The sequence below is a fragment of the Augochlora pura genome, chromosome 11, assembly GCF_028453695.1.
Source record: "Augochlora pura isolate Apur16 chromosome 11, APUR_v2.2.1, whole genome shotgun sequence".
Taxonomy (NCBI): Eukaryota; Metazoa; Arthropoda; class Insecta; order Hymenoptera; family Halictidae; genus Augochlora; species Augochlora pura.
In genome coordinates, this window is record NC_135782.1 from 6,594,522 (window position 1) to 6,666,610 (window position 72,089).

The window sequence follows — 72,089 nt, forward strand, 5'->3', positions numbered from 1 at the left end:
AATAAGTTAGCACGTTGACTACCGAACGATTTGCATACACTCAAAGAGTTCCAGGTTGGACAGAGTTTTCCGAGAAATTGTATATTTCAGCAACTATATATATCAATAACTATATGTATCAAGCAAATTGCCACTGTTAGGAGAGTTTGTCACTTCCGAAAATAAAAGAGATATTCAAATACGTTTCACTGGACAAATAATCTAGGATAACCCTAAGATTAGCTTCTTTTTAGTCGAATATTTTATTGTAATAACGATTGTTCGTTATAAATTATTCCATCTATTTATTCGAATAATTCTTTAAGAATCTAGAAGAAATTTATTATTTTCCATGCGAGTTTCTACTAATAAAAATTTGAATACAAGTAAAGTTTTTTCTATATACATTTTTATTCTATTAAATATCCATGTCGGCTCTGGTTTAGATACAGTTTCAGTTTTGATTTTCAATAAGTTATACGATAACCACCGGCATTGAAAGTTCCAACGACAGCGGAGTTGTTAAAAAATTCGCGTTCGCGAGCTATAGCTCGACGAGCCGGCTTTTAATGAAAGTGTAAACCGGGCGCGAATAATTGATACGATAACCTAATCGATATTCCAAGAATCGCCTCGTTCGCTCAGAAGGTGTCGGCGCGCGAATGCACTGTTTTCCTTTGACTATGGCACAACGACTGTGTGCTGCCGGTTTCCGTCTAGACGAGCGGCGTGCTCTGATTCGATCACGTTTTCTTTCAAATATTCACGATTGCTCCGAATTTATTTTTCAGGGAGCCAAGCGAAAACCCGCTCTCCGACTTTGCACTTGCTCTCTCTCTCTCTCTCTCTCTCTCTCTCTCTCTCTCTCTCTCTCTCTCTTTTTGTTTTCATTGCTACGGTGAATTATTCATCGCCGCCTCGCGTGTCTACAAAAGGACTTTCCACGGCGCGGAGAGACAGATGAAAAGAGGATCTTAGGTTCATGAAGCGTTTGCGTGAAACATTAACATCCATTTATACGCGAAAGAGCCGTTCGCAGACCGAAAACATTCGCTCGAGTTTGTTTCAGAGATGTGCGCGCGAGCTTCCATTAACGTGGCGCTGTGAACGAGAATCAATGGGGATGCACGAGGAAGCGGGAAGAGCTGGGTCGATTCGGACCCCGAGTAGAAATATTGCAAATAGGAAATGCAAATATTTGCAGACAGCACTTCTCTCAGCTGTGTTACATGTGATTCATTTGATATAGTAATTTATTTGTGTATTGAGTTGAAATATTTTATTGACTTCGTAAATATATAATAAGTATTTAAAATACATATTTCACGATATGAATCTGAAATGCTTTATTGAAATTTTATTAACTATTTGCTATTCTTCGTATTATTGAGGACTCCAAATATTATAATCTAATTCTTTAATTTCTGATAATTGAGACTTTCACATGTTCTATTGAAGTCTACAAAAAATTGAATATATCTAGAAAGACCTGCTTGAAAACATGCAGAAAATATTAACTAATAAAATTACATATTTGTGCAGAAAGTCCGTTCGAGTATCCGAAGATCCGCGCCACTGTCGCAATGCAGAAATCGTAGAACTCGAAAATCCATGAAAGTCGAAAGACCAAAAATTCTTCGAAGCTGTTATCAATAAATATGTTTACACGGATCTCTTCTTCTACGTTTTACAACGATCCTATTTCACGGATTTGAATATCCGCCCGGGAGTATAAGCCCCGTGCTCTGGGATACCTAAGTAAATCCTACCTTTATGCTTCACATTTCATCATAAAAAGATTCCAAACTCTCTATGGAGGACCATTAAAAGGATCTTAGTGCCAGTCTAGCTGCGGACTCTATTGCCTTATAACTAAGGATTATAATACCGTAGGAATACCTTGGAAAATGGCCGTGAAAAAATTTCGACAAACATGAGAATCGGAATTTGCATACTTAGTGCGAGCATGAAAGTCAATGTGGATCTCGGTGCGGACAGCCCCTCCCGTTTATAAGTGAATCAAATAAGACTTAACCGTGTCGAATAAAGTTACGATTCCCTTTATACCTTGCATAGTTCACCGAGGATTGCCTTATGCTACTTTGTTGGCTATGTTCGGTGTACAGGCGGGTTATTGAAACTCCCGCGATAAGATTTTCCTTTTGTTATACTTGTACAACTATGATAACTCTTGCTAGACGAAAATAATCTGTGGACATCGGAAATTGCGATGAATTTAGAAAATGTGTCGAATAAACTATTTTATTCCGTAAATTAAATTTTATGCGCAACAATAACGCTGCAATAAGTTCAGATTTGCTCTTAATAATGTAACTGTTGAATTGAAATGTCTAACTCTAATGAAAATAGAGCCTTGAAATAGAATAATTAACGCTAGAATTATCGAGCGTTAAACACGATTAATATATATTTTTTTATACAAGAGAAGATTAAAAAACAGTCATTTGGCTTGGTAGTTTTAGCCTAAAACTGAGTGGCCTTAAACTTTCTAGCTAAACGTGTATTCTGTGATAAATATTTAAAAAGATCCGCCTACAAAGTTTTTCGTTTCAAGATTAAAATAGCAATGTTTCAAGCAGTTTCTACGAATTTTTTCCAAAAGGAAATTCCACAAGCAGAACACCGCCAACGATAAAGCAGCAGCATATTTCTGAATAATCCAAGAAATAGGGTAGAATAACGTTGCTCCGAGGAGCCGGTGTACTCGACACGAAGGAACACAAATAATCCTTAACGTAGACCGGGGAGGGCCGGCACACGAACTACAGAGGCAAGAATTACATGCGCCGTTTGCGAGGGACACTGTGCGCAGAAAGACGAGCAGCTGAGTGAATGACGTCAAACATGCTCCGGAGATCCCAGCGGATCCCGAGGTCGACCATTCGTCAGGGAATTCGTCGGAGAGCATCGTCGTCGTGCAACCATCTTTCCATTTACAGAGCGTCAGGATGAATTCGGCACGACTATGTCCCGTCGAGAGCTATAATAGATCCGATAAACAGAGCGCGCGCGTGAGAGAGAGAAAGAGAGAGACTACTATGGGTTCGCGACGAGAATGCATTCGCACCGGCCGAATTAGAACAGCGCTGAACACGCGTGTCCCGCCGAGAGAAATTGCACGGAACGTCCTGGAGAGCTCGTTTCCACAGGCGCCGGCTAATTCGCGGCAAGTGGCTGGCTAATCTAGTGCGCGATTTCCAGAAACGAGTTCGACGCACGGCAGCTTCCGCACGGAAAAGAAATAACCCTCGTTAGAATAATATCCCTCATTATGCTGCTGCACGAAAAAGAAAAAAAAAGAACGGAGGAAAATTCCCGCAAGGCCTGCGAAACGAAATTCTGTTTTATGAAACGATGGTGGCAGGATGGAATCGTTCGAGATCTGAAGCGCGACGGGGATGAGTCACTTGATTGCCGGGTTCGATGTTCTTTTTTAGAATTTTACGCAGTGGTGTGGTGGTTTTCGTTCATCTACATACTATATTTATACATTCTACTATAAAATCTCACACTGTAGTACAATTTCTTCGATAATAATTATTTGTACTTTTTTATCTGTTCGTTTTATATCGTCTTAGATCTATAAATATTCGAAACTTGATTCGCTTTGATTCTCACCTCTATAAACAAATGTCTTCGATCTTAAAGTACTTGAAAAATTATTATCATTCCAATACAATAGTTTGAAGATCTTCCAGTGAGTCAACTCCTTCCATCTCGCGGCTATTATTCCGGTGCTCCCGGTTGATGACCCCAGATACGTCTGCGACTTTCGCGACAGTCCGACAACATTTCAACCGGCTGGAACAACTTCGGTAATACCGTTCCCTTGAATTTGTCAAGAGTAAAGACTATGGGTACCTAACAGGGTTCTCGGGGCAGCGTGAAAAGAGACGAGGATGAAGAAGAAGAAGAAGAAGAGGCGGCGGCGGCAGAGCGGCGTTGCTCGCGGACGCGAACGATAGGGACAAAAGCGAAGCAGCTGGCTCGATGACGTCACTACCTGTCTTGCAGGCTCTCTGCCGCCACCTCGGGGTATAGGTCAGTCTTGACCGGAATATGTGAGCTTCGAGCAACAACTATTCCGAGACCGGCGGGAACTTCATTTGCAAACGCCGCGGTGCGCTTCTCGCGCGAACGCGATGCGCAAGCATCCGCGGGCGCGGGGCAAGTTTCTGCAAGTATTTCACGGGGGCGAGGATCGTGCACGGGAAACGTCTTAATACGTACCTTCCTGCAGAAGCTATTGCGCAAGATATGCGAGACGGGAAGACCACTTTCGGTCGCGAATTCGTTAAGTTTAATTGCGATGACCTGCGCTTTCCGCGAAAGCCTCTTCCCCTCTCCGCCGATTGAAGAAAACGCTGACGCGAAGGTGTCAACTCATTGTGGATCCCATACACCGGAAACTGATTCCTGGCTAGACCGTAGACCGTTTTTGCGGAATAGTAATTGTCTACTATAAATTAACCCCTTGCGCTGTAATAACGAGTCAAGATTTTATGCGCAAAGTGTTACTCATTTCTTCTAACTGGAAAGCAAATTTTATTCTTCCGTCATCAAAGTATAGTTAAAGCAATCGCTGAAGGCGAAGAAGCGCTAATCAACGTAGCTGCGATAGAAATCATAGTGCAAGGGTTTAACTGCGAGATGCAAAAATTTCGTAGACTTTTATTCCCTTTCCCAATCATTTTTATCAATTTACTGCAGAAAGACTTTTTCGATGTGAAAAGAATATAATTTAAATTTATTGCAATATGCAGAAACTCGCAGATCTTTATTTCCTTTTTCATTTATTTGTAAGGAGTAGGAGCGTCATGAACATTTATTTATTTTCTTAATGATTTTCTTACTACTACATACTAAATTGCTACCGAGTACGCTTGACTGCCTCTGTAAATGTTGTATACATATATAAATGTGCATTATAACAGTTCTGTATATGTATACGTGTGTCATATTATCTATACCGATTCAAGCATGCACAATATCTACATGTATTCAATTACGCATAATCGATAATCCAAATCAACGTATCGAACTATGAGTAATTAAGCATCACTGCGAATACAACGCGTGCTAATTATGATTACTGTCGACTGCCACTGAATCAAGAGTTCATCTTTGATCGTAAACTAGCTTGTATTCAGATTACCTTCAACCAATGATTCACTAATTGTGGCCATCAGTGTTTCCAAATACTAGTCATTAATAGACACATTAGTAGACAAATATGAAAATTAGAAACATTAAAACATTCAAATTAGAACCATTAAAACAACTTAAAAATATTGTTACACCATCTACGACTTAATAAAATTATTCAAGAAAACATGCTTTCATTCTGCACGAAGATTATCTATTTAATTACCCGTGTATCGTTGCGAGCGTTTTCCGCAAACGGATCGAACAGTTGTTGCAACAATGAACGGCTATCGAAACCTTCGATATCAATTCACGAGGAAAGAGTTCATATCTGCTTACCATAGGTCAGTGTCAATCTGTTCGAAAGACTATTGTTTGCCGAGCATGTTAGCGCGTTTCCATTCCGGTATCAACAATGAGATAGGAGGGCGAGTTGTGCAACGGACACATCGTTACGGCGAGCGAACGAAAAACATCGAAAGCGCGGAGAATGTTAATTAAAACGTTTTACGATGCAGCCGTTTGATTGACAGTCAAGCAAAAGGTCGACGATTCTTCCACGGTCGACGCAATTCGGACGGTTTTTATTTGTAACGAATATCCGCCGGTAATTCGAGCTCTCCGCAGTTCAAAAATAATTCGAGGCGCGCCGAATCGAAACGCGAAACGCATTCCGTTATACAGCGAATGGTTAATTAGTCGGGCGATGTATTCGCGTTGCGTCCGTGTTGATTCTTTCGCCGGTCCCGCGTGTACACGCGGCCAACACACGCGGGGAATCGGCACACTATATACCCCTTTCGCAAACTCTTCCTTTTGCCCGCAAACACTCGTCCGGCCGCGTAAATATTGATGCTAACCTCTACCAAGAATTTACATAATTCCCAACGGTTTCGAAGAACAGCTGGTGTTTACGTTTATTTTTAGATACTACCGAAAGATAGTACGTGCTCGCGATCCGGTGAAGGAACACGACGACGACGACGCGCGACGGAGAAGGGTTCATTGTCGGTTACCAAAATATCGAAAATGGCGCCGCCAGGCCCCACCGGCGTTATTAAAGTTTCCATCAACTTTACGGATATTTTTCGAAAGTTTAAATGGAAGAACTCTGGTGGGAACGTGGGAGCCGTTTGTGACGGCTGTTTGAATAGAGCGTTATGTGAATAGAGCATCTGGTTGCAGGACGCGGAGGTTTCTACACTCTGCGACAAAAAGATAGCACGCTATTACGGATATTGTGGTCTTTAATCTTTGAAGTAACATTGTATCGGTTCGGCGGTTTTAATGACAAATGAGAATGCTGAATTATTACAATGTATTCGTACAGCCTTAGCGCTGTTATGGGTAAAATATTCCTGCGTCTTTGTAGTAATATATTGTAGCTTCAAGCTTTGTAGCTTCACCTATTATAACTCTGCAATAGCCAATAAATGTTTACGCATACAATTTCAATCATGTGTAAGTAAATTTTCTGCCGAACGTTTTGTTCAATGCTTTAAATGGTTGAACAGTTTGGAATCGACTCCCCCCATAGCCCCCCCCCCCCCCCCCCCCCCCCAACAAACATATGTATACAGAGTTAGCTAAACGTGGTCAGTAATTTTTGATGATGTTTAAATTTGGGAACCTGACTGAGTATTCCAAAATAGTATGCTGCCTGAATACTCTCTAACAACCTATATAACACATGCAAACTGTGTATACATATAGTTTGTATTGTATAATATAATGCCGCGTGAACGCTTGCGTTATATTATTGCGAAATAAAATTTAATTGCAGTATATCGTATGTACCAAACTTCAGCCACCGTCATTTTAATGTGTCTATAATTATAAACGACTTAAAACCGGCTTTTCCTTATACAAAGCATAGAAAGGATAACTATAATCATCGGATTCGACTAATATGAATCTTTCCTCGTTACTAAAAATAATCGTCCAGCATTGGACTCTAGAATCAAAGTGTTCCTCTTCAAATTCTAAACGAGCTCCTTTGTGTAACTCTCTTGGGGGTATTTTAGTATTTGCTTCAGCTTACGCGGCGATTTCTCTTGCGGTAACAGCTAAATTTGATCGTAATTATTCAAATTGCACGCAGCTGATGACCGGTTGTCACTCGCAGACGACTCGCGCTCTTGCGTTTCCTACAATTCTTACGGAATTGTAGATCATTTTGCGATCATTCGACGGTTTCACAATTCTAACAACTGGCCAATTTCCTTCACCTAAATTTTTATTTACTGTCATTTTACTATTACTGTTGTATGACCTATATATGACAAACAATTCTAATAATAACGACAACACACAGTGACATCTACCTACATTCTCAACTCTACCGTAAAACTAGCCTATGAGAAAAGAAGCGTCTACGCTAAATACAAATTTCCATAAATAGTCCCAATTAACAAGCTTCAAATGAATAAAATCAGTTGAAAACGACTGAAAACGAATAAACGGAATTACATTTGTAAGTCCATAAAGTATGTAGAACATTCTGCGTTTGATTAAAACGCAAAAAGGTTCGTGATGTTCCACATACATATTTTCAAATACCCTGCAAAGTGATAAATCAGCAGAGAATACATTTTAACAAACGACGGCAGAACGCGCGCAAACTATGTACACACTGCGAATGGAAAAGAAATATTACAAAGTACGAGAATGAAAATTAAAAAAATTGTACGCTGAATGATCATTTTGCGACGGAGTGTACACCCTTCGTTTCGAAAGCAACGTTAATTCCTTTCCCAGAAACATTTCGCCGATCCCGCGCGCGAAGATCGTGGCCCGATGCAATCGACGTCGCAAGAAACACCGGAGAAAATGATTGAAGCGTACCTGTTCGTAGAACACCGTGTGATCCATCAAGCACAGTCATGTGCGATAGAAAACAGCCGGGAGACGTTGCACACGCCGGGTACACAGGAAACGCGGAAAAAAAGTAGCGTGTACGGGTTCGTGCAGGTCGAGATAATCGCGAGATATCAACCCGATCGAGAAATCGCTGGCTATATTCCCGTAGCGTTGCCGCTGGTCTTAATCCCGATAGTGGAATCGTTAGATTCGATTTCGATAGAGGACTTGCTAAGATTTAATTTCGACGGAAGACTATCGTTAGATTTAATTCCGACGTAACGATAAAGCTAGATCGCGGGACGCGTCGCGAGGCGACGTAACATTGATGAGAAAACCGCGAGGCAGTGAACTTCGAGACTATTTCGAGACGTGCTGGCAGAAGGAGCCAAAGAAACGAGGCGATGAAAGCCAAGCGAACCAGTTGACCGCGTAGGGCAGCTACGTGACTTACGGGAAGTGACACAGAAAGAAGAGACGAGTCCTGACACGTTCGCGGATGCGTCCGCGAGAGCGCGTACCCCGCCGCCTCGATCATTACTAGCGTTAAGGATAAGATTCATCGACTTACGTCAACAGCGAGCACCGCTCTCGATCGATACACGCCGATATCTCCTCTCCCTTGCTCCCGAGCACTGGTGGTCGGCTGGTCCCTTTGTTCCCAGCTCGCTTATCGTCCCGGCGAATTCACCATAAGCACCAAACAGAACTGAACAACGGACAATGCCAACCACGGGTAACGTAAAAACTGTCCTCTTTTGTCACGAATACCCTCTCTCGTTCCCTCTTCGACGGCTCGGGGGCGAAGAGGACGAGGAGAGAGAACAGCCGGGGTAAGTGCGCAGAAGGAAAACAAGGAAAAACGTTGAACACAAACACACGCGGACGATTCCGGCACAGCTGGTGGCTCGTCGTGCGCGGTATGCGCTCCTCTCTCTCTCCGTGTCGGCCACTCGAAACCCGCTCCTACTGCTGCTGCAGCTACCGCTGCTACTTCAAGGGCAAGGCTAGCCCTCCTCGTCGTCGTCGATCGAACGCGGCATGGTTCGCGTCGCGATTCGAACGCACGGGACTCCGGGAACAAGTGTAAACCCGGCGGAATCCACGAGACAAGTTTCCCGAGAGAAATAAACGAACCCAGCGGATCGGCGGCTTTTGTTCCGCGGCGACGGGAGGGGACACCGAGATCGTCACAAACCGACTCCCTCGATGGACGCGACGATACTGAGGCGCCGGCGTGTTTATTCCCCCCACCGCGTCGCCCCCACCATCGACCACTTCCCCTCCTCGAACCAACGCTAACCATGCTGGATTCTACTCCCACCATCGAGCCTCGTCCTCCCTCGCTCGCGCCCCCTACTATTCGACTCTTTCCTACTTCAGCCAGGACCTCGAAGACTCCCAGCTGGTTTCCCTTGGATTTCGATGAACAGTATAGGTATCTGGCTTTTATTTTAACCCTTTTCATGGTTATCTAGAGAATACGTGGCTTTTCCTTAGTTAATCCTTATATCTAGTTCCAGCCGTACTTATGCGAGAATCAGATTAGCTGCTATCCGAGTCTCAAGTATATCTTGCTTGTATGTTGTATTTAACCTATGTTTTTGATTTCGATCTTCGAATTAGGTTAACAAGTTTATCGATTAAGTTAATACATTTCCACGCATCAAGTCAATGGATAAAGTGTTTGGAAATCCGTATAGATTTATAAACCCAACTTTACGTGTGGCACGCCGTGCCTAACGTTTTTCATTTATCTTCAGGTACCTGGATTTTAGTGACTTTGCTTTATTATGTCATTTCATATCTACGTCAATTGTTAAAACATTTCACTTTCTTTTCTTTCTTTGTTCGCATTCATTTTAATTGCTATCGTATAACAAAGATTATTACAACGATGATTGTATAGAATGGAAATCGGCAGTTGTATATTGTTCTGGAAGGGTCCATGTCAAAGCGTGCTTACGAAATTAATCATGGCGGTCCTCGGATGTACCGCGTAGGTGGACCTAGCATTAGAAAGGTTAATTGAGTCTTACCCGTCGCCAAGCTTTGTATCTATTACCAAAGTAAAATTTAGGTAAAATAATAGCTTATGTAAGAGTAGTTTAAGGCAAGTAAAAGAAATTTTAGTATGTATAGCGTAATTCGTTGTATAAGTACCTAAAATATTGACTATATTTTCATATTTTATTTTCAATTATATTCCAGGTTGTGTAGAGGATTATGTACCAGGGATCAATATGAATAGCGATGTCCTCTATCGTCTGCCGCCGGCATTTGACCGTTAGCTGTAAACACGACACCAATGATGTGCCACCGGCATCTGTCTATCATCTTGTAACTGACACCAATATACTGCCACCAAATGGTAAGTACTAATATTTAATTAACAGTTGCCGTTTCAAATATTGTTATACCATTGATAAATACTCTATTTCCAGTCAAATATATTATATATAAATAATATAAATGAAAACAGGATCCTTTTTATTCCTCAAACAGCGAATACAGGGCCACAAATAATACCCTACTAATATTATTTCATTATGCAAAATGAATTACCTTATGATATTAAATAGTATATTGTTTAAACCGTATAAAATTAAAATCAAAGATACATATTTCTATAACAGGCGCAGGGTTTTCAAATTACGAAGGACAATTAAATGAAAGCAAGTGCAATAAATATTATGAAATGGAGAATTCATTAAGGACAAGAACAACAAAATTAATTAAGAATATAACAGAGGAAATTTGCCGAACATCCATGTCTCTCCCAAATAACATATACTGTACAAAAATTCTCTTTATTCTCATCGCCGAGACAATCTCGGTTATAAAGAGAACCCATGAAATTATACATTCCGAAAAACAGAACTATACATCAGCAGGCGTGCGAGCAAAAAACGCGTACGCAAAATGTCAATTTCAGTAGCGTCATTCGCCGGAGCGCAAAATTAAAATGTCCAAATATTTGAGTTACACAGCGGTCGGTGTGTTAATGAATGACAGGCAAACAAGCAAATTCGGCCGAAAAACTTCATGAAGATTGAAGGCGGGCAGGGTTCTCTCCGTCAGCTGTCGTACGGGTGTTCCGCTTCAAAACTTCTCTCTCTCTCTCTCTCTCTCTCGCTCTCTCGCTCTCGCTAGCTATCGCTCTCTCTCTCCCTCTTTCTCTGTTAGTCACCTCACTCTGTTTCTCTCCCTTTCTCTACTTCTCGCGCATCCCTGCCTCATCGGCGGCATCGTCCTTGTCCCCAAGACTCCCCTTGCTCTCCCTCCTGCGCCGTTTCACGTCGGACCGTTCCATTCTTCCTCGGCTGAATTGGAAGCGTAAACTAGGTCGTTACGTCCGCGAACGTCAGCTCGTGTTTTGGTTACTGGTCCGCGAGCCTTTTTCGCGTACTTCCCGGGAGAACGATCGACGTGAACTCTATCGTAAACACTGATGAGAACATTGTCGAACCCGTTGAACCTTGTTGACGGCCAACAGGGTCCTCGCAGATGATCAAACCGTTTTACAATCTTCAGAGACGTACTCCAAACATATGGACATCGTGGAAAATGAAAGCAAGAAACATCGTTCATTAATTAATCACTAGGTTTACTATTAACGGCGATAACTATAAATAATTGTAATCTGAGACAGTAAGGCATCTATCTATAATTTTCTGTTTTATAGATATACAACGGAACTTTCGACAAGCAATGCATAGATCGAAACAGGTCCTGCACTTCTAGTTCATCCGTCTGCAAATTATGTTCACCCCTTTTTGCATTCAATTCGCCTTGCCCAAATTAAATTCTCTTTTTTCCAATCTACCCTTTTGTAACTCAAATTCGCCATTGTCCAATCGTACTCACTCTTTTGTAACTGAAATTCGCCATTTCCAATCAACTTCACCTTGTCCAAATTCAATTCGCCTTTTTGCAATCAAATTCACCCTTTTGTAACTTTTCCCAATAAAATTGGTCCTTTCGTAAATCAAATTCACCTTTCCGTGAATCAAATATACCCTTGTACAGACCAAATTCACCCTTTAGCGAATCAAATTCTTTTATCTTTCTTTCTATTTCAATAAAAATAAACTTCGTTTAATCTAGATTCAAATAAAGATATTAAGTTTGGGTTTCTTGTTTCTGTTATCATCTCAAATCAATTCAAGTCACTGCGGAACATCCTCGTGAGCCACCGTATACATCATTCGTTACCTGAAACTTTGGACAGTGAAAAATCATTCCAACGCAACTCCTAGGTAGCATCGCGAACCAGTAAAACGAGATCGCCGACTCCGCAGAATTCAGGAAACGAATCGCGATATTCTGTGAACGCGGGGAACCCATTGAACTCGACGACGCTGCCGGAAGCTTGGCCGGACAATACGGATCCTCGGTCAACGAAAACCTGACGACGGATTAGCCGTTGAAATCCCCCCCAAGTCGAATGGCAAAGTCCGTGACGAAGATCCCCGGCAGCCTTGCGAGACACGGCGCAACACCGTGCAACCATGGAGATCGATGCAAATGTGGGCTACGGAAAAAGAACTAGAAAACTGCGATGTGTGTTGCTGGACCACCGTCCGGATTATTTTCTTTTTCCGGCTGTTCCGGTGGCCGACGGACATGGAACATTGTGCCGCGGCTTTATCGATTCTTTAAACCGCGTCTCGTTCTTCGTTACGTACCAGTTCTGTTCTCTGGGTATCTCTCAGAGGTCTGGCCTTCGGGATCCTTCGATCGAGTTAAACGGTCGGCTAATTTTATGTAACAGGACAGAACCTCAATTAACTGGACCTCTCATGTCATTTGTTATTACTTAATCACATTTTATATCTTTTATGTTTCATTATTTGAACGTATATATTGTTTTGATTAGTTTGAATTAGATGTTACTGTATCTATAAATTTCATAGTTAAAAAGACTGAATCTATAAATATTGAATTATTGAATCTATAAATACCCTTTCATAGAAAATGATTGAATCAATACTTTAACATAATCCTAAATTCTGATAAAAATGGTTGAATATCTGAATAGATTCACGCTTTTAGTGTTCGGTAGCTTCAGTATTAAATAAAACATATCCTCTCATAAAGCGTGATAGAAGTATATCCCCCGAAAAGCTGTAGATCATTTCAATATCGTGTATTACAATTTGCAAAACGACTTCCATATTCATGACGCGGTAAATAGTTGCTTGATCGTCGCACACGTGTGACGATGATAACGAACCTGTTAACGGAATTAACAGGCTGAGCGCAACCACTGATAATGTTAACACCGTCCAGTTCGGAAAAAGATGTGATATCCTCTCGCAGAAAGGAACACGATGATGAAGGGGGATGAAGCAGTATCGTTTCACGATCGCATAAAAATCTAGCGTGATATCCGAATGAATCATTTCCACGCGTCACAACCGCATTCCGGCGGCTCTGTAACGGCGGTGCCGGGAAAAAAGGCGGCGTGTGCTCGCGTGTCAGGAAATACAGGGATCGTTTAACAGTAAATCGTCCCCGACCACATAAACTGCACGGGTTAATCCAGCCGGGCAGCGGAGGGGGGGACAAGGCTCGGGAGTCCGAGCACGGGCTTCAAAAATAATATTGTGCAATTATCGGGGACGGACCGGGCACCGATTTTCATCCTTTTTCAACAAAACCGCTGTCCAGGACCCGACCTTTTCTTCTTACCTGCGACAGAGTCGTTTATTACGGTATTCATTTATTAAGACCACCTAGCATGCGTGCCGTAATTATGCGGCACGGACGAAGTGAAACCAGTTCGACAGTGCGCCCCGTAATAACTAAAGTCGGCCTTATGGGACAACACGGGTTTTTCCAGGGCTCGTTCGTGGATGCCGCGCCAGCGTGCATCCAGTTTGTCATCAGACCCCCTAGCGAATCTGGCTGCAAATGGTAAATCCTGCTGATGGCTTCGGATAATCCTTTTACCGGCGAAACGTCCGGGAAACCTTTCGGTTCGAGCGCTCCGCTCTTCTTTTCCTTAACCCGTTGCCAGTTTAATAATCCTTAACTGGAGTGGAGTGATTTCGAATCCTACGGACGAATGCTGAACCGTGAACGGAATATAACTTGGGATTGTTTGTGGCTTTATTCAACGATTTTGTTCGACTTGTTGAAACTCTCTCAACTGTGTTGCATAAGTATAAATATATAATAAGTATTTAAAATATATAATCTGCGATCCTTAATTAAAATAAATATTTTCTTTATTGTCAGGATATTGTGGAGGCGAAGAAAATTGCATAATAGAAAGAGAAATAAATAGTAAAAAGTATCTGTAACTCTCGTTCGAATATAAAATATCAAAAAGAGAATAGATAATACAACTACTTTTACTTGAAGATAATTCAGAAATCTACAGACAGAGTTACAGATCCGGAAAATGCAAGAAACAGTAGCCGTTTACTCCATCAAATACGATTTGCCACGAAGAAATTCTTGGATTACGAAAGTTAGCGATCAAGTTGCCGACAGCAAATTCACTTTAGATCCCCACGAGGAGCCTAATATCTGTAAAGTGCGGACAGTTAACACCCCGGAACCCAGCCATCGAGCACTGTCCAACGTCGGATCGTGGGAGTCTGAAATCTCGAGCTAAAGAGAGATTCGAAAGACTGCACGGTACAGTTTACGGAGCATAATCTTCCGTAAAAGCAGTTCGCAAAGCGGTGGAAACGGCTCTGGTTACATGGTGCCAGGCTTCGTAGTGTTCACTGAACGTTCACGGTCCGGTCACGCCTAGGAGCATTGAATAATGTCCGAACGAACCGTGACTATGCCGTGACTGAATCGTTAATGTAATTCAAGCCTCGGGCGACCACTGTACTTTCGATTTTCGTCGTAGATAGCTTTATCCGGTATCTATGACCATCATAAGCACGAGTGAACCGTGAAAGCTCTAATCACGATGACTCGGTAATCGCCGGTCCGGTTAATTCCACGACGGATAACAATGCATCGCGACGGACCCGTTCCGAAAAATCTGCCGAAGGATTTGTCGTTCGTGCCGCGCGATGACTAATAACACAAGACTTTGGAGTTCTCGTTTTTATCTTATTGATAAACTTCGACCGTACGCAAGCCATTTAAATCGTGTACCAGCAATTTTATCTACAGTTTTATGGCCCGCGCGCGGCTTTCCGTTCTGCTTTGCATTTTATTACTGTCATACGGTATTATCTTTAAAAGCTGATTTTATTCGTTCCGCGGGATTTTTATCGGCGCCCAACAATAGTAGCAACGATAAATACCTGGGCCGGGCCTTAACGAACGGTCATTAGTCACCCGACTTTATTTTAGCGTTGCCATAATCGCGCGGATGACAGCATCCGCCGCGGTTCCCTTATTCGCGGCGTCGAAAGTATCGCGCGATTTAAATCCGAAACCTGTTCGTGACTCACCGGGTACGAGAGAGGCGGTGGCAATCAAAGCCGCGTGTATCCGCGGCGATCAATTAAAATGCGTTGCGCGTCGCCGACGCCCGCGCGCCACGGCAATTGTTTCCGGAACAACTTATAATTTATTGGCCGTTGCGTCGCGTTGCGTTGCATTGCGCCCCGTTGTTGCGTGGATCTTCTAATCCCGACCGCTTCAGCTGGCGATCCAACTTACGATGCTGGCTGCGCGCACGGCCAACTTGTGTCCGATCGTGAGTACGATAGAAACGTAATACAAAAGTCCTTGGATCGCGTGTTACACGGCCACGTACACGTGTTCCTACGATCCTCCGATGATTCGTGCCTCGCGAACAGGCTGCCGTACGTCTGGCCGTCTTGTTTTCTCTTTCGTTCCAATCGAATATAATTTTCAGAAAAATCGTGTAGCGTAGATATTCCAGTTTCTGTGCCATCAGATTAAAAACATATAAAAAAGCAAAGTTTTATGTATAAATTGATGACTTCTATATTTTTCAATTACATTTACCTAGCATCGTGCTGGATTTAAGTATTATGTCTTTACAATAATTGAAAGAAATTTATTGACGTGAAAACTTTTGCGTGAAAACTCCACAATTTTGTTGCCTGGCTCTGGAATTTTACAAATAGCGACCATACTCGCGGACTATGTGCCATGACTGCGTTAATGGTTAAAATAATTCAAGCTGAACCTGCTCCGTTTTTTTTATGAATTATGGTCGATTTTTATGGTTGAAGTGTTGCCGTTGAATGGACATTAAATCTTCCACCGACTGTGTCTAATCGCGAACGTGATTAATATTTAACAGCTGCTTTATGACGGTAATACGTTACCTGGTCGGCGGCACCAGTTGAGTAACTGTTTAATCAGTGCATTTTCCTGTAGCTTCGTAATTGATGACTTAATTTGTCGTCATTAGCTCGGAGAGATTAAATCCTCTGTCGTTTACAGGAGTGGGGTCTCCAATGTATTGCTTGATTGGTGGGTGTTGTGCTATAAGATTCCATCGCTTTTTGGCATTGTTCTGTGTTGGAGATTGTTAGATATTTAAAGCGTAATCTCGCGGGATCTTTTTTCTTCGATAAACTGAGAGAGAAGCATCCTTGGCTACGATTTTAGAAATTAAGCGAAACGATCTCACCATTATACATAATTATTGTGTTTATGAGCCAACTAGGCAGATAACATTTTTATAGTATAATCAAAGTATAATGAGAACACATATATAGTTTCAAATTAGTCATACATCAACAGTTAAAATAATCGACACTTTAAAGCAATTAAAATAGAAAGTAATTAAAAGACAATTTAATTAAACTACAGTTCTTCAGCTCAGAACTTTAAAGCAGTCAGGTACATTTGTAAGTTTTTCTTTCGTGTACTCATCTCTTATTCTGCGTATTTTCTTCTCTTGCTACTAATTTCTTACATTTCCATTTCAAATTGATGTAACTAAATTACAAACTTAGTATTTTGTAATTGCAATCGAATAGCAATTACGAACTACATTGTGAGTTCATTGAACAGAGAATTACGGATTGCAATGCGATTGAATTATAACGTAATTGAACGACTTTGTAGCTACAATACCTAGTACAATTCAATCGTAATTGTACAGAACATCGCCGGTCGGTAAATCGGCCTCTAAATCAAATCGGGAAACCGGCTTCTAAATAAAATCGGCAATCGCCTTGTACACTTATATCCGCGGCGGTCATCGAGATTCAACATTGTCTCGTCAGCGGCCGTTTAATAGCCGAACCGAACGAAAATGTCGCGCGGCCCGCGTTTGAATTGTCTGGCTTGCGCTTTATTACGGCCACAACAGGTCCGCGATGCGCCTCGCGGCCCCGTGCATTTAACGCTTATTGCCAGAAACCGTGACTGTGGTCAGTGAATGTTCGCGGCCGCTTCCGCGGAATGATTCACTCGTGGCTCGCATGCGCCGGCCCCGTTTGTTCGCCAAGTGCACACGTCGTTGGCAAAGCCGACGCGACGGACCATCGCGTCGCGCCACGTCGCCGAATAGGGCTTTGAATTTTTATCCGAATCTACCGGGTGTCCCACGAGTCAATCACGCAGCCGAAACTCGTAATTTCTCGTAGACTCGGTGCGTAGAACGCGAGATACCTTTCCAAATTTGGGAGGCAAATCGCCATTTTCGAGTCAAGGGTTGGATTAAAGTATTAAATAGAATAAATTGCTATTCTATATTTTACTTATTTATATTGTAATTTTTTGGTATAATGCTCCACGCTTTTGTAATATAGCATGGTGAAGCTGATTACCATGGAGTGAGACCAATTTTTATTTCTTTGGGTATGCAACGAGACATACTAGATTTTCTTTTCTTTTATTCTGTTTATTCTGTAACAAGAAAATAATTACGCCACTTAAGTGGGATTTGGTGTAACACCGCGCCGCTGCAGATTCGACGAAACAAAAATCTCGTCGTTTCAGAGGTGCCACAAATATTAGCAGTCTCGTTCCACCCCACGAGAGATGGAACATTCGAGCGCGGAGGGTTAAAATTCTACGCGTGCACCCTCGCTCGCGGTAGAACTGAATCTTCCGCAAGTTTTGCCCGGCGACAATAGCGGCAACTCGTCCTTGTTGTTTCTTCCTAGAACGTCCTCAAAGTAAATTAACCCTTTCGCTGCCTACCCTCGAGCGGATTGTAATCCAAAGCGCATGTTGCAGACACGGCGGACTACCACGAAACTCCGGCGCGTGCACGCCTCAAAGGGTATTCAATAAAACATGGCTATTGAAAGGAGTGGAGGCGCTACGGGCGAGAGTTCCCTTGCAAATAACGTAAACAGTATTGTCGATGATGGGAATTGTCGCGCCTGCAGCGCGCTTCGAGCGGCAGCTTCCGAAGTTCGGCGATATCTTCGATGAAAGGATTCGCCGGGGCACTTACCGCGGATACGGGAAAACTGCATATTTGTGGAAACTTGCCAGGTGAGCGAAATGGTGTATCTGTTCTGATGTGTTGCTTTCGTCGATTAACGCGAAACCTATCGAGCGGTGAAAGCGACCAACGTACGTTGCTTTATAAGACTAAGAAACCTGAATTTATTTTAATTTCTTGCTATATTTTTGATGTAACTTAATGCTTCATAACTTGAACAATTTTAGGAGAAGAAACGTGAGAACGGTCCTTTTGACAAGAATGGTTGGTTCAGTGATAAAAACACGACGGTGCTTACACATTGCGATATTGTCACGAAATTCTTGGCTGGAATTTTTGCTTGCGAGATATATAGTACTCATTTAGAAATTAACGTGTTCTCGCTGCTAACAAATGAATGAAACTTTCATTCTGGGTGCATCTGGCGGGTACTTTTTAGCTCGTTTGTGAACGTCTTGACAGGCAATTTGTGCAAGCTGCTGGAAGCATACGAAAATACAGATCTTGTCAACTTCAGAAATATAGGGTTGTCAGAAATAAAATTTACGAGATACTTTTCAATCGGTGACTTAATTGCTTCATCATAGTACGAATTTTTACATTTCGTCAAAAGTGAACTAATTTATATTGACTCTAATTCATTTTTTGATTCACTGTTTTGATTTCGTGTAAAGACATTTTCATTCAATTTACACATTTGACAAATCATTTAGACAATTTCCGTTCTCCATAAAGACGTTCCACCCTATTCATGTCTCGTACAATTCCTTTAGGCAATTCTGATTTAGGCAACTCTAAATTTAGACAATTATTATTCCGACAACTTCTATTCAGCCTTAGAAAGACTTAAAATCCAGATACCGCAAAGACAAAAATCTAGTCGCCACAAAGCAGCGTGTGCCAGCACCGTTTAAAGCGCCTCAATTCCAGCGTGAAATTACGACCGACTACCGGGTGCGCCGGGACCGTGCAAAGGTCAGTACCGTTCATAAACAAGCGACAGCGCCAGGTTCTGGAACACCCTGTACAAAGTGCAACGTGTCCACCGTCCCGCCCCGCCCCGACCAATTTGTTTTACGAACTGCCGCGATATGTAATTTAATCGAATTTATCGCGCCGGTCGGCGGGAGTTACAGACGCGATACACCAGCGAATAATGCTCCCTGTAACGCACGCGATCTTGCTTGTCCCATACGTACCGGAAACTGGTATGTACCGGGAACCAGTACTGCAGTACGCCGATCCCTCTCCCAATAAATTCTCCATCCTCGAGCGAGCCCGTAACTCGCGCCCGCGTTTTTCTAATCCCGACAACGGGCGAACGAGGGGGGATGTTTTCGCGCGTGCAATCGGAATTATAGAGCCGTTAGGCGAACTGTGAAACGCGCTCGCCGTTTACCGATACCCCGGGTCCCGTGTTATTGAATATCTATCGCGTAAGTGAAATCCGAGTGAATTACAGTGTTCCCTCTCTCTATCGTCGCGACGCGCGCGATCCCGGCGATCAAGCGGACACTTCTCGTTGATTTGTTTCGATAAATCTCGTTTTTGTTGCTGACGGATACCCGGAGATTAGGTTGTCGGTGTCGGTGAAATGGCGTTTACAGATAGGTGGGACAGCTTTAAGTCGATTGGAGATTAAGTCGGTTAATTGGAGGTAGTTCTTAATTATGTAGATATGTATTTTGGTTTTATACAATTTTTAAGGATACAATTTTTCTATCGCTGGCTTGATGGCATTTTAGATTTTATTTAAAACGCTGTTTATAAGGGATCAACCACAGCCTGGTATTTCAATAAATATTTAAAATTGTGTATATATAGAGCATGTGCAGGAATGTATTACGCAATTTTCTTTTTCTGCGTAAATTAATTTCAAGGGGTGGAAATTAACCCCTAAATATTCGTCTATTTTCTGCTATAATTCGCAAACTGTACGAAATAGAGAAAAGGTCTTCAGACAAAAGTTGCTTCTCTCGCTCAAATCTAATAGAAAAGTACAATTTTCTTAAATTATTTAAACAATTAACAAATCGTATATTTATACCTATTTAAAATAATGAAGAAATAATACAGAAATATACAATAATCATACATCATTCCTCAATCTAATTTTATTATAAAGACAATCTAACTTCTGTGACTTTTACAAATAAATCTGCTATTGAATATTATAAAAGTCTGACGATTAAGAAAATGAAAAGGCGAAACTTAAAATCGAGATTCAATTAACTGAAGAATGTAGACGTACTAATTTCAACTCAATGCAACGATTCAAGCAAGAGAGTATATTATACTTGGCCCATTTGTCCTACAATCGGCGCAGACAGTTTCTTGTTTCGTACAAAGATCCTTAGTCTACCGACGATTCAATGCGGTCTTGATCCGGTTGCATTATCTACCTGCAGAATGTTTCTCCCTCGTTTATGGTTCGAACGTTCGTAGCGGTGTGCGCGCCTGGAAAACGCGCGGCGCAGCCAACGGGACGCTTCCAAATGAAATAGTTGAGCCGAGGAGGGACGCCTTTGTGCTATCTGCGTTGAATCAAGGACAGCGTTTTAGCCGAGGAACCCGTAACACGGTAGCGTATCTGCTTATCTGCGTGAAGCCCCGGAGATTTTATTGGTCCCAGCTGTCCTCCGTTCGGATCCCCGAAGAGTCTTGTCCCCGTTTCGTGTGCACGGGTACATTAACACGCCCGAAGAACACTCGGTCGTGCGCCCGCGTAGGACTCGCCGAATGATTTAAAACGAGCGACGCGAGCCGTCCCGGTCTCGTCGCGGTCGCGGCGAGAGAAGGAAAGAGAGACGGGGAGAACAAGTCCTGTTTGCAGTCTTCCAACGTGTCATTAAACGGGTCGATTTATCATAATTTATACGAAGCTCGCCGGGCTTGACGCGACGGTCATCCGATTATGTTATTACGACAGTGGGTGGCGTTTTGATGTACGTCCGCCCCGCGGTCTTCCGACTTCTAAAATATGCACACGTGCAACCGACGCCCTTGATGGTCCCCTCAACGCGACCGATCCACCCTTGCGACATCGAGATTTATGTAACCAGCGCGAGCTTATGAACCCGACGGCGCTCGTCAGTCGTCTGATCGAGCAATTATCTTCTGATGGGACACGATTGGGTCGATTCATTCGTTCTCCGTTATTTAGCCTCGATTAGTTCTAAATCTCTAATAGACGTTTGTTTAGTATCTTCGAAATGGCTCGCGAGAAGGGATGATAGTTGTCTATCTTGATTAAATCTGTAGCTTATTTTACTCTATCTATATTAATGTCTTTTTTACTACTACAATGACTAGAAAACTGTTTCCATAATTCTGACCGGTTGGGATAATGACAGAATTAAAATATAGTGTTTCTTCAACTTTTATACATGCACTCACAATTTTATAGAATTCGGTTAATGTTCTTATGGGCTGCAAATAATTAAAGACAGCGAGATTATGAGATTTCTAACAGATTTTAAAAATTGCGATTTTATTATCCTTTTTACTTGATTTTTTAACATTTTGACGTTTTAAGACATACGTCAGCGTTTCGAAAATGTGATTTACGTCACCGTGGGTGTAACCTACCCTAAAGGGCTAAACTAATAATTTATCGTAGCGAGAGATCGCCTGTATATCTATATTTCATATCAAACGGTGCAAAGAATCGTCAATTCTAAAATCATGGAAGTCATTGATCGTTTCGGATTACCCTAATTCGATGGTGTGGAAACGTGATCCCAACGATAAAATTACATTTAAACGACATTCGGGAAACCGAGTTCATTCGGTGGTTATAACCGCCGCGGCGCGAGATTTGTATCGGACGCGAATGAGATTAACATAATTAATGCGCGAATAAACCGTGAAAAATACATGTTCCGGATGGGATCACTCGCAGCATCCACGCGGCCGGTGATAACGCGGGAAAAGTTGTGTTTGCGCGGGATAGAAGCGTAATCTTTTCCGGCCGTGCGGTCGCCATTACGCGTAATTACCCTAAGTGCGACTAAACACTTTCGCGGCTCGTCTACCGAGTCGCCGCACTCGTTGGCATAATTGCAGTCGGTATCAATTTCCGCGATGGTTTCGGCCACGCTGCATGCCGAATGAAATTTTCATGCACCGTGATACATCCTGCGGCAAAGAGGACATTTCCCGCGGAAAGTCGATTAATTATGTCTCGTTATAAATATCGATTACTGTTTTGTTCTTGAAATTCATTCGCAGTGAGTAAAAATAATATTCTGATACTCAGAATTCTAATACTATAGTATTATAAATAGCATTTCGAGTATTATGTTATTATGATATAATTATTTGATATATCATTTAAAATATCGTTTTATTTTATTTTATAATTATTTGAAATATCACTTAAAATAACGTGTTATTCTATTTCATAATTATTGGAAACAATTATGAAGTTAAGTGTTTGGAGTTGGTTTATATATTTTTGCTGCAACGATTTCATAAAATCTGTTCTGTCGAAACAAAAACGTAGAAATTAATAGAGGCAAGATTAGCATATTATGAAATATTATTTCCAAAACAATCTCTATAATTTCGACGGCACGCAGAGAGACACTTGCACGATTTAGCTGGCGAGAATGGAAAAATAATACGGGATGATTGTCTTGCGTTAACCCGAATTCGTCAGTTATTCGCGGTGTTGATACAACGTTAACGAAACAGGAGTCTACGAAAACGGAAGTGACAGATTGGCGAAAACGTCTATAATACAAAATAAACGCCTCTTCATCCAGCGAACGAAACGTGTCGTTAATTTCGTATCGGGCTTTTTGTTTTTCGAATTTGTCGCGCTGCGAACAAGGGTGGCTGTGCTCGTCAACAAATCACGTCGACGGACGCGGGACGCGCGATAATCCCGTGTGACCTAGAATCGGCTCCTCGCTAGAATCACTCTATAAATGGACCGGCACCGAGTTTATGTTTATTCGAATGAGCATAAACTTTCCGCAGGCAAAGCCGGAGCAATTTTCATCCCCTTGTTTACGCGCCGGCCGGATCTAAACGCGGGGCGAGCCTTAAGCCGCAATCAAACGAACAGCCTTTAAACGCGTTACGTAATCTCATCACAGAAAGTGGTTCAAACGTGTAGTATTCACGTGTGTTTATACGCTACGAATTTCAGCTCGCGGCTTAATCGATTTTAACATAACCGTGGCCGCCCACGCGGGGCTAAAACGGCACGTACACCGCGAGAGACAGCCCACGCTTCTATAATTGTCGGAAGTTTAATGCTGACGCACGGAATTCGTTCTATCAACTGAAATCCCGCTGATCGTCCGGCACGTATACATCCGATAACAAAAATCGAACTCAATGGCATCGCGGTGGCCGGGCCGGGCCGCCCGTCGAATCGCTGACACGAAGATCCGCCCATCGGTGACGTTTAAATGTCATTCGAATCCTCATTTGATAATTGCACGGCTATTTCGCAAAATTTTCACCTTGTACATTCATCTGCGATCTCTTTGCAGCTTAACCCTTTTAGTGCCGGACGAAAAAGAGGTGCCTATGCGAGAATAACCGGCCGAATTTCACAGTTTTACTAGGGTTTGGGAAAATAATCATAAAAACCAAACGGGAAACAATATTTACATGATTCCAAAAGCAGTATACTAAGGATGAAACAGAGAACAAAACAATGACACTAGTTTTTCTTTACTCGTTCAAAATTATATAAATAACAAAGGTAAAAGTCTCCATAAGAAAAAGTAAACGTTGAGTTCTCTCTTTCAAAACGTATTTGCGCATACAAGAAGCCATCTTTTCATCATAATTCTATATAGACCAATTGTTATGAAGTATATACTTTGCATTTATGTAACATCTAAATATATTTTGCTATTATGTAACAAGATAAACAATATTACATAACAAAAATAAAAGAAGAGATCGATTGCATAGTGCGGGCGATAAACGGATTTTATCTGCTGCAAGACAAGCAATTGGTATAGGTACTACTACATTGCTGAAACAAAATTTTGCTAGCACAAATATTGCTATTTGGTTATCTAGCTATTGCAAATATGTAACATTTAATTTTTAGTCCATCTGTCCATCTTATCACTCCAGCGTAAACAGGGTCCCAGCACACTCCGGTATAGAATGTGTAAAATGTCAGACCCAAATCGGTTTACAAATTCTTTGTCAACGAAATTTGATTATTTACAATCAAATTAGATCATTTATAAATTTATTAACAGATAAAGTTGTCTCGCAATGCGAAGAATAAGACGTTATTACACGCACGACGATATATCGTCGTTGGCACTTCTGGCAAGTGTACCAAACGACGATATATCGTCGTCCGGCACTAAAAGGGTTAAGATGACATTTCTTTCACAAAAATCCGGAAGCTTCTAAGAATTTGGTATACGTTTATGGTAGAATTTATTAATAAAAGAACTTTGCCCGACGTAATTTTTCCTGACACATTGATCAACAGTAACAAAGATCAATGATCTCTCGTAAGCTGACAACAGTTTCTCTTTTTATTGCGCGCGTGTTTATCGTCACTTAGAGAAATGAATAATTCCCAGGAAGTTCCCGGCTGGAGGGGAATCACAGACGAAAAGGTTGCAAAGAAACTGTCGTAACTCGGAGACAAAAGGAGTCATACATCTCACGGTACGGCGCGTAACAAGATTTTCCACCTATCAGAGAGCGTGTCGCGTTCGCCACGCTTTTACTTGGCAACAAACGCTTTCAGCGTTCATGCGACGCGCTCGAGAGCAATCGCGATCCCTGGCCTGTCGAACTCTTTGCATTCGCGGCGCCGCGCCGTCTAGTGAAAGCGCTCGCAGTTCTCTTGCAAAGAAAAATAAAAAGTTAGGCCCTTTGAGTCTTTATCTACGGAGGAAAATAGAGGGTGGACGTAACAATTGCGCCGTTACAACGATGTAATCGTAATAACGCTGTAAACGGCACGGCAAAGGGAGAGACGCGAAAGGACGGGCAAGGGAGACGTCGAAAATAGGAAAAAGGCAGCGAACTTTGCACGAGCACGCTTCGTGCTTTGGAAAGATTTTTAAAACGCTCATTTATTATGTCTTGTTTGTATTTTCGACGCTTTAAAGCAATATTCAGATTTTGTACATTTACGGGGATAATGAATACATCGAATAGAAAATTGCGAATATGAAGAATTTAAGGATACTGTTACATATTTTTAACTTATTACAACTACTAAAAGGCATTTCGATGTAACTTATGTCTCTTACAATTAACTCGGTCAATTTTTATGTTGCATCGAGATCGCCAATCTGGTAATATTATTGTAAATATTTTATATTAATATTCAACCATGTTTTGTCCAAGAATAAAATATATCTCAATTTGATGTCCTTCAAAGTGTTAATTTATATATGCTACTTGTTGCAAAAACGCAACATACAATTTAATTATACGCTTAAGAAGCGAGCAGAACTTCTTGGCAGATTTATTAAAGGCGTACATCATATAGACGATTATCTTCACTACCCTGTACTTAACATTTTCTTCAGTATGATATATTTTACGTCTAAAAACGTCGCCCTTTCTTCTTGTAAAAAGAGATGTTCGAGTAGAATTATTCAGTTTTATCAGCGATCTAATTATTAATACAAATTTCAATATTAATAAAGACGCGGGCTCGCGTCTAATCGCCGGGCATGTCCAATTACGGGGACATTTACCTTGCTGACAGATTTCCCGTGCAAATCCATAGGACACCCCGTACACCATTTCGATCCGAATCCATTTAACGGCGGCCTCGTTGTCTCCGGCCGGCATCTACGCTTCTCCACGTTGATTGCAGGGATTAGCGATCCTCCTGGACAGCAAATTATAGATCCCGCATTCTATATTCCCGGGGAATAATACAACAATTCGTTCGATTATACGGCCGGGAGAGTACGCTCGCGCGCGAGCGCTCGTCCACGGACACGGCGAGGGCGCCATTAATAGTTCACCCCCTTAGATGGTCGGCCATGATTCAGAAGATCGAGACGCGTTGCCCGCTACGGCAACACGTTCCCCCGTAACATTATCACCGGACCGTGTGTACAGTCTGGACCGTAAGCGATACCGCCCGCGGGTCCCAGCACAATAACGCGTTTGTTCGGCCCGAAAAACGCCACGTGGGTGTTGTTGCCTCCTACCATCCTCCATTCTTCTTCCCGCTGAAATGTGCTCGGCGAAATTGCGCTTTCGAATTTAATGCGCTCGCGAGGAAAACGGGCTTCCAGTCGAATTTTTCGGAATCGCTTGATCACGGAATCCTCCGCGGACCCTCGCGCCACGGACGGAATTAATTGAACGCGATTCTTATCGAGCAGATGCCGTCTTCGTACAATCGAACAGTGGGAAGTATTGTACGCGTTTAAATCTTGTTCTTGGATCGAGTACAATTTTATTGATCGGTAAATTCTGGATTTTATGCATTTGTAATAGAAATGAGTATCTCCAATTTCGAGCTGCAGCAAAATTAATTGCATTTAATAAGGTTGCATTTGTACGCTGTTTTTCCGCAAAAAGGTTAAAGGAAATGTTTTAATGATTCTTAATCAAAATTATTTCCCATCTTATATATTTTTTACATAAACACTTTTCAATTTTTGTTACAATCTGGTAAAAATAGTATTAAAATTGTTAACGAAGACGCAGAATTTCTATTTTTATTTTTTTAAAGATCCCTAGTTGTAGCGAATAATTTAAACATCAATCAAATTTTTCTAACAAAGAATTCGAATATTAAAGGATTGTTTATTATCATTTTATTATCCACATTACCATTTTATTATCCATATTACTATTTTATTATCCACATTACCATTTTATTATTTATACAATAATTCGCTTATAACATTAGCTACAATGGGAACAAAAGTCTCGCTACACTATCCAGCAAAATGATCTAAAATTTTCTGTTAGAAAATAGACATCTGTGTTCTGCAATATACAGCAATCAGTTCATCATTTCAACTAGGATCAACATGATCGTTGCTTGTAAGAAAGCATGCGATTCATCGAGGTGTTGTTTAAATATAACTCGAGGAATGTTTAACATCGCGTCAAGTGGCTCTCTGTTGCCATGAACCAGCCGAACGCAGATCACGTTCAACCAAAACATTTGCCAACTCAAGCATTCCCGTTTAACGAACAGTTGTGAGTCTCCGAAGCAAATGGCAGCGTCCATTCCGTGAGGATCGGCCGAAACGTTCTAACGATCTAATTCCGGCAAAGAGCATCCTTAACGAAGCATCGCCGCCGTACGAATTCGACAGTCGATTGGCCGCCGTGTCGATTTCGCAACTGGTTGGGTAACCAGAGTCGGGCGAAAAATTATAGAATTGCAGCTGCTAATCGTGAATCGCAATTAACGGTTGAGATATTATTATTAATAGATAATGAAATAAAATATAAAATAGAAAGTATAATAACTTAAACACGATGAAGACATTTCGTGATCGAATTGCGTCTTTTCTTCAATTTTCATTGGAAAATTTCATTGGAAAATTCGATGATTTAATCTCTAAGTTTTTTTGCGTTCAAAATTAATTTTCTTCGATGCAATAATTCAAGAAAATTGGGAATTCACATCTTCAAGCAGAAAAGATTTCCGAAGGTGTAGAAAATATGAAAGAATTTGAAATGATATTTTCTCTGTTCATTCCCAGCATTGTCGTTTGTTCCGGTCACCTAATACATTGCATTTTTGATCCGCGGTTTGCCCATGGACTGTACACTTACAGAATTTAATTCTGGAACACGCTCGCAGTGAAATTGCACGGTGAACTCCCCGGGCTCCCTTGTAGCTTTGCAGCAAGAATGTTCAAGAAATAATTTTCACTTGCGCGCTTGAGTTTCACTTACGTTTCACGGCGATTTATCGTTCTACTTGTGTAACGTAATACATATTAAGGTAATCTGTGTTTTAGGGTTTGGTTTAATAACAACGTTCCTACCTCTGCGCCTCGCCTTACCTGTCCCCCCTCCCCCCATTCCCATGAATAATTCATAGCGTTTCATTTTATTTCAACGTAACCCCGCTTCTTTTATTCTGCGTTACACTCACTTTTTCGCGTCTCGTATTCCGGAGTCACTTTATTCCTCTTATTTATGAAATATGTAACGTCACCTCCACCTCGTCTTAGTTTCGCTTCAGCGTCGCCTCTCGGCCGCTCCTACGCTCGAATTTGTTTTATTGCGTGTCGCTGGTACCGTGCGATCAAAACGGCTCGCAACGGTCCGGGAGCTCGCTCTCTCCGTCGCTTAAATTATTCCTCCGTTGTTTTCGAGGTTCAAGGTTGTAGAATAGCATCGAGTCGACAATATGTATTTAACTTTAATAAGTGGCGATGATCGGCATTTTTGTACAAAATTTTTTTATCGCAAGTGTTTGTATGTTAATTTGGAAAAATGTGATCGCTGATCAACTTTTGTTGGAAATATTTTCCTGTCGGATCAGTGGAGATGTTTGAACAAATTTTGCAATAAAGAATTGTAATAAAAATGGCTCGAATAAGTAGATAGAACAATTCATTCGAATAAGTAGGTAGAATAATTTATGATGAATAATAATCACGATTATTTATTACAAAATTGAATTATTACAAATTAGAAATTATTACAAATTAGAAATTATTACAAGAATTATTAAACGTAGAATGACAGCGAAGGAGGTCGCACATTCTAGGACACGCGTTTCCGTGCAAGAAATCAGCCGTTTCGCGGAAGCAATTATGAATAAAAATGAATAACCATAATTTGTATAAAATATTCAACCGAAACGACTTCATTCGACAAATTTCCTTAACCAGATATCTACTCGAACAATTCCCAAATCTGATCTTCCCGAATCGCGGACCAGGATCGATCCAACCATCAAACCCACCCCCTAAACGCTAGACTCGCGAGCACGCGGAAAGCAGAGCCGGAATCATTCGAGAGCACCGTGTCATTGTCGCGAGTCGGAACGGTAGCGCGCGGACTAATTTCATTTCGCCTTGGCCATAAAACGAACGAGAAGCACGCGGCGACCGAGAAGCGGCGAAACGAGGGAAATAGTTGACAGGTAGGTCACGCTTCGCGGCACGTCAGTTCCCGTAATACCGGCGGGGTTGTTCGGCGGCAGAGGGTTACCGTGGGGCGAACTGGGAGGGGGGTAGAGGGGCGGGCAGACGGGTCAGGGGTTCGCTCGAAAACGCTTGAAGCCGGAAGCGCGGAAGAAAAGAGCGCAAAAAGAAGAAGGTTACCCCGGGCGTGGGAGGGCGACGGAAAGACGCATGGGGGTGGGAAAGGAGAGAACGGAGGGGGAGAGGGGGGGGGGGGGGGGGGTGGGGGGGTGGGGGACAGTTCTTGGCCGTTCGAACAAAGAAGCCAATCTAGCGGGCTTGAACCCGCAAACCTTTTCTGCGGGCGGACAACCACCTCAGCAGCACTTGGGTCGGTTTCGCGAACGTGGCCGAGACAGGTGCCAACGCGACCTCCACCGTCCACCGTGGATTCAAACGACGCTACGTGGCCCGCCGTGGGGTGGAACGCTCTTTTACGAGGCGCCCCTATCTATCTGGGATCTTGCGCGACAAGAAATTTGCAGTCGGTCCGTGTCCCCGTTTTATGAACCCGCTCGGTTTCTTGTTTGATCACATTGTGTCGGCTACGGGGTCGCCGCGCGGTACCGACCAGATGCAAAGCTCGCGCTCGGGGTGGTTAGTTGGGATAGCAGAGCCTGTTAGTGTGGTCTAGCTAAATTACTCTGCCTTTGGTTCGATTACGAGCTGAATTAAATTTATGTTTATCGAATAGGATATGTTATAATTTCTTGTATCGATTTAATTAATTATTGTAGCAACGCAAGAATTATTTTAATTTCTCCATAGTAAATTCGCGAAATTTTCTGCAATTATTCAGTTGAATAAATCGTTCTAGGTCTAGTCACTATGTTAATTGTATTGGTAAAAATTCGAAAGGTTCTTTATTCGAATAATTGGAAAAAATTGATATCGAAGAAATAAATCGACGATTTATGAGAAAATATTATATACTTCATCATTTTTATTCAAGTAAATTATTTTGTATATGGATTTCTGTACGAATAAATTCTTATACGAATAAAAATTGATCCAAATGAATTCTTACTCAAATAGAACTTTATTTAGATAAATTGTTAGCTAAATGAATTTGTAGCTAATTGAATTGGTATTCGATCGAATATTCGCTAGCGTCGAATAAAATGTTAATCATCTTAGTCGTTCGAATAAAATTTAACCCAAGTCTTGCTCTAACGAACCGGTTTCTCGAATTGTAGAAAACATAGAACCTCGCATAACCCTTGAGCTTAATAGTCCCCTTATTCAGAGATCTCTCGTCCGGCCTATCAAATCACCGTCAACATTCTACCATTAAGATCTCGCATTTAAACGCAATATAGCTTGAAACAAAGCTCGAAACTCGCCACGAACAACACTCGCTCGTGTACCAACGCGAGGAAGAATCGCAACGAACTTCAGTTACCGATCCAAGATAAGGATTCTCGAGCGGCGAAGTTCAAAAGCTAACAATTTGTCCTACGCCCGTGGAGCTCGGAAAAGTCACGGTCGGAATCACGGTAAACGAAACGAGCGATCGATGCACACCGCCACGTAGTTGCAGCCTTCGGGCTCGCAGATAGTTAGACGGAACTTGTTCCGGTGTCTCGATTGAATCGAGAATCGGTGTCGTGATTCCGTATGCCGGCAAGGGAAAAAAGTTTCCCGAATCCCGGCTCTCTGATTCGAGTGCAAGCCAGACTACCACCACCCCCCGTCGGACTAATTGCCGGCTGTCCTCGTCCTTTTAAAAGGCGCAGCCGAGAAACTTCGTTCCTTCGATCCATCCCTGTACTTTCACTCTCGCTCTTGGCCATTTCCCTCGGATCCCGCGCCTACGGTCGCTTTGATATTCGGCTGACAGCGCGATTTTGAATTTCACGCTTTGAGTTTCTGACGAATGCGCGCGTCGGATAAAACACTTGAATAATTTAGAGATATAGTTTATAAATAGTTGATAGTTTTGTTTTTGTAGTCTTTGATCCTTTTATTAATTTTTTATACTTTGAGAATCTTCTCAAATTGCCACCCTTGAAAAGTGAAATAATTTTTTAAACGACCCAATAAAATAAATACCAATTTTTCTACTCGTACATCAATATTTGCTACTAGTGTTAACTGAAATTAATTTTAACTACAACTGTTCCTTCATTCAGAAGAATATAACAACACTGATTTTAGACCTAACAAGAATGTAAGGAATGATAATAAGCAACTCGTCGCGCCATATCTTTCGTTCGCGCAAGGATCCACGATGTACTTATTATTATTATTACACACGGTCGTTTTGTTAACCAAAGTGGCTGGAACGATTCATGGAAACGTTCAGACTTAGGCAGTTCAAATATACAGGACGCGGTGGTAACGATTACGCAATCACGCGCGAGTTAATTCATCGGGCAAAAATAACTCGAAAATGTAAAATAATATTTTCGTACAGAGCGCCCTGTTCTCGAGAAAATCAACATTGAAAGTTTACACGAGGCGCGTATATACGTTCCTGCTCGCAATAAGTAGAAACGGTAGGTAATGACCAGACGTAAGCGCGTGGTCCCATTCAACCGCTTGCGCGCGCGTGTGTGCACGTATGTCCGGTTCAAATGCAAAGCCAATTTTCTTCAACCGGTAGCTACGTGGGAGAATTGGAAACTCCGGAGAAATTAAATTTTTTACGGTACTTCGAGTAATTTTTTAACAAAAATTCTCGGACGAAAATTTTTTAACAGATACGAAGTAATTTTTGGAAACTCTTTAAAGGAATAGTTTTGGCTGTTGTTTTTAATACATTTTTATACTGGTGTACGCTTTCTTTGAGCAATAATTATTCTTTTTAAAGTTACAGTGATAATGGTGTGAAATTTGATGTTGACGAACATAATTTTAACTGTGCCAATCATCTGACATAGAATCAATAAATTAGAATGTATAAGTATTATAATATATATGTATAAGTATATTCTCCGAATAAAATATTATTCGAATAATACTTCGAATAAATTCTTTGAATAAAATTCCATTCAAGTATTAGAGAAATATTTCGAATAATTTTTTTTAAAGATACAAGTATAAAAATTAAATTAAAGAAAAACAATAAATTAAAACAAACGATCAGCATACAGGATATACAAGTCATCGCATATTCCACTGACGTCTATAGAAAAGTTAACTTGCAGGGAAAGAGTGCCTTAAAAAAATCCGTCGAGAAAAAAAATTGATAAATAGAATGATGAACGATCCTGAGCATACTCGGTCAGATTTTCAGAGGGCAACAGCGATGTTAAAAAGGTTTCTCAGGGGTTTCGTTAGGGCAGGACGGACTTAAAGGATCAAGGGAGCAAAGAGCCAACTTAATCTTCATTTCGAAGGTTTTACCGTCGGTTTGCCGGACGAATTTCCAATAGTTTTTACTTTCCCCGGTAAAACCCTTCGCCGCGTGGTCTCTAATTGTCCAATAAGGAACGCGGACCGGGGGGTGTCCTCGAGGGCCGAGGTCAGGACCGACGTGAAAGGTCCTGGGCGCATTTGTCAGATTAAACGAGGAGTCGTGAAGGGTTCGCGAAGCTAATCGCGTAACTCGCTCAAATGAGCTGCACTGTATTCGGAATGGCGCCAGCCGGAGAAGCAGTCGCGGGGCTTTCTGAAGCCAAGCAATCGAGCCGACCAATCGGTCCGGTCTCGGACGCGAGTAGAACTGGAATTGTTCGTTTATCTTGCTCGCGCTGCAATGTAGCTAGCCAACGGTTTGCTACTGGCTTATAGTTTCGTCGCTTCGAAAATTCGAGCCGGTGTTCGAAGCGAAATATAAAAATAGATCATCTTCAGCGTAGTCGATGCGAATTTATTTGGCGAGAGAAATTCGACGAGATATTTGATACGTATGACAAATTAATCAGGGAAGCGAATATTGTTAATTATGCTTGCAATTAATTATTAGCATTATTTGTACCAGTGATCATTTTATTGATCAATTTTCTCTGTATATTTTATTAGAACTGTCGCGTTTGAATGCAACTAGTGTATACTGTTTTATGATTTATGTTATTTAAAATGATAACTAACAAATTTTGACAACACTGACAAGATTAGATTTATTTGTATTATAACATACGCTTCTATAAAGAAAATTATAAGAAAATTTCTTGTAGGAATATCTTCAATCAGTAATTGTAAAAGAAATCTGATGGCAATCTCCTTATAACAATTATAAAATAGTAATAGCTTATTAATGTTAAAAAATAAAATGTGGAAAGATGTATGAAGAATAAAGAAATGAAGAAATAATAAAAAAAGGAGGAAAGGAATAATACGATGTGATATAAAAAATCGAAGTATTTAAATAAAACACAATAATGATTAAAAACTCAACAATACTTCAAATATTCTGGTCATGTTAACATTTATATTCTGAGTCTAATAACATTACTTTTGCAACGATTTCAGCATTCTTTATAGAATGAATTTTATAAAATAAACGAGTCGATCAATAACGAAGAACAATTTCCAGGGTCAATTCGTCCTCGAAGGAAGCGAACGAAGCGAATTTCTGCGGATCGTTAGAACAAACGAAGTGTGTTCCAGCGATCTCTTGCAATACGCAGACGTATAAGTCGTGTCGTCGTTTTCGGAAGAGAGATGGCGAACGATTAGGGGAGTGCGTTGACCGCGGCGAACGGTCGCCGCCGTCGCTCTGATTACCGGCGGATAGAAGGACAGAAGGATAATAGATAATGGTGAGAGAGATAATAAGGAAGGATCGTCGTAGGTAGACCACGTTCACGCGAGATAATATCAGGCGTGTCCGCGTTACTGAACGATTACTATTGCGGAATGGATGGTCCGCGGCGCGATTACGAAGCACGAGGTACGCGGGAATGCGGATACCGCGGTCACGTTTCGGATGAAACTTGGAAGAAAGGTCGCGGAAAATCCGTGGCCCCGGCATGAAGTCTTAATGAACACGGTAATTAGCATTTTTACGACTGTCTGAAATTTCTGGGGCTAGATGCTCCACCGCTGACGCACGGCCGGCACGATGGCTTTAGATTTAAACCGCGTAGCGCCGCGGTCTTGGATGTCTTTATAATTTGCGGGGATCGCGACGACGTGGATTTGAAACTCTTCGAACTAAGCGCGTGCATAATTCAATCTTGTTCGGAGAAACGACCGATCTATTTGGGACAATTAGCGAAGAGTGCAGTCTATTCGTAACTCGCATCAATGTCAACCAACTTCGACGTAATTTTCATTTTATTTTTCCGTCATTGCTGACAATAAAAGAAATAAAAAAATACGTCATTGTTTAGTAGACTAGTTCTTCTATTATATAAAAATTGTTTGCTAAAAATATCTTAAAAACTATTATCATCTCGAAAAATATATTTATCCTCGACTCAGGTTTTTTATTATTTTGTTATTTCGCGTGGAATAAGAGCCTGCGATTGACAGGAGCGTTTCTCCAACAAGTACGTCAGAAACTGATCGTCGTGAGCGCGAGGTCGGGCGTGTGCGAGAACCGAAAGTCAGCGTCGCGTAGAGGATCTGCGGTGCAGGCGGAGGTTGCATTTTTATTCGCGACTGGGAGAAACGTCTCGTCGCCGCGCCGCGCCGCGCGCCGGCTGGCTATTCATATCCCCTCGCACGCGACAATCTCGGTTCAAGGAGACCGCTGGACAGGATATTGCTGACGTGTTCCCCGACTTTAAAGTCCAACGTCCGCGGTCGATAGCTGCCGCATTGTCGGGGACGGCTACGTTGGAAGAATGGAAGATGGGGCGAGAAGGAGAGAGAGGGAGGCCCCAGCCATAGCCTGCACACGATGCCGCTGCGGGGCTTCAATCGGCAAACGGCGAACGGGGGCTGTCGAGGCGAGCAACTTGCGGGGAACGTCGCGTCGGACCGGGCCGGGCCGGGTCGGGCCGTGGCAGGCCAGACACCGGTTCCGCGCCGGAATCGATCAGATTAGGCTAAACGCGTTCGATCGGTTCTCCCCGATCCCTCTTTCGTCGCTTCTTCGCCGAGTCGGCCGACTTCAGCTAACTTCGCTCGTTTGCTACCGGCCCGCGACCACCCCGCCGTACAACCCTCCCTCCCTCCCTCCCTCCCCGGAGTTGGACGAGAGGGCACTTCGCGAACTGTCGGCGAACAGTTCTTCCCGCATGGACTCGAGAAACTCGAGACCGTCCTCGATTTCGTCCGAGGATACTCGGCAACAACCCGAGATGGGAGGAACGATCGCAGCCAGTTTGGGCCTGGAACTTCCTCGCTGGCCTACTGTCGAGGACGAAGTCGGATTTTCGATCCTCCTCCGACTCCGCAGGAGATGGAAGGGCACTTGGCGCGATGACCAGAGATCTCCGAAGATTCGACGTACGCGAATGTACGATAGTTTGCTCGCTGTGCCGGCGCACCGGGGTCAGTCTCCGTATGTTGCCCGTCTTCCGAAACTTTTGTTTCCTCGGAGATACATAAAGCAGAAAGCTGTATTATATGTATACAAGTTGTGTAATGCTTATAGACGCTGTGCTACGAGGTAGATCCATTACAGAGTCGGGCGAAATTTAGTTCGGATGACGGACAGAAAATATAGACTAAATCAAATTTTATTCGACGAATACGAATTTAGTTGACAATATCGAATAAAATCTGAATGAACATTTATTCCACATAGTTTGACTTAATTAACTTCTTTCTTCTCGTGACAGTATAATTTTCTCGAAAAAAAGAATGCGAGACATTTTTCAAACTCAGGCTTAAACAGGTGCTTGAGAGACAGGTAATTGATCTAAGCAAAAATACTGAAACAATTTACAAATTACAATTATTAAATCACGGTGGAAATTCCAACGAGCTTCTTGATTCATGCAAACGATGCGAGCAATTTTTATATCGCATAAAGGATATAGCGATTAGGTTCAGAGATGGATATATTAATCGGTCATTGCTCAGATAAGGTTCAGCTTCGATCGTATTGCTTTATCTTCTTTACGAAGGTGTTCGCGCATTCCCTCGATCTTCGACGGAATAATTCGCGATTTAGCGTGGAACCGTCGCGGAATTCCGCACGGGGATGAATCGAACGCTGCGTCACGGGGTGCATACGGGATGGTTGCACGCGATGCAAGGAAGAGACTGGCAGTCTGCTGGGGGACGGATATTCCCATGGACTGAAAGCAGAGATTGCTTTCGCGTGGCGGTTCTCTTTCCTCCTCGCGAGGCAGACGTGTTATCGCGTATGCTTCTCCTTTTCCTATCTCTCTCTTTCTATCTTTCTTTCTTCTCTTCTCTTTTCACTACCCTTCTCTCTCTCTCTCTCCTCCTCTCTCTCTCTCTCTCTCTCTCTCTATCTCTGTATGCGAGTCGATCGAATCTCGACGGGAGATTCACTTAACGCGTTTCGATAACACGACACGCTTCCGGAGAACCCTTTGCCAACGAGACGCGATCAATGAAGGTGGAACGTGGCGGATTTCACGAATATGATGCTCCGAATGAACATACGGGGTGTCAGCGAAATTGCTGGTTAAACTTTGCTGTTGCAATCGAATACTTGAATGGAAAATGCTTGTAGCGAAGTATTCTTTAAGCTGTCGCCTCAAACTTCGATATCGCTTGCGATTAAATCGATTACCAATTAGAATGAACTCAATATTCAGCTGTTTTAATATTGATGAAATTATAGACTCTCTCATAGGTTTAATAAATTCTTCATTCCAACGTGTGTTCTAATAAAAATAGCGAAAATTCCAAGTCAATTCGGTCTTCTTATTTTTATGCAGCAACACGAGCTGCTAATTTATATTCTAATAAAAATGACGGAAATGGAAGGGTCATTTTTAAAAATAAAAATTATCGATAATAAGAAGAAAGAAATAACGATATTGAATATTGAATTAAAATAAAATCTAATGAATTTTATTCGAATAATTTAAAATTAAGTTAACTCGGTATTCTTATTTTTGTACATCAATGCCAGTAAGTTGAAAATTAAAGTATAATAAGATTTCCCTTTCCAATTTTCTCTAATTAAAAGCTTCGAATTTATAACTAGATTTCATGCACTATTTTTGTCTCTTCCATGTTCGGACGTCACGTGAACGGACTGCTCATTACTCATTATTTCAGTGCTTAGATTTCATCCCGCGTGTCTGTCGATTTTATAAATTCAACACGGAATTTCTCTGTCTGGCTCTTACCTCTAGACCTCGTTCGTATTTTTTCGGAGTTTCGTATTTATCACTCGCCCCCAGCTAATTTCCACCACTTTGAAATTATGATGAACCGGACTGTGAGTGGCAGATTGCAGAATTCACATTGAGTTTCATTTTCTAGGAGAGATTTGTGTATCTGTCTCGCACGTCCAATTACCAATCTGAATAATTTAGCCTGGCCTCTTCTAGCGTCGCTTTTAGAGCAGAGTGGACGAATAAAACGCGAAACTACGAAGGCGTCAGAATAATCAACGCTAATCTATAAGCCTTCTTATGAAAGATAATTAGGAATTAAAATAATATTGTGAAAGAAAGTAAAATAAAATAATAATATAGCTTAGCTGCAGATTAATTCCTTTTTTCTTAAAATATTTATAGATTTACAGGCGCAATTTCTTTGTGCTGTCGCCGTTTCTAAAAATTGATTTAGACAATTTCGATTCGTTCGCGAAGAAGCCGGCTCGCGGAACATGAAAACCGCGATGGATGTTAATTTCGGATCGGTAGATCGCAAGAACGGGCATTTTCCCTCGCGTCCAGATGCGCTAATTGCATTCAACGGTATCGGGGCGAAAGAACAGAATTTTTCATTCCATTATAGAAGAGAGACCCCCGGCCGGTGTCCGCCATCAACCTTTCATTCCCGGTAACAAGCCTCGCTACCGAGTGAGTTTTTCCGTTTGTTGATAATACGCGATTCCGTCGGCGGAAACTTTCTCGATGAAATATCCGCGGCGACTGCAACCCGCCGCGGCCACGGCCAACTTTTTCTCCCGATTATCCGGCGAACGCAAAGGGTTAATTGCGAGCCCCGGCCATCCTCCTGTTAACCGTAAAATAAAATTCATAATTGCGTTCTCGTTTCCTGCTCCTATTAGGCCGGGTTTCATTTCTTCGGGTATTCGCGACGCCTGTCAGCGTTCCGCGAACGGAAATCTCGGCTACTTGCGCCGACCGAGTTCGCTTCCGGCATCGGGCACTGCGGAATTGCAAATGAATTACCGTAGGAATTATAATTACGAAGCAATTCGATTACATGATAATTTAATTAGCTGATAATTCAGTTACATGATCATTTAAGTGCATGATGATTTCAATATATGATAGTTTCAGTACATGATAATTCAATGATATTTTAATTCGTAATTCAGATCTCCATTTAATTGAATTAAAATGTAATTCGTAATCCATTAGGAGTACTACCACAAGATACTAAGCAATTGAATTTCATTAATTAGAAATAACTTTGTAATTGAATTAATAAGGAATTACTAAAATTAAAATGACTAAAAAAGGTAGTAAGAGGTTGAATATATCATGTGAAGTTTATAATCTTTTTCTGTCACTCCAGAAAATAGTAGAATTTAAGAAATCATTTTAGTAATTTTTAGTAAATTCGTTAACTTTAGCAAATTATTTTGACCACGTCTCATAGCATAATCCTTTTAACGTTTAATGTAATTTATTTAACCCAGTTTGGAAAGAAGTTACTGCATGTTAAAATATATTTGAATACATTTCGCCAGCGGTTGTATAATCTTTCCACGGTTTTCCCTGTTAATAAAATCTGTTGTTTCTGCATCGTATTTCGTATGCTCTTTGTAGTACACAAAAGGTGAATGGATAAAGCGAATAATGCGTTCTAGAGGCCGTGCTGTAATGATTTACCGAGTCGAGTGGCTTATTTATTACCAGGAAGTGGGCGAATTGCTTTTAGGATGTACGATTTTGTAGTTTCAATCATTTTTACACTACTGGCAGAAAATATTCTGTGGTGAACATGATCGATAAACCATCGTTGATAAATTAAAAACGTTTATAAAATTATTAAGTTCTATAAGAATTTCTGCTATAGTTAAGTCGAGCTTTTGCTCTAAAAATTGTAACTTTTTCTTTACACTAAATTTATCAAGATCTAAAAGTGACTGCCGCCCGTTAACCTATAAATATCATAATATTGAATTTATAAAATTGTTTTACTTTATTTTACAGCACGTGCTCGAATAGAGAAATATAATTAACAATTTCCAATGGAAGTAATTTTATGATTACGGGGGTGGTACATTAGCTATTAATATCTTGAAATAAGAAAAATTTACGAAGATGGTTAATTATATTTAATTATATTTAAAACATATATACGTAATAAAAAGACTCTATTATTAATAGAAAAAATTCTGCTACCACCTAAACGCTCGATAAAACCCTCCTGAAATGTCGAACAAGCTCAACTGACAGCTGTTCCGAAAAAAAATTCTTAAAAATCACGGACATCTCAGCGTCCCGAATCGGTTGCCAGAAAAACCCGAAAGCGAGCGAAATGGATGTCCCCGTCGCGACCATAAGCGATCCGCGCGTTCCGCCGTGCAGGAATCGTAGAAGCTCCGAGTGCACGAGCACCGGCGAGAGTGTTATCGATTATCAGATGAAAATAGGACAACCGGCACGATTTACACAGAGAGAGAGAGAGAGAGAGAGAGCCTCTAGTTAAGAAGAAGCACGGCGTACGGACAGGTACCGTTTGATTGGGCGTATCGGGCCAGGATAGGTGGGTAACGATAACGGTTACCGTTATGGTCTATTCAGTGCCCTTCTCCCGCGAAGTGTTGCAGTATTCCGGAGCGCCTCCGCGGCGGCGTCGAGGATCGTTATTGCACCGGGAGGAATTTCCTTTCGGACGTATAGTTACAAAAGCGTTACGATTCACGAGGCACCGAGACACACCGGGAACACCTCGGAACACCACGGAACACCGGACCGTTTCCACACGCGTACACAGACGGCGGGAGGGGGAGGGAGGGCATGCTTATTTACGATCGCAGTTCCCGCCAATCGTATCGGACCGTTCCGTCGATCCCTATATCTCGTCCACCCCCTCGGCCCTTCCTTTTTTTTTTATGTTTCATCGTCGACGAACGGCCGCCATCATTGTCGAGTAGAAAGACTTTTACGCGGATCTTACGACGGTCCGCTGAATGTGGAATTCGAGATGAAGGCGGTCGGCTGTAATTCGTAGAATCATGAACAGAGATGGAGTAGCGGAGCTGGCTCCTCGGATTAGTTGCCGGTAAATCGAGCCACTGGGGACGCTAATACGTGGCTCGGTAGATTTTCCAGTAGATTACTCTCAGCCGTTGACGCGGCTCCTTTTTGTTCAAATCGAAATTAGTAGGGAGTGTGTATGCGATCGATGCGGACAGGAGATGGATCGAAATTTGATTTTTCGACTCGCGGATGTCAAATTCAAAAAACTTTAAGATCTCGAAATTCGCGGAACCCCGAATTCTTATTTTCTCCCTCTTCTTTAAGGAATATCTATTTTGTCAGGAACTCTGAATAAATACCTTCGAAAAATCCAATTACTCATTAATACAATTAATGATACAATTAAATGACGAAAGTAGTTAAAATTTGATTTTTTCTCGATATAAACGATTGCGATGGATTGTTGAAATCGTAGCAATTGAAACGCGTCGAACGCGAGCTCGATTGAAGTGTTATTGGTCGAATAAAAATAAATTCATATCGTCACAATATTGAGTGAGTTGTTTATATAAGTCACTGTTTTATTCGAAAAATTGTTTTAACCTATCGATGATATTTTTTTTAAAGCGAACTACCCTCTAAGTAATTCTATAACCATTCTGGCCATTGATTTATTATGTTATATTATTTATATTATCACAGCGAAAATTATTTTAATCGATCGGCAGTATTATTGAAATAGAGTTAATAATTAAAAAATTAAAATAGTACAATAAATATACCCGCGATGATTCATTGATTATGAAAACGGAATAGATTACACTGATTCAGGGAAGGTGGACATTCCGGCATCGAAATGGATTTTAATTGCACTATGATATTTTTCGAAAATAAACTGCTGTATAAATAGCACTACAACAATATCGATTTATCGTAAAAATAGCAGAGTTTGCGTTAATCCGTTGAACGTAGAAAAGTTACATCTGCAAAATTATTATGAAAAGAGGATAAATCGCTTAGGATAAAACTAATCCGGAAAGGTTGGCATTATATCAAGATTGCTTTAATTACTTCGAGATATTTTTTGAAAGCGGACGATACCTTGATTATACAGGGTGTATCAAAATTATTGTGACTCCGGCAAATGAGGGGTGCCTGAGATCATTTGAATGGGGGTGGGACCTACTAGCCATGGGCCGGGGCCGCCTCCTATATAACTCATTCCATTAACCATTTAAAATTTATTAAAACATATATATGGACTCACCCAGTTATCTTCAATAATCTTTTCCGTGGCTATATTTTTCCAAAGAAAATATTTTTTAAATTTATATAAAATATTTTTAAATATATATTATTTTATTTACTACTATATTTACTACTAGACTTATATAATATGTATATATAAGGTAGAACGTGCAGATAATGCGGTATTTGCGGCTTGGAATGTGAGCGCGATAAATTCGGGGAGCGGATTAATATGGATCAGTATTAATCCACGGATCACTCTGTTGTCCCTATTAATCTGTAGTAACTTGTCGAGACGGGACATGTCCTCAAGAATATCGTAGACAATCAAATTCCTGCGAAGGTAGAACTGCTCGTCGAAATGGATTTCGAGTAATGAAGAATCACATCGAAATAGAAACGACGAGATCAGTTTTCCCTTTTACACCATTCGCGTTCTCCAATACCGGCGAAGAAAACGAGATTCGGGGCGATCGATGAGGATGCTTACTCTGTACAGGTCGTTCCAACAAATGTGCCAGCGGCTTTCACGGTACCTCTTAATTATAATGGTATCCACATAATCAAATGTCAAATGATCGTCGTGATGCATTTTTATTTAAACGTACATACCACATTGTCTTTAGCTAATACATTGTGTTCAATATAAATGGTATTTGTTGTAAATGGTATTTGATAGAAATCGTATAAAATCTTGCAGATACGTTTCTGCAGTTTATTATATTTATAAGCTCCAAGTGGAATATTCTATGTTAATCATCTTCATTATGCATTCATATTCATACGTGCATCTTGCAATCTCTTTAGCTAATACATAGACAAGTTTCTTTTTATTTATAGCCTTCAAATGGAACGTTCTGCATATGTCACGTGGAAACAGGTGCCTACATTCTGCCAGTATGACGTGCAAACAATTTTAGCTGCGCGATTATAATTTTAAGTGAAATGAAAATTTGTATAATTCATGTTTCTATAATTCTGTTGTTATGAAATGTCCTGCATTCGTGGTTAAACTAGAGATTTGATGCATTCATGGCAAATCTAAATACGTGGAACAGAAAGCAGCAATTGCTGGGGCAAGATTTAACAGTGCTACGTTATTTTCAGTCTATTAATTATTTTAGGGATCAAAGTAAGTTTATATGTGATTGATGTTTGTTGCAATCGAGGTAGAGAGATTTTATTTTGCATAAAGATCGACGATCTATTCATAATTATTCTACAGCAATATATATGTCTGTAGTAATTTATTTTGATTTCTATATTTTAAATAGAATGAAAACAATATTTTCATTAAATAATATATGAAAATAAAATAAAGATAAATATAATAAATAGATATATTTATTTTGTATTGATATAATATATACTTACAACAATAAATAAATATTACATACCTTACTCATGCAGGTGTCTTTCAGGCATTGTTTTTCACAGTGCATCATTTCTTTATGCAACTATATTATATACACTATAGGCACTACATGCATTATATATACATATAAATACGTATCACAGCAATGTCACTTCGCAAAAAGAAATCAAATTCGAAATAACACTGAAATCATGATTGAATCCTACCCGGTTCGCGTGCTATGAAGCATCCTGTACAAATGCTCGCCCACATAACCGTGTGTATTGATGTGTTGCAAGTACCCGAGGTTTCCATAGCGAGGATCTACTGGACCCTTCGGCACCTTTCAGGCGAGTCAGAATTTTACCTATAACCTCGCGTGCCATTCGAAGCGTATCCATGGGACCACGCTAAGATAAGAATGCATCGGCTGCGAGGCATCGAAATGAGTCTGCGGATCGTTCGCGGCGCGGTAGAAGGGAGGGGAGAGGAAAAGAACGTACCCCGTGTAATTTATTACACCTGGCCGATGGTTGATTTAATTTCCCCGTGCGGCTACCGACCAGTTAAAAGCCGCGGCGCGGCGGTTCGGCCCGCGGAACGGTAATTATCTTCGCGCGTCTCGTTGCATCGCCCCGGCCAGTGACTCATTTCGTAGCCTTGAACGCACCGGGCCGCGATAAGATTCGCAATGATAACGATACGCGCACCGGCTATGAATCGCCAAGGGGATTCGCCTGAACTTATAGCCGTCATTTTAACAGTTTATCGGTACGTATTTATTCCGGAGTCGGCCGCGCTTGATTATCTGTAGACGGTGTCAAGTGTCAACCAAACAGACCAGATAACGCATTCCTGAAATACTTATTTTGTAAATACTTTGATTTCGTCAGCCATTATTTTGCCGCCGGCATTGATTTTAACAAATACGAGAGCGTTCGTTTTAACAAATACGGGGTGTACGAGAATTTACGTGTATTAATATTTTTAATGATATAAAAATAATCAGCATTGTTGCGTTTTTTGCCCGGATTTACTGTTTTGTATTTTATGTACTTTAATCTATTATTAATGCTCAAGATAGACATTTTCTAACTACATTGCAACTAAGAAAAGTTAAATGAATTCGATCTTAATATTTCTAGTAGTCTATTCATTTGTTCACTATTTTGTAATCTGTCCACTTATTTTTATCATAAAACCCACAATTGATGAGTAGATATTCATTACTACCTCTCTCTCCAATTATTTGAATAACTTGCAAATAATGCAAACGAACCTCCTTAATTAATATCCTTACCATTTTCCGATTAATTTATTCCTGTCATAAATACATAAAATCCACGGTCCGCTTTTTGTCGGTCATATTTAAAGTGTCGAAGTTATGCGGGTCACCCGGTAAGCCCGTGGTACAATTAATTATTATTGACAGCACGGGATGCAACGGTAAGAGTTTGTTGCAAAATGAATAAGACGAAACGGGAGTGGCAAGTCGCAACCTGTCACGGATTAGTGACAAGCTGTTGCCCGTTTCTCTCTAAGCCATCCTTTTATTATGTCATACAACAATGGTTTATATTCCACGAGTGTAATGTCCGGTTTCATTTTCACGCTTCTTACGTTACGACGTAACGCGATATGCCGGGGTGTACCTGGTTGCTTACGGCACGACATCCGCGTACATACAGGTATGCGCGCCGTGAAACACGAGAGTGCGTGGTGTCCATTAAAAGTGTTGAAACGCGTGCGGATGAATCGTGTGGCTCATTGTTCCCCGTCAATCGACACTTTCACCCAAAAATCATGGTCGGCAGATTTATTTTCAACTTTATACCGTTGTGGTAGTTTTTAGTTGTTCCATTTATTTAGCACTTGTTCGTCATTTATTTCTTCTTCCCTTCTTATGTATTTTCTTTCTATTTAAACTAATTTTATATTTTATTGCTCTAATGAATTCTCTATTATTTTCTATTATTTTCCATGCTTTCTCTTTTCTATTCTTTTATTTTATTTAATTGTCTTCATCACTCGTCTCTTCCATTGTAACTCCCTGTAGAATTACTTTTGAATCATTTTCTTAATTCTTTTTTATTTGCTACTTGTATGATTTATTGTCTCATTATTGTAATACTGCACTTTTTATTCATTCATAAAATAAGTATTGTTATAACAATTATTATTCTAATTAAAACTCTTTCATTTATACTGTTTTCACTTCAAACAATTATTCGAGCTGAGATCTTAACGCACTGTTCCAAGATTCTCAATTACGATAATTTATGATAAAAATGAGGAGGGGAAACGCATTAAAATTAACACAGCAAAGAATTTATTTTGATTTCACTTCTGCTGTTTGCAATCGTGTTAAATAATATTTATTCGACGTATGAATTTACAAGGAATAATCCCCTACCCTTCTTTTCTCGCATAAATTCACTGCAAGGGTTGGAAATTAACCCCCAAATATTCGGCTACGTTTTATATATTATAATACGCAAACTGTACAAGATAGACAAAAAGTCTTTAAACAAAAGTTACTCCTCTCGTCCAAATCTACGTAGTCTACTATTTATTAATTGTTAAAAAAATTGTAAAAAGTTATAAACAAATCTTCCTAGTCTTTTATTAGATTCAGACAAAAGATATAGCTCTTGAATTCTTGACTCGAGTTTCAACCCTTGTAAAGCAGCTCAGTTGCTGTATCATCATTCGAAAAACTACCTAACACCTCGTTGGCAATTCCCCTAACCGACAGAAAGAGACGTACAGCGCTGCCGGTAAGGTTTCCTTGCGGAACGGTGGCCGGCGCGATCCGTTCGAGCGGCAGTAAATATGGCGGCCGGGGGGTCTCCTGATCAAAATAAATCGCGCGAAATGCGTATTGATTAGAAGAGGTGGAAAAAGGCGTGGGCGCGGGAAACGAGTCGGTCGTTTGTCCATTTAACGGCGAAGATCCTGACAAAAGGTCTACGAGCCTGATAGAACGGGCCGAAGCGGGATAAGAGGATCGCGAAAGTAATGGAAGCCGTGCCACTAAATCTGCTGGTAAACAGATATCGGGGTGGTCCTGTGCTTCTCGCGAGAATTTCGAATGTTTATGCGCGGCCGTCGGCACCGCGCTATAACCGTGAGAGCAGAAGTATGTTCCGACAGATCGACCTGAACGACGACGGTTCGCGCCATGGTCAAGGCCGCTGGGAATCTTTTCCTGACGTCCGCGCATCGACTATCGATACCGAATCGAACCGCTTCCCTCCGCCCCCCCGGACCCTCTCCTCAATATCGTTCTGTCGAGTTTATTCCCGACCGGCACTCGCGCGGTCCGCTGCAAATAAGTTTCCTTTTTTAGTGCCGCTGCGACGCGGCCTTGACTCGACTTTGAGCTTGCACACACGGCCGTGCCTTCGTTGCACCGTGCTGCACGCGGAAGTCACCTCTCGAGAGGTGAACGCGGCGCGCTTTTTTTTCGCAGCGGCAAATGAGCGATCATTAATTAATCTTCGACGCGGTGTCTTGAATATCGATCGACCCGCAAATTTGCATCGAGTAATATCGACGGGATTGGAATTCTTTAACGGCAGTCATCGAACCGGGAATTCCTCCTCGGTTTAATAAAAGATGTCTCGGCTATCAACATTTTTGGATGCGAGCGATCATTCGTTGATCAAGCTAATGGGACGAAGATTGTACAGGATAAGCGGAATGACACGGATGCACGGATATAATTGTTATTCGACCCTCGCGTCGCTGACGAAAAAGGAGACGGGACTTGCGTGACTCATTCTTATACGTTAAATTTATTTTATCATTCATGCGATATATTTGTTGATTACTGCTAATATTGCCGTGACGAAAGGTGCCGTCGCGTGGATTACGAATTGTCTCAGGAACAATGCGTTAAATTTGTTTACTTGGGAGTTCGAAGGTCTCGTTGCCCGCGCTAGGCTGATCGTCTTATTAAGATAAGCTGCGATCACTCTTTAACATAGACCGATGGAACTTCGCGTCGAGATTCGAGATAAAGGGTAGGGACGCCGTGTTAACTGTAGAAAGTGAAACGCGCAGTATGCAAATTGGTCATACCGATCGGCGCAAACTTAATCTGTTAAGCTCCTTTGCAGGCTGCGCCTTTCCCACGCGTGTTAATTGAAAATCCGTGTGATCCAGCATACTTACGTGGTTTACCGAGATAAAATTGTTCAAGCAACAAATATCGGCTCGCCGGAGATCCGCGGAGATCAGGGTCTCGTCCTTTTTCAATCGTTCAGATGCTTTTAGAGAACTTGACGGGTGCTGGGTGTTCTTTGGAGAAATTATGTTTGTAAGATTCATAATATGCATTTGATGCATATGGACTTTTTTCAAATTGGACCAAATCACTTGAATTTTTTTAATAAAATTCCTTGCATAATACAGGGATCTGTGCACTGTTTTTAATATTAGTTTGATGCAGGTATATATTATACAAATAGAAGGAGGAAAATTTGTAAACCGGAAGCCATCCTAAGCCGCATAGGCAAGGATTATGAATAAATAAAAAAATAAAAAAATGTAGGTATATATTGGTAGTATAATTTGTGTTGCGACGGCAACACCGATGGTCGAAAGTGCCTAGCCGTCCCTCTTTAGTTATTAAGCCATAAACATACGAATCAATCGACAATAGGCAAAAATCCGACGAACGACGAGTAACGAAATTACTTTACGACTACCGTACTTAGCGAAACTCGACTCGACGAACGGACAACACGTGTGACAGACCTACAGTACCGTTGCACGGACAAACATTCATCAATTTTACTGTAACAAAGAAGACGACGCAAACCCGAACTTTCTACCAAATTTCCCACTCCTCGTTCCAAGTTCCCTGCGACACACCCACCTCCAATCAAAAACACTTCATTTCCTCCACTAAAAACTATCCTCCACCAATCAATGCAAAACCCGAGGTGACAACAGACAGAACACGACGAACGAAAGAGAGAACACAGTAATCTATTATATAAAAATAAGTCGAGTTTTCCTTCCTGACGCTATAACTCCAGAACGCACGAACCGATTTCCACGGTTTTGCATTCGTTGGAAAGGTCTCGGGCTCCGTGAGGTATATAGCAACCAAAATTCTGGAAAAATTTCAACAGAAAAGCAGGAAAACAGGGAAAATCATTTTTCACATACAGCGCCATCTCTGATACATAGCATGTACTACAAACCAATATGGTTTATAAAACAAAAAAAATAACTTTTCTTCATCTTTTAATCCCCAAACGAAATATTACAAAAAACGAAGCCATCTGGTGGCGAAACGAAGTTCGTCCGGTTTGCTAGTCATTTATACATAATGCATCAAACTGAGAACACAGTAATCATTCATACATAACGCATCAAACTAAGATCACATAACGCATTCAAACAAAACGCAGTCAAACATCATCAACAATCGCAAATAGTATACCTGTACAGTGTTGTAAATAAAGTGTAGATAGAACAAATACACGTCTATATTACTACAGCATTGCACCAAACGTGAACAAACAAATCCGGCCATACAAACCGGATCAACATCAAACGCGTATACAACAATTTGGATGGTATTCAGATATGAAATATTGATAATTTCTCTATTATACTTTTTTCATTTTAGACAGCTCTGTAAGGGTTAAAGAGAATGAAACAATGCTCTTTAGAAATACGAACTTTAAATGTTACTCTTCTCTTTGTAATTTTACTTGAAAATTCTCTAGGAAACTGACTTAAATATTTGTTCTGTGAGATTTAAACGAACAGGGTTTTAATAACAATTAATACTAAAATTAAAAAACCACGAATAATAATAAAGTTTTCAATCTAAAATTCGTGCGCAGTATATTGCAGAAAATTGAGCAAAGTTTTAAAATTAGATTTGTAAAACTATATACTATATTGTAGCTGATTTTTCTCAAATATCCTCCTTTAATACTCGTATAAACCCTAAGAATGAAAAATATAGTACCGTCATAAACAATTAATACTGAAGAAAAATCGCAAGAACAGGAGAAATTACTTCTGCTCCAAATGCCCCGATAAAAGTACCATCGAATTCACCGACCGAACGAGCTCGCCTCATCGGAAAAGCTTCTTGGGCCGACAATGCTTGTGCGGATGGTCACGCGGCAGGCGAGCGCGCGGGTAATAAAGGAGTAATGAGATGTTGAGGACGACTGCCGTTAAAACGGGGCAATAAAGCGTGGATTAATCCGGTGCGCGAGCGCGCTGGCGCGAAAAATAAGCGAGACGTGTGATCAAATCGTATTTCAAGCTCGGCGAACGGCTTTCAATAATTTCACACGTCGTCGGGCGATGTTATCTCGTTACGGAACTCCACTTTTCCCGCAACAAAATATAATTCATCCGGTCGGTCCGGCCGTGAGTAGAGCCTGATCGGGTTAAAAAGGGACCACGTTGAAGGATGATTGGCTCGGTTTCAACGTGGACGGCGGCGGCGGCGGCGGCGCGTCGTAAACGTTGTCAGTTCCCGGCTCCCGATTTGTTTACGGTCGGATGAAGTAATTTCACGTGCAACGTTCTCCCTGAAATTGTTGCCCGCCGAACGATTTCAGAATCTCGGAACGCGGAGCTCGCCGCACGGTATATACGTGTGGTTCTTTTTCTCGAAGGCGCCGCCAGGCCGGACTCTCGCCGCGTCGAACGGAGATGAAAAAGAGGGTGGAAGCCTCTCCTCCTCCTCTTCTTCATCCTCCTCCTCCTCTTCTTCATCCTCCTCCTCCTCCTCCTCTTCGTCTTCTTCTTGTTCTTCTGCCCAGCCTCGTCCCCTGCCTCGTCCTCGCGCGAGAGAAAATAATCGGTGTGCAGCCACGTAACCGACGGCATAATTACATGGACGTAAACGTATGCAAAGATATTTCACGGGGCCGAGCGTGCCGCGGATGCTCCTGCACGCGCATTCGCCCGCGAACACGGGGCGAATGGGAGAACGAGGGGGAGAGTTGCCAGGTTCGTTCGACCTTTCTCCGCTTGACAAAAAACGTAAAATTAAAGGTCGAAAATTGCGGTGCACCGAACGACCGCCGGACCGCCCCTCGACGCCACTTAACCACCTCGTAAGGATCCCAGGATATCGTGGCCCGGTGAAAAGCGCGCTGGCGCCATCTTGTCTTCTTTGTTACTCTGCTTTTCTTCTTCTTCTTCTCCCCTTCTTCTCCGCCCCTTTTCACTCGTGTACCCCGTTCCCAATGCCGTATTTTTCCTCGCCTGCTTATTGGAGTATTCTTTAATCCTTGAAGGGTCGCGCGCCGGTCGGAAAATCTTTGGATGCCCCTTAAAGCGAACTTCTTCGACGGCTATCGGAAAATTCTGCTTTCTTTCGAACTCCAGACGGCAGTCCTGTTTTGTACACTTCGCAGTGTTTCGGGGGCGATAAGTGAGAAAGTAGCGTTCGCCGTTTGCCTGGAGCAGCGAATCAAACTTGTTGGGATTTAATGGAACGAGGCAACTCTTTTGCCTGGAATTATTGAGCGGACCGTGCTACAATTAAGTATAATTTATGAGGGACATAAAAGTGTGCCGTTAACGAAAGAATTTTATTTTAATGGCAACGTTTGTTCTGAAGAAGGATGCTTATCACATGCAAAAATATTTTCATAAATTTTCTAGAATAATTAATACTGGAACTATCGCAGCAGTCAAAATGACTAATTTCTGAATTTTTCTTTCACTTTTGCGGATTTTGTAAAAATATTATTATAAGAATCAAATATTTTCTATGTTGTAAAACATACCCTTGTTACGTTTATAAAAATCAGCTTAGTGTAGAGAAATACGTCACACGGTTTCCAGTGAATTAAAAATCCCTTTGTTATCAAAGAGCACTCCTACGCAATTCGTTTCGCGCAGAGACATTCTCGTGTAACCAGATTACAGTGGAAAACTGTGTCACATGGTTTCAAGAAAATGAAAAAGCTCCTTATTACCAAAGAATATTCTAACACAATTTATTGCGTGCAAAAACATGATCAAAAATATTCTAAAATTATTCAGAATAATTGAGAATATCTAAATAATAAAAACCACGAACAATCTAAGAAATTACAGCGAAGAGCCGTATGACACGGTTTCAAGTAAATTGGAGATCTCTGGTAACCAGGGAACGCTCGCGAGTAATTCGTTTCGCGGAAAAATATTTTCTGAAGCCCTTCGTCGCGACGCGTCGCATCTTTACGCGTGAATGGACGTTGGCCGGGTCCCGTCGCGGCTCCGCCGACGAAAGAAAACGGCCGCGCATTCATTTGGTCGTAATTATTTTTCGTCTGAGTCCGCGGAACCCCGTGGAACAGCTGGTCGCGACAGACCCTGTACACCGTATCGGAAGTAATATTGTGCGGACCGTTTTCTTTCGGTTACACCGGCCGGGGGGGTTTTTCAACCCTTAAAGAGATATTATATAAGAGGACCGTCCGCCGCTGCCGGAGAGGATCCGCCCACTCGTTCGAACGACGGTGATAAAGAGGGCATTGAAAGAAATTTCTTGAATCATTGTCCTCGAGTAGAAAAGGTCGTAATAAGTCCGTCCTTAAGAGACACTCTTGAATATGACGGATCCACGCCCCACCCCGCCCGGAGCCAACAGATCGCGGCGCTCCAGTTTTCAGCAGGTACTAATACGTTCCATTCATCCCGAAGGACACTGCGAATTTAATTTGATTCAGAACGATTACGTTGTTTGCTCTCCGTTGCGGTACAGCGAACCGGGAACACGTTAATTGGCGCTTTTGACGCGGTTCTTCGTTCGATCGTCGCGAAGCTTGGCGAATCATTCTATTGATTGATTTATTCGACGCTTTCGGTGGTTGATTCTTCGAACCGTTGCAACGTCGAGCAATTTATTTTCGAGAAATATACAACAATCTCGTGATCGATGAAAAGCAGTTGAAATTCCCTTCTAAGAAACATTGTTGGCCATATATGGCCAATATAATTCGATCAATTTAATTATTCGAAATATTTTTCAAATCAAATTTTATTCGAATAACTTATTCAAAAGATTAGGTCGAATATAATTTAATCGTATTAAATTATAAGTTCGGATTGAATTTTATTCACTTATTTGTAATATTGCTCGAACAAAATTTGATTCCCTCGACTCTGAATTATATCAACTATATAATGTATTTGAATGTAAAAATAACATTTCTAAGTAGCCCACGGTAGTGTACGAATTATGCAAGACCGTGATACTGTGATATTGTAAAGAATCACCGTGAAACTGTGAACAACGTCGACATTTCCCGAAAACAGCATCTAAATGCTTCAACTTAAGCACAGTATTATCGTCGCATTTCAGCAAAGTTTAATTTGCATTTAGGAGCGAATCCGCATTGCCACTATGTAATAATAACGCAGCGTAACGTGAGCCCACATTGTAGCTAGTCCGAGAAGAATGGAAGCGGAAGGGCATTAGTAGAAGATTAAAGAGAGTGGACATTTTAGTCGAAGTTTATCAAGCTAATTGAGTTTGTCGTGAACACGGAGCTCGAGCTCGGAAACTGTGCGAATGTAGCATCTCTTAAACATAATCGAATTTAACATTACCATCGGCAGACTTGCAGATTTCTATGCAAAATAAAAATTGTCTACAATTACTTAAAAAAGACAATCATCCCTTAGCAATCACTTTCATTAACAAATTTCGCCAATTGGAAATTTCGCATCCATAATCTATTACTTAAAAATTAAGTACAATTGTACTTTTTTAAGTACAATTACTTAAAAAAGACAATCATCCCTTAGCAATCTCTTTCATTAACAATTTTCGCCAATTGGAAATTTCGCATCCACAATCTCGAATTATTTGAATTTCTCTGCTAATTTAAATAACGCCAACTCAGTTTTCTCATAAATACATAAAATCCTCAGTCTGATAATTAATAACACAACCGCGACAACGCTATGCCAAACTCTCGTCCGTATTACAATTCTGCGAGACATAATTTGCCCTTAAAACGGCCGCGAGCCCTCGAGAAACTAAACTCTTATTAAGAAGCGAAAAATCTTCTTTGTTAGCCGATCCTCCCCCGCCAGCGTCTCGAATGAAGTTTCATGAAGATTGCCCCGAAGCTTCGCCGCGAATTTCCCGCGAGCAGACGCGTGCTCGGATTTCGGGGCGAATTACATTTTACAGGAACTGGATGAGCGTTCCTTTTTAAAATGAAGCCGGCGCGAAACCGTCCGGGCTAACGCGTTTACAAAAAAGTCCCCGAAAATTAGCCGCCAACGTTTCGCAGTTGCCGAGGCGGGGGGGAGAGGAGGAAAAAACGTATGAAAAATATCAGCAGGCTGCGTGGGACATTCGAGAGATACGTTCTGAAGATAGCGGGGCATTGTCGACCCTTGTTTCTACGCTCCTGTTTACACGAAGCAACTTCGCGACGCGCACAACGAGCGAAAAGAGTTACGCTTGGATGCTGTGAAATAACTTTTTAAAAACGAATGGTACACCGACGGGACCTGAATTAATTAATAGCCTTTCATATGTAAAAACAGTTTGTCAGACAACTATGTTTTGTGTTGTACTCTGAAAGGATAATATAGCAGACAGTAAAACGTTAAAATCGGGAAAGTATTTACTTATCGATAATTAAATCTAAGTTATATTATTCCTTATTAAATTAAACTCAATATTAAAAATTGTTTTACACATTATAGTAATCGATAGGAGAGACTGTTAATTAATACAGGTTTCAGTGACGCGTCATTTGTTTATACGAAGTTATTTCCAAGCGAAAAGTGTACGAAGACGTTTCAGCCGTCGCAGCTAGTTTTCTCGCCGCTTGTCGGTCCACTTTCGCCGCTCGTCGCGTTGTTCCCCTAATTTCGGGGAGGATCGCGAGCTGGAAGACGGCAAAGAGGAGGAGGCTGACGGTGCGGGGCGCAACAAAATTCGCGGGGCACAAACAAAAGGAGGACGAGGGGCGCGGGTGCGGTGGGAACGCCTCAGATTTCATTTTACGCCTTTAATCTAAACTTCGCAGACGGTTCCCTTTGGTCTTAAATCAGCCATACCTCGGAATAATTCAAATTACCGGCTCGTTTAGAGGCCGGAGAGCTGCTACGGCATATCAGACGGAACTTCGGAAAATAATTGGGCGGGAGTATAGTTCGCGCAGGAGATACGCCGGGGTCGTAAATTCACCGAGGTGTGAACAACTACGGCCGCAAGTGGACAGAGCCGGCAACAAAGGATGAATACGAAACGAAACGGGTAGCTGGAGCCGCGTATTAGGACCTCGCATAAATTCCGCACGGTTTTCTTTCTCGTTTTCTACACACACGGCCGTTACCCTATTCTCGACGAAATTTCCGCAGCGGTTTCCACCGAAGAGGAACAACGTGAAATCCGCGCGCGGATTGATGTTGCGCTGATTTACAGTGCGTGGTCCTTATGAGGGTTCAGAACGGAACCAATGAATATTAACCCTCGCGAGGCTTTGTTAATTTTTACTCAGAGTACTTGAGTCGTTCACTCAATTATACAGTTCTCAGCTTTAAGCAAAATCATTTGCTATTGCATTAGAAATAACAGAAAGGCTGCAAGAGATATTTTCAAAAATGTGTCCTCATCAAACTCGTGGTAGAGGTGTCTAATAATAAGCTCTTAGGTGCGAAATAAAAATAAAATTCTATTCCCTCGTCGCCATAAATATTAAATAATAAATGTAAAGCTTATTAAATATTAAAATTAAATATTAAATGTAAAGATAAGATGAAAAATATAAAGTCTCTTTTTCATCTACGAAATGATTAAGATCGAAGTGGTTCTAATTATTATAATTATAAAGAAAATGGTTTGGCAAGGGATTAAATTATGAGAACAGACCACCGACTAGGGTTACACATCATACGAATTATAATTCGTCTCCAAGGACATTATTATACTATAATTATGACTTCTAAGCGATGGAACATGCGATTCGTGGTTTCGTTTGAACTCTGGTCGGACGATGTCTAATCGAAAGCTTCTCGACAGGTAACTTCGCCGAGGATCCACGTGTTCGTCGAGTTCGCGGTCCAATACCGTGCTTCATTCGATCATGGAACTCTGGAGAATGACGAAGTCGAAGCGGAGATCAGGAACTGATATTATCGACTGGCATTTATATAGCGAAGTCACGGCGAAAAGGGGGTGGTAATAGGATGCCCGGGAACAGATGTCACGGTTTCTGTAAGTTCCAGGATGGTTTAAGTGACTCGAATACGGCGCCTCGGTTGAAATACAATTGAATACACCGGAAAAAGTTTCAGCAGTACCAACAGCGGCGAGACAGCGTGCTACTTTCACGGATGAATATTGCCTTCTCTTGAAAACGATTTCTACCCTGTCGAGAGACCTTACGTTCGAAGACGGTGTTGAAACTGGGCGGAGAAAATTACTGCTGAACAATTTATAGAATTTTCGACAAAAGGTGGTAATATTACTAATATTTTCGTTAAAGAAATAATTAAAATAATTAATGTTTCTCGAAAATTTCAGATGCCAGAGGAATTCTACTTTCAGATACGTCTTCCATTAGATAACAAATGAACTTTATTGATTTATTAATTATAATAGTCCATTTCCGTGCATATCGCATACCATACATTAAAATAAAATAATCCATAGTGTAATAGAAATAGAAATTCGTCTTGGACGGTGTTACGAGATTAAACAAATGTTATTCTCCTTATCATATCAACGATATAATTTGCTAACGTATTATGACACCTATATAATTTAATATAATTTATATATAATTTACTTATATACCTTGACACAACCGAATAATGTATTCGGTTAGCAAGAAAGTATTTTATGTCTTCGAGATGACATTCTTGTCAACTAAATATTCATCTCAAAAATCAAAAATGCATGCTATGGTGCATCTATAAAATTTATTCTCGATGCACTCTGTAGGCCCGCGTAGCCTAAGATTTCAAATAAAATCCATCTATCTTTGTTGCAACAATTACGATCTCGCGAGGATCGACGGCGTGGCCGGGTCGCGTAATTATTCAGACTCGGGATCGAAAGAAGTCGCATCCGGCGCAATTTCCACGCATTCTTCGGGCGTTACATTAAACGGTTTCCGGGTCTGAATGACGGGCCGGGGCAGCCCGATCCTTTTCACCGGCAGAAATTTCTATTTATCCGTGCAGACTGTGAACGCGGCCGCGCGGGCTCGACACGGAAAACACGCCCGCGGAAAAATAAAGAGCTTCGGATCCCGGGGAGCGTGTCTCCGCGCTATTCAGCCCGGCGGAACAGGAGAGGAGACGAAAAGGACCCTGTTTACCGGGTTTATCATTTATTCAATGGGGGGGGTGGGCCTCTCGCCGAGATCGCGTGCACCACCCCTCGGCACGCCCGTGTTCCACCGTGGAAATCTATACGGGTGCCGGCGGAAACTTCAGTGACAATTATTGACACAGTTATAATAAGATTCTTTGTCGAATGGGACGCGCGACGCCGCGCCGCGCCGCGCTACTTGAAAGCGGGTCTGCTCTCGCGTATTTGATCATTAGTCAGCGGGAATTTCTGTGGGAATTGATCGTTCCATGAAGGCGCATTGTTGTTCGGTGAATGCCAACGGTCCCGGTCCGTGGATTGTTTTAGTGCCTGCGCGAAAAATTACGAACGCGCCAGGAGATTTTTGCATACGGCGACGGGAGAACTGAATCGTGCTGTTGCGTGTCCTTTGATGGAAGAACGGGAAATGTATTGCGGCGCGATTTTCATGCGCGGAGCATCTAGATGAACGCGATAGTTGTTGACAGCGCTGATGGTTTACTTGCTTTTGTACAGATAATATCTATGCTTTGAAAATTTTGCTTCATCTCGAGCTGTGTTCGTTAATTCTGTTTAAAGATTGGATAGTAAAACAGACAAGAGAATACTAGAAGGTTTCATTAGGAATAGAAATTATTATAATCAATACACAAATAGGAACAATAAATTTTACTGTTTTACTAGAATTTCATCTATATCCAGGGAATTTTTAATTTTGTTACAGATGTTAATTTTAATTTTTAAAACAAGTTAAACTCATTTTTAATCTATGCCTTAATGACTGTGTTACTAAGTTCAATTATTTAAAATTATTACAAGTGCTCGTTCGTTGTTCGAATCTATTATTAAATAATTATAAAAAGGTTTTAAAAATATATTCAAGAATGCATAAACTCGGTAATAAAACAGCTCGCCTTGGATAAAATAATTCTATGCATTAAATAACGATCGTCTTAAAGATACAGCTCAAGTCATTATTAGGATCATTAGGTTACTATTGTATCTGTTTCATTTCTTCTTCTAACATTTTCTTAATTTTAGATACAGCTAGTTAGTCCCTACGTTTTTACTCTCATCTATTAATACGACTTCCTGCTTCCACAAAAAACTTTCGAAACATCCTGAAGAGAAATAGCCCGTCATATACTTCGTTTCTTGTTCGTCTCCGCATCTCTATCTATAGTAAACACGTATCTCGATGCTTCGGCAGTCTCGCAGGCTCTGTTCTCTCTCTCTCTCTCTAGACACCTCTATTTTCGCCCCCATAATCCTCTGCTTAACACACGTGGACTGACGAATTACCAGAAACATTCCGCATAACTAAACTAATTTAGTCAATGATCATCTCCTGCACGAGAAACGTACTTTAATCGTTTGATCTCATTAATAAGCCAACGAAATTATCCGCTTAGCGTGCGATATTGAATTAGCGGCCCGGTTCACTATGTTCGGTAATATAAAACAATAAAATATAATAGTATACTGAAACTTAATAACGTAAATAATAACCCGGTAAAAATTAAAATAACTAAGTGACACTAGAGGAAAGTATTCAAAATTATAAAAGAAAATTATCGTAGAATTCAATAGAATTGTTGCGCTATTTTTCTGTAAGCAACGAAGACATGTGTTATATATAGATAAATTATAAAAGCCAAAGAAGTTCGATAAAAAAAGATTGTACATTCTATTGTAATTCGAGATTAAACATTTTTGTTTCATAGAGTTTACGTCAGTAGTCTTTTATCAGATTTTATTTTCAATATTGCAATTTTCTGTCATTGTGTATGGTCTGTAGCGATATAATCTTTTATCGAATTTCCCGGATTCTAATGTTCGATGTATTATATCGTCTGGATTAATACCATCTGTCATTGTATTCTGCACCGCCCCCTTGCCATTTTGACCTACCCCTTTAGGTCTTTCACAAAATCACAAATTGCATTTTCGCAAAAGAAAAGGTCACCTTAAATAACACCAAGAATCCCTTGTTTCTCAGAATTACAATAATTTTGTTAACTGTTAATAAATTATCCTAAAAAATTCGCCCATCGCAAAGAGCTACTTGAGAAAACAATCACGCTGTCCAACGCAACTATCTCGTAATCGCGCCAGTAAACGATCACCGATAACGATTCCTCCCGAACGCTTCTCACCGCGGTTTTCTTACCAAGTTGCATATGTACATGAAAGCGCTCGAAATAATTCCCATAACCGACGAGCATCCCAGAAAAGTGGGTTTTCATCTGGTTCGCACGGTAACGTAACGGTTACGCGACACTGAAAAGAAGCGAACGAACCCACCTTCCATTCAATCTTTGAGCGAACCATCGCGCGGCCGTTTCTCCGGTCGCGAACGGCTCCCGGTCGGCTACCAACGGATCGTGGAAAATCGCGCATAACTTATCCCGGAATCTCTCGCCGTGCAAACAGGCTACGACGCGGCCATAATGATATGGTTCAGGGAATACAAGAGCGTAACGGGCTTTCCCGGACAGTTCGCGCGGACCTCGGCGAGACGATACCGTCGTCGGCGCATGCACACGACGGCCGCGGGGACAACCTTCGAAATTTCTGTATTCCCGTGTCGGGGGTGGGTCGGTAGTTTGAACCGCAGCCGTTGCGTTTTCGACAACGAAGAAATACGACGGTGTGCGCGGTCGGCGAAGCGACCGAGGTAGCCGACCTCTCGTAGTTAGGCAATAAAATGGGCACCGACAGCGACGGCTATAACTCTGTCACATAATTATCGCGCCAGTGCATTGCCGCGTTCGCGCTACGTGTTCGCAAACACCCCTTCTTCGACTGGCCCGCAATGCGATCTTCGCGTAATTTGGGTTTATGCGAATTTAACTTTCGACACGGACTACCAGTTCGGACGATCAGTTTATATAGTCTTGTAGTATGGAGGGTGTTGTATTGGGTTGTTGATAAGTGGTGAGAAATGTTAGATAGAAGATGATTTTATGCCAGTAATAGAGAATAAAGGTTTCACAAATGGAGATTTTTTTAAGAAAGTGGAGAGATATTGGCTAGCGTCATCCATCGATTCTACTTACAAGTATATAAAATATAGCATTTGGTTTTGAGACATTTTTTTATTTAGAAGTGGCTCCTGTTATTTACGACAGATATACACAGACTTGTATTTTGAATAAAGATCTTTATTATAATCATGCTGATCAAGACTTGTCTATGTACTCTACTTATCTGACTTCTATTTTCCTCATATTAATTAGATTTCTATCTATTTTATAGTTAATCAAATTTCTACCTATTTTATAGTTAATCAAATTTCTACCCATGTTATAGTTAATCAAACTTCTATCTACCTCACAGTAATCAGACTTCTATATAGCTCATACCAATCAGACGCCCATCCATCTTATATCAATCAGACTTTCATCTATCTCATATTAATCAGACTATGTACCTGACGCTAATCAAAAATCTATCTAAATTTTGTTAATACAAAAATTATTTTGGGACGTGACAGAACAATCTTAGTAGCACCTTAGAATCACCACTGTAGTACAAAGGATTCAATTGTTTTAACTATAATAGTTAAATATACTAAAACTTGTATATTATCACTAAATATTAGTGATAATACTATCACCAAATATTAGTGATAATACACAAATCATCAGTCATCCCCGTTGTCTCAAAAAGCTGGCGATGCACCAGACACTTTCCAGCACAATCGCAGCAGGGAGATAAGTTCCGCAGCCTCTAGCCGCCTAAAACTGCACTCGCCTAGAGCCCATAATCACAGAAAGGACAGTTCTTTCGATGGAAGCACGGGCGACAGGTCGAGGACGCCGTGCGCGGCGTTAAAACGAATGGGAAACAATAACGATACAGCGTTCCATAATGCATATCAACGGCTGCCGGGCTCTCGTTTCGCGCCACGCTCGCCCCTCTGCGCTCACCCCTTTCGTCACTCTGGTCGGCACATCATTAAGCTCGAGCCGCGACGCCGCGCCGCGTTCCCTGCCTCTATTCTAGAGTTCGGCTACATCTACCGAGGCGACACGCGCTCGAACTCCGCTCGCATTCCGCTCCGGATCCGCTCGCAGAGCGACGGCAGCCGAAACCTGTCTGCTTGCGCGCGCGTGTTTCAAATATCCTGGAACCGCCATCGATGGCACGATCCGGCCGCTTTATGGCATTTGCCGAGGGTGTCGATTGCCGTCCTCTCCAGAGGGTCCACCCCGATCCGCCGGACTACGGATTTATGAAAATGTAAACTTTCCTGGCGTCGCGCCGTGCGCTCGGTTAACGCTAGATTTATGGAGATATAAAATTTATTTTAGTTGATAAAAGTATCGGCGAGATATTTGTTTCGATTTTTAAACGGCCGCTTTTAAAATCTACCCCCCCGGGTGACGAATGTAAACCCGGGGGAACGGGTTGAAATAAATGAATATTTGCCGCAGGTAACACGAGCGTTGAATAAATAATTCATAAATGTATCTTTGCGATCTGAATAATCGCGCGTTGAGAAATTAGTTGGCGAGCTTAACTTGAAATTTATAATTACTAAATTGTCATTGACTGGTGAAGGGAGTCTGGATTATTTGTTAAGTGAAATATGTATTAATATTATATTATTATAATTAGTAATTAGTAATATATTCGGTTAAGAATATGTTGTATGCAACGCGTTACGTGTTCACGGATTTTAAATTGTTTCTGGGTTTTGAGATACACAAGTATCCGCGAATTTACGGGGAAATTTGTAGATTGCGTAAAACGCATCCGCGGAGGGTAATGAACGAGATGGGTAATGAGCGGACATAATTTTTCAAAATTAAAAGCAAGCGGTGAAAACATTTAATTTCAACTTTCCCGTGCGCCACGTTTTCATGTAAATTCAACGGTTTTGACAGTTATCTAATTTTACGCACGATAGACCGCTGTGTGCTCGAATTTAGCCATGGAGCTCGTTAGTAGCATTAGTTTTACACAATTAACGTAACATATTAAAAATCGTACAATTTCTAACGAACCTCATAAAAATCAAGCTTTAGTATTTTTTAATCACATGAGTATCATTCGTAATATAAACGTTAATTGCCCGAGTATAATTCGATTGAATAAAACGTGACATTATTTTATATTTTATCCAAAACGTTACCCTGTGCTTGTCGAATAATTATTTAACTAAACAATAGTTTATAAAAAATCTAGAATTAAAGAATTAATTTCCACCACAAGAATGGATCGTAATGAATTTGTTTTATCATTATATACGATTATTAATAATTACAGATAATATAGCAAGTTTTAATAGAATAACAAATGACTAAATTAAAGAGTCGAGTAAAAATAGCTCGGCATAGAGCGTCGTTAAACAGAGTCGTTATCTCCAATTAAAAATCATTTTATATTTTAATTAAAGCAACCGTTTAAACAGCGCAAATATCGTATACTTTATCTAAAATGCTACTTCGTACCTATCCACAGCTAGATTCGGCTGGCAGGCAATTTCAGAAAATTCACGCAGTATTCAGATTTGAAAACCGCATCATCGGCGGAACGGAAATCCAGAGCACACACGATTTCGAAAATGTTTGAGTTTCGCGCAGCGGGAGAGGTTATCCCGGAGATATCCCGTTCGATTCTTAGCCGTCGGAATATATTCGAAATTCCGATTTCGTTCGCGCATTTCCCAAAGGAGCGAGCGGGACGACGGGCGTCTGCTACCGTGCGTTGAATTCGAAAAATGTTTAGAAGGGTGGAAGGGTGCGCGCGCTCGCGCGTCCGGTTCTTTTTCACGTTCGCCATGGTAGCATCGGTTCGCGACCGGCAGAGACGCGACGCTTTATCGAGAAATAATTTCGCGCATGCAAAAACAGTCGGACTGGTTCGCGCGACGGGACAACTGTATATTTTATTTAGCCGATGCCGCGGCGCTCCGATTTCGCGTTGTTTGACGAACCGATCCCGCCCGCTAACGCGACGCGTTCGATCAAACAAGATCTGTTCCGACGCGCCGGGTTTAATGCACCGTCGGTCTGTAATTCGACGATATTCGATGGACGAAAAGCACAGAATGTTTAGCGAGCGGGCAAATTTTTTGCTGTCCCGCGGAATGGGACACGGCGACGGGTAGTCCGCTTTCAACCTTTCGGTATTAATATAGTATTACCGCGTGTCGGGTTCTCGCGGCTTTCGAGTCAAAGCCCGGCGTTACGCCACGGTCGCGGTAATTATTTCAATTAAAAAATGCATCGGTACGCGGACTCTGCCGAAGATTTTTTTCATCAGGAAAAGTAATATTTCGGCGGACCGTGCGGGCTGCTGCTGTGCCGGTTAATGGCGTTACCTGGATAAATAAATATATTCTATGTTCGTGCGGGTTCTCTTCCTATTCGGTGGTTTCCCGTTGATCTATCTGCGCTTGGAAATGCACTTGACTCATTTCGTCATTATTTTTCAAGCTTGTACGAATTCACCGGAATTATTCGCTACATGATTCAAAAGTGGTTTTACCGTGAGTAAGGCGATTCGCGAGACATTCGGTGTTTACACTGCCGGACGCGATAAAATATTGATCGGAATGAAGGAAAACAGCGAGCGGATTACGAAATACAATTCTGTACTTTGGTGGATTTTTTAAGGCTGTGAAAAACGCATGGAAATGCAGAATACAATGTATTGTGTTATTCAAAAATTGATAAAATAAAATAACAACAAAGTTTGATGTGTCTTGTTCAGGAATATAGAAGCAGAACAACACAAAAGTTTAATGCGTTTTATTCAAAAATTAACAAAATAAAGGAACATAAAAATTTAATATAACTTATTCGAAAATATATGAAATAAAATAATACTAGAATTTAATATATCTTATCCGAAAATAAATGAAATAAAATCATACTAGAATTTAATATATCTTATTCGAAAGCAAATAAAATAAAGAAGTGATGAAAAGTGAACGAAATAAAAGGACAGAAAAATTGAATACGTCTCATTCAACAAATATAAAGTTCATTTTGCCCGAAAACGAACCGAGGCAGAGCAATTGGTCGCCCCAGAGTCTCCATTACACTATACGTTGATACTACGTACAATGGAACTACTTTAACCCTTTTAGTGCCGTTCAAAAGAGTCGTATGTACCTGAGAGAAATGTACAAAACTCTTTTGATATAGTGTAATAAAGTTTCAGAGAGTAGTGGCAAGAATTATGTAAAATCTAATAATTAGGAAATCCAAAAAGGGAAGAAGAAAGAAATGAAATTGTTATTTAGTAAAATCTGATAATTAGTAAATTCAAAAAGGGAGGAAGAAAGAAATGGAATTGTTATTTAGTAAAATCTGATAATTAGCAAATCCAAAAAGGGAAGAAAAAAGAAAGAAATGGAATTCTTACTTAGTAAAAATATTAAGAAAACAATATTTTTAAAAGAGTAGTCAACAACGATTTGATCGTTGTTCGGAACTAAAAGGATTAAACATGGAATGAGGTACTCGTTTGTTGCACAAATCGTTCTGCGTCGTGATCAAACTTGCCGCTCCTTACAATTAACTCGGGCAACTTCTTTCGAACTTTCGTGCAACTATACTGTTCAATTAACCGGCAACCCATCCCCTTCCGGAAATCAATCACAGGTTCCCCGGCATTCTTCCTCCATCGCCTCACCTGAATATATCCGAACGATCAATCATGCCATTAATGGGTTAACGAAGGACGAACTTCTCCGATTCGTCTTCGTCAAATAAGAAACGAGCACAATGAAGATATCATTTCCGAAAAAAAGAGAACGAGGGAATCTTCGGCGGGGATCAATTCTCTCCGAAATTCAATCGAGCGCTCGTCTGCTAGACCGGGAACAATGGGAGAAAGATAACGATCCGGGGCAGTGTGAACGGCACGTAATCACCGCGCCGTAGTTCGGGAAACAATAATTTCACGTCAAAATTCCCCTTTTTCAACTTTCATGCTTGACCTCGTACAGCTCTGCGATTTAACGCCGCGTTATGAACGCAAAAATATTAAATTAAAATTTAAACTAGTTGCTCGAGTTCCTCGCAGTAAATTGTCAAAATTCAAGTCGTGGTCCATAGTTTAATGCATGCAAACACATATTTTAACTGTTTGTCCGTGTAAAATGCATCTTTTAATTCATATAAAAAGAATATTAGTTTTTAAGAAGTTCAAACGTTAAGAAGACTTATAAAAGAATGTTTAAAAATGTTTGACGTACAACTTCTTTTTATATAAAAGCTTATACTGTCGTCAAAAGGTGCAAATTAATTTTAAGTACAGTCATGATTTTATGATCATAATTTTTCAGACATCCCCAATGACTAAAGTGTTTCTAATAAAAGTTAGTAAATATTCGCAAATTTACAATTATTCACATTTTACAAATTAGAATACAAAAACGTGGAAAAGAAAATTTATTTTCCTAAAAAATTCTGCTCACCCTAATTTTTTAAAAGTTAATACATATCTTTGCCTTGACAATATTCTAGCTGCTTTTAAGAAGAATTCAACTACCTGCTGTAATGTCAAGGTAATAATAAAAAGCTTGAAACAACGTTAAACAATTCAAGCCATAGAAATCCAATTCCCGGACCACCGTGCACCGTAGAAGAACGCGAAAGGTGGCTGTTGAAAGGCAGCGTTTCGCCGATCATTAATTGCCTGTTTTTTTCCAGAAGATCGCGGCGAACATTGTCGATCTGTGATTAAACGATTCGCGATCAAAGCGGAGAGGGTCTCGGGCGACGGCGTCGGACGCGTCTGTCCCAAGCAGGCTGCCTCGGCCAAGGGGGTCTGGTTTTATCGAGTGTCGCCGACGGAAGTCTCGAATAGTTCTACATTGTTGGACGTTAATTAGAGCGAGATTGTAAATTCCACGGATACCTGTTATATTGCTCCCTAATGGCGACTACCCGTCGCGCAGGCCGCGTAAAAAGCGTCGGATAATCTTAGACGTAATACTGCTAAGCCGGCTGCTGGCTATAATTTAAAGGCGCCGTATTATTCGTAGGTTCAAGGAGCCAGATAGAAAATAAGCGTCCATCATTCGTCGCGCGTTAACGCTAAACTACTTTGTCGTTTTGTGAAATTGATAAGACTCGGTTTACTCTTTGCGTGATAATCGTTGTTAGGTATAGGGGTTGCATATAATATTTTTCCAAAATTTATACTTTTTTATTAGTATTTTCAGATCGTTGTTACTTTTCATCCTTTTTTGATATTTTTAAAACAGTATTTTTGATTAATCAAGTGATCATGTATAGCAATTAATATCTATTTAATTCCTGGGAAAATTATTATTTTGTATAAAAATGTCACAGTCTAGTTCTCACTACGATTAAGTAATTACTAATTTGTACAATAAATGTTCGATATATTGTATATTACGACTCGCATATTCCAACAGTATATTAAAAGGAAATAAACTATTCTTAAAGAGCAAGATTTAACCCTTTTTCAGACGAAACTAGTTTTACTGGAAATCTAAAATACTTGTTCAGGCTCACAGTGTTTTAATTTTCCATAACCTGGAGCATTATTTTATATATTATGGAATTGAATTTTATAACTCGTGCAACAATTAATTTTTGAATATAACAATCATTATAATATAACAACTATAGCTCTTAACAATTTTTGTAACATAATTTGGTAAAAATTATTTTGAAACGTAGCATAATCATTTCTAGGGACGCCTCAGAGTCTTCACTCGACCACAGCGGGTTAAAAAGCCGCGCGCGTCAGAGAAATACGGAATTTCCAACTTTCCCGTTGTCATGATCACTATGAAAAATCGGAGCTTTTCCCGGTCGAAGAACATAGAGCACGAAGAAACGTGTCTCGCGAGCGGTTCTTTTTTTTCCCTCCCGCCGCGTGTTTCGAACGGGAACGAACGAACGGAGAGGGGGAGAGGGGAGGATGAAAAAGCACGGGGATGAAAGAAAAGTGAAACTGCAGTTGGCAACGACATTTAATCTTCGATCACGGGGGCCAAGGAACCTGAAAGCGCGCGAGCGGATCGATACTCCGGGGAGGGAGGGTAGGTCGCGGACAAAGCGCTGATCCACGTGAATCGGCCTGTTTCGTTTCCTCTTCCCTCCTTTGGTAATTAGTTGGTTACCTGTGCGAGGTATCGTTCGGGTTAATGTTTCGTTAAGAGCGGAGGGAAACGACGGATCGATTGTTGAGGGCTCTAATTGTGTTCCGAGTTAAAAGCGTTCGCCGCGACCATCCCCCCGGGCGGAAAGAAGTTTTTCTGATGGAACCGGCGGTTACGAGAGAGGGGGGGGGGGGGGAGGAATCGATGTAAATCTGATTTAAAAAACAATTCTGTCGAGGGCCCGATTGAAGTCCAGAAAACCGGAGTCGGTGTGGGCTAGTGTAGAAGGGAAAAAAAATGGGGGAATATATTGTCGTGGGAGCGACGTCTTTCATCGGTTTTTAACGAGGTTGAAGGATCGACGATTATGGTTTCTGAAATGGCCACTAAATTGCGAATATTGTGCGTTTATAGTAGAAATTGATCAAATGACAATTACAATAGAAAAAGAATATTTAGGAACACGATTTTCTCTTCGCTTTATTCAAATTCATATAGGGAGAACTTGTATTATTTTTTTAATTTTTGTTGCTTAGAATGAAGTTCGACAGTTTTTAATTTGTGTAAAAATTTGCACTGATTACTAGGGATATCATATATTGATAAATCGTTTACCTCTAGTTTAAGCAATAAAAGGAGAATAAAAATATATTTCTCCTTTTATCACTTTTAATAACATGGATACGCTAATATCTGCATCGATTGAGTAATATAGATAGAATAGGTTGTTAACAATATTCCAGTAACCAAAAAGTGCAGATTATTCAATTAGATTCTATCCAATTTCTAGATTAAGATATTTTTTGAAATCTACCGAGCTGCTAATAATTGCTTTAAATTCCTTGCAATGTCCATTACGATGAAATGAAAAAACTAACGCATACAAGCAGTGCCTTAAAAAATATCTATCATTTCAATTAAATTTATAAACCATTATATTTATGTCCGTAAAGCTCACCGTTCGAATGTTTTCAGATTTTCTACGTTCCCATCAAGAACAGTTCAATCGTTCACGGATACCGGTTGCGAAGAAGATTACGCAGGGGTGAAAGGCCGAATTTTATAGTCGATCGTCGCGACGGGTATCGAATTTTGGATCAAGAATACTGGCGTGAAATGAGAAGACGGTAACAAAGGATGTAAATGGAAATTAGGTGCGATGTAAGAATGGCGAGGGTTTAGTGGTAATCGTGGAGCAGAAACAACTCCGATGGATTCTGCGTAACTGTCTCCCGCAACGGCGTAACCTGGAATAGGAGAACACCGAAGAAATCGAATTTTCTTGCGGGGGGGAACAGATATTGCTTCCGAAACGAAGTTCCGCGCGAATCACCCGATTGTTACCTCGCCGCAGAAACGATTTCCTAATTACTTTCGAGTAATGCGGATCGCCGGGGCTCGGAACAAGGCTGCGGGGGAACGTTGATGCTGCGGGGGCTACGCCTCCTAACTTTCGTTGCACCATTCCGCTCTCTTTAACTCGGCGGACCTCGGGTCTCGTAATAACATTTGTGGCGCATTAGAGCGACGTTGTATCTTTAAATTTCCATAGTATTCATGAGATACTATTGTTAACCAAATTACAACTTATTTTAACTAGGGTTTATTTAAACTATGATTTATTTTGACTATGGTTTATTTTAACTATGATTTATTTTAACTACGACTTATTTTAATTATCACTTATTTGATATCCGCACGCATTTATTTGTAACATTATAGGGCTTAATGTATTTTCTTTTTATCAGTGATATCGCCTGTAATAATATACACTGCGTCGATTAATAATTTCGTGTCGACGATGAATATGGAAAATGAATCTTAAAAAGAATATTTTAATTTTTACCCCCTCGCGCCAACCAGTCTGTTTTTCATGAATAATTCGTGAACAAAGCAGCGAATTGAATTTTCGCAAAGGAGAAACTTATTTCAAATAACCTCAGCAACCCTTTATTCCCCGATTGCGAATAACTTTTGAAACACCCTATACATCGCGTCTAGAACTTCGTAGTTCCAGCATCGAACACGTTCACGCCGGTCAGAGCTTCGCTGAACGTTGTCCGGGGGTTTCCAGCGTCCACCCTGATGTCGAATACGTAAACGGTACGAACTATTACTCGCGCGTCGCGTTAATATCGCGGCGATAAAAGCGACAATGCGAGTAGGCCGTTAACACCGGCGGAAAGTTGGCCCACGAAAATACATTGGATGCGGGGGGGTCTATTCTTACGCCTGGTCTGCGATAATATTCTCGATACGAGGTCGCCGACCGGTGTTTATTAAAACTTTCTCCGGCTCATTCAGCGAGTTTTATTCAACGGCGAAGTTGTTGCCTATAGTTCGGAAACATTCTCCGGTATATTAAACGCTATTAAAAACGCACACGCGGAACGGGCCTCTCACGTGTCTGTGGTTTGCTCAAACGAACCGATTAAAGTCATTCCCATTACGGTCTCGTGTTTTATTACTGTGTGTCGCCCCACCCCCCGTTCATGGAGAAACCGTTGCTTTTGCAGGGTAAAAATACGCGGAACTGCGGAAAACACGCGGGCTCTTCGACGACCGAGAACGCCGCCACCAGTTTTGTAACGCAGAGTACATAATGAATATGCCGGTATGATTTCCATACGATTCCATTAAGTTTGCTACGCGAGATGGGAACGGTCAAATAATAACAAATTATATATTAATAAATTATTAATATATTATTAAGCGTAATTATTATTAACTAGTTTCTTTAACTAGTTAAAGCACTGATAATAATCTCCATGCCCTAATAATAATGTAACAATATTTCTCAATTTTTCTAATATTCCAACAGTCCCGTACCTAATTATTGCAGATTTTATGAATGTACAGTAAAAATAAGTATAATTTAAAACAGTGAAAATATCAAAGGAAATTAAGACTATCGCACAGTATTTTAAGCATATTGAAATTGTTAAGGAAAGAGAAAAATCTTCGTCAGCTCGCGCGAGGATCCTTAAACAATTACTCGACGCAAGGGATTTATGCGAACGTCGGCCGCGGTATCGTTCGGAACAATGGATCATGTTCGTGTAGCGGGCTGTTCTTGCGGGACACGGCGCGCATATCTTTGGTACCCGGAATTCCGGCCGGTGAACCCATCTTTCGAAAATTCGGCATCCGTTCGGGCGAGAACGCGATGCGGCGCGCATTTCGCGGTGCAGCGGAATGCAACCGGCATCGAAAGCGCTTCGTTATGCTCGCGCGGGCTCGGCTCTCGCAACCAGGTCAGATTTTCGAGTTGTCGCGAGCTACGTCCGCAGACAAGATCGCGACAGAAAAATGTCGAATTCGATTTGTGCAAGAGAACAGGTTGAAAAAGAGAGAAAGAGAGAGATCGGTGAGCGAACGATCGCCTCGCGCCGATTATTTCGGCGGGCAGCAGGACTCGGCTTCCCCCGTCCGCCCGTCTAAAATAGAATGAACGATGGCATAACGGACTCCCCTGATCCTTCGTTCGAGCGAGATAAAACACAGCACGATGAATTTTTCATTGTTACCGCCGACGACAATGCACATTATACCTTCCCGCGCTTTTGTCCCGCATCCGGTTTCCTCGTTATACGCCTCTTAATTAAGACTCGCCGGCTGAAAAGAGCTCCTGGAATATCGCGATTCATATTTTTTTTTTCAGAGTTTCCGAAAATGTTATCGTTTCGGCTGTCTATTTATTTCATTGTAAATAGGGAAAAAATCCTTTTGTAAACGGAGAGACAATCCGTGAAGGGGGAGCGGACGGGGCCACTTCGTTTCGGTGAAACGTTTTCCGGCCATTGTTACTCGCGGCTCGGACAGACGTGAGGGGCGATTCCGCCCCCGAAAAGTCGAGGCCCGAATGGGCACTAATTAGCCTTAATTTCAATCGGGCTTCCAGCGAAACGCCGTGCTCGGGATCTTTTGCTGAATTACAAATCGACGCGCACGCTTTTCTCTCGCGAATTTTTACGGAACGAATCGATGAAGTGAAAACGAAAGCGAGAATGAAAATGAAGAGACTGTCGCGTTTTCTGAATCTTGCGAGATGGGAGTTTCTGTGATTCCGATACGTTTCATTTTGAGGTGGACTGTACGAGCGCATTGTGGTCGAACAATATACGATAGCAGCGATAAGCCCGTCTAGCAGACGTACTACAACGTACTACAACGAAGATCGAGGAAGTCTTACAAAACTACAATGTGTAGCCACCGATAAAGTGGAAGGTTTCCCGCTAGATGCAGCCAGACGTTTTTCCGAACACAACGCTCCTAGATACGGCGAACGAAAATGCATCCGTTACTTGTCTTCGATGCACTTCGCTTGCAGGGCCCGAGAATTTTTTTGCAATTCTTCACTATACTTTACTAACTATTGGCCAGGAGGCGAGACCTATCGCCTGTCGTCTAGGCGATAGTCGTCTAGGGGGCGGAGCTATTGACTACATATATAATTATAATTTTAATCAATGTTATATAATACAAAAGCGTTCTGAAGTTCTTTAAATGTATTTAAAGTTTTATATTTGATTTAGTAAAGTTTCTCAAAAACACATAAAATTCACAGAGAAATTACTAAGTTAAATATATTAAAATATACATTAAAAGAATTTCAGGACGCTTTTGTATTGTGTTGTAACATTTGTTAAAGTTATAAGAAGAGAGCAAGCTTTAAGTTTATCTGACTTAAGTTTCTTGCAATCAATTTGGACAATTTCTATCTTGCATAAAAATCCACAGTCTATTTAATACAGTGGAATCTCAATTATCAGGACCTATTATATTTGAATTCATCATTATTTCAGTAGACATAAATATTTAAATTTAATATGATCCAAATGCAAGGCTATCTATTACAAAAAGAAATAAAAATGTAATCTATTACTGGACTGTGAATTTTATGCATTTAGGGCAAAATTGAGTAGATGAAATACAAAACAAAAAAATGATTTGAAAAATAAAAGCATGCTGTTGTATTAATCATAATTAATAAAAAATATTGAGAACAGAAATGAACGTCTACTCAGCTCCTCTATCTTGCTATAAGTGCATACGATTTCTATTTTGCATAAAAATTCTCAATCTATTACTTTAACGAAGTAATCACTCTGTTATCCGAACCCTACGTTCCCCTCAAAAATCCAGGTAATAAAATTATCCACTGTACAATTAATACCACAGAAAAAGCATTTTTACATAACTTTTGTTCTTTACAATCGGTTAAGACAATTTCACATCTGCGCATAAACCTTCAGTTGACCATCGATCATCTCCGCGAGATTGCAATGGTAACGTCCCGCGGATGCGCGGTACGTGTTGACGGACCGCAAGCATAATAATCGTGTAACGCGAGCGCGGTAGCCGGCGTACTCGAGACCGCCTCTATCTTAGACAAATATTGGTAGTTATCGGCGGCGGGGT

The 72,089-nt window shown here is 41.1% G+C and overlaps 1 long non-coding RNA gene across 2 annotated transcripts; it reads left to right on the top strand.

Annotated features, from left to right (window-relative positions):
* The first annotated feature begins 10,229 nt into the window (after nt 1–10,229).
* LOC144476878 (uncharacterized) lies at nt 10,230–55,705 on the top strand. 2 transcript variants are annotated; one of them, XR_013495090.1, is made up of 4 exons: nt 10,230–10,375; nt 18,148–18,411; nt 55,277–55,471; nt 55,552–55,705. It is a non-coding gene; the product is annotated as an uncharacterized LOC144476878 (long non-coding RNA). The 2 variants fall into 2 exon arrangements; XR_013495091.1 differs by having other exon boundaries at nt 55,555–55,705.
* Nucleotides 55,706–72,089: the final 16,384 nt, after the last annotated feature.